The sequence below is a fragment of the Pleurodeles waltl genome, chromosome 6 (assembly GCF_031143425.1).
Source record: "Pleurodeles waltl isolate 20211129_DDA chromosome 6, aPleWal1.hap1.20221129, whole genome shotgun sequence".
Taxonomy (NCBI): Eukaryota; Metazoa; Chordata; class Amphibia; order Caudata; family Salamandridae; genus Pleurodeles; species Pleurodeles waltl.
In genome coordinates, this window is record NC_090445.1 from 1,053,508,796 (window position 1) to 1,053,580,884 (window position 72,089).

Consider the following 72,089-nt stretch of genomic DNA (forward strand, 5'->3'; position numbering starts at 1 on the left):
AACAAAATCATATAAGTAAATCAAAACATTCCCCATGGGCCATTACTAACACTTCAGAACATGCTGTGCAGTAAACTGTGGAACGTGCTTTCCTGAAAGCAGATGTTATCTCTATCCTTGCGGCCTTTTTGCACCCCACCCAGACACACCTTGATGATTATGGATAAGATGTACTGAAACAGGCAACTCCGCTTGGAAAACATCCACATTTCAAGTAGACCAAGGTATTCAGCAGGGGTTTTTGATAATGAATTTCATTTGCAAAAGTCAAACCGCATTTCTCCTCAAAACTTTCATCCTCTTCTTTTGTAAAAATTAACACATTTGTGATATTTCATATTTGAGTTTATGTTTGTCTTTGACTAATATTGTTTGCAATTTTATCTGTCAGTCTGAAGTGAGATTTATGTTTGAATTCGCTATCAGAGAGGTTTTTCACCTGTCGAGTTTAAGGAGTCTCTCTACAAAATGCCTCAGATGCAGAAACTGTAAAAGTTGTAGTTTATGGTTAGGGCCATTGGAATTATGATGCAGGAGAGGACCAAATTATGTGGCAGTCTTAACTAAACTATGCAGCAGGAAAAGGTAAAATATGCATCTTAATGCAACATATGTTTTGAAAGTATTACTTTTTTATATTGTCATTTTTGCACAGTTTAAAATTTTTTGGGTAAAGGTTTCATCCCACTAGTACCAGCTTAACACCCAAGTGCACAATATGCAACAGAAAGTGGACCAGTCCACTTTTTCCAGGGTCTTCTACTGGGTAGCAACACATGTTGCTGAGTTTTTAATACCTTGTGATCTACTTGAGTTAGAAGATACTTGTTGGCAAAAAATCTGCAGATTATGCAGCAGACAAAGGGTTATGTGGAAAAAATCCTTGCGCAAAACACCAAAGCTGCAAAATCGCTTCATTCCAGTGGCTCTCTTCATAGTTAAATCATATACTGGGCGATCACAAGAGTCTCTTTCCTGCAGCACCCTGAACTTGGGATTTTATCTCTGGATGGAGGGTCACACTTTTCATGCTGCATTAAAAGGACAATACACCTGGTCCCATTTCCCCTTTTTCATAATCGGATGTCTCTCCTTCCCTACTTCCTTCTACTCTCTCTTCTATATCATGACCACTGTGGTGTATAGCGCTCTCTTGCTTCGACAGCGAGATCTATAAATCCAGTACTTACATTGCCGTGCAGAAAACAGTCCAATGTCCTGGCCAGCCTAAAGTGCTTGACTGGTAATTGTACTAGGGTTTCACGCCTTATGTTTTACATAATTTCCATACTTGTTATTGTAATTCAACACATGGGTGGAATGGATGTTACCTGTGATGACCCAGACAAGAACATCTATTGAAGTTCTTGGAAATTGTGTTTCTCATACACACAAATAGCACTTCCTCATAGTCCTCTGTTTCCTGCTGCTTCCACGGGATGCTGCCTCAGCCACAATTTTTTTTATAGCTGAGGGACGTAGCTACCTTTGGTGCAGCAGGTGAAGTAGCAGCAGCGTTCAGATCCCTGAGGGGCCAATTGAACCCTAATAATTGCTGTATTTGACTAGCCCAACAGAAGCCAAATGGGCCATTCTCCCTGCTTGCAACACGGCCGATGGCATCCGAGCTAAGCTACTGTTCTAGTGGGCATTTTTAGGTTTGTCTTAACAGCGCAGCTGTCCTTTACCTTATGTGAGCGAAAGGAAAACGCTCTTAAGAAGTACTACTGAGAGAGGGGCTTCTGTTTCACCCACATGCCGATTATCTTCAGAAAAGCATCCGAATGGGCAAATGTTGTACGCTGCCATCAAAAAAGAGTGCATGCTTTGCCATCCTAATACCTTAAGGAGGGTTTACTTTCATTACACTTGGTTGCTGTGTTAAAAAGGAATGAAATGGTGAACAAGGGAAAAGTCTCGCTATGCGATAATGCTATTGGTTCAGAGGTTTCTGGAATGCACTGGTGCAGTGGCACCCATAATCCACATCCGTGACGTGCAACTGCTGGAGTGAGAAGCAGTGTTTATGGACGTCAGTTACACTCAGCATTGCGTGTAGCTAAGTACTGTGGATCAGACTTAGCACATGTGCCTTTTGATCCTTTGCTTGCCATTGGCATTTTTAAATTGCGAATGTCTATAAGGTTTAGATGGATGCAGAAGGTGCAAAGATGACTAGGGAGTGAGTAATGGGAATTGCTTGCTCAGTAGTGCAACTCACAGAGAAAGTACCTCAGATCAGCTTTCCGGCTCCTCGGCACCAGCCGATGCATTTGTAGGGCGAGGCCAGGAGGTGGAGATGATTTCACAGGAACTACTGCTCTCCTCAGTGGTCTACCTCGCTTGTGAAACACTGGTCTGTGGTGCAGCTTCAATGGTCACTCCCTTCAAGGTAACAAAAGAAGGGTGGCAAAAAAGCATGCATAGGCAGGATGAGACTATGTTGTGCAAGCCACCACTGTCACAGCGCTTATGTGGACACAGTTGCTCCTCGTGGGTCACGGACAGTGGCATGGCAAAAGTAGGGGTGGGAGATTTGGCTCTTGAACAGTGGTGCTACAATCTGCATCTGCCTACAGACAGGGTCTACTCCAAAGACAGACCCGGGATATTGACCGGGGATATGAAATAATAGATGAATTGGGTCGGCACAGTAGCGCCTACACTTCACTCGCATCAGGTCATAGCACCTTACAAGAGTTAGAGATTCCCCTGCAGTAGAGTAACAGATGACAAGGGCAGGCTGGAACCCTATTTGCAGCTCTCACTCCAAAAACAACTATTTCCACCCACTCCCCTAGTATATGGTGTGCATGAAGAGAGCATAACACAGTTAACCACAGTATAGAACTTCTCAAAGATTATTTTGTAGCCTGAGATGCAAAATGATTCCAGATAAGTCTCCTGTGCCGTCCATCCATCTTTCTTGTTCTGGCTTCACTTTGCCCTGCTTCTTAACTCCCCTGTTCTTGCAGAGGTCTGAAGCAGCCCAAGTAAGCTTACATGCTATTCGCATGCTTAAATGCCACAGTTTTAGGATCAATTCAACTATCTTTGCGTTTAACGCTATTCCTCTCTCTCCTGACTCTCCATCCTGTTCGCCTTTCCTACCTTTCTTTTCCTACCTTTCTCTTCCTACTTCTTTCTCTTTCTGTTCCCTCCTTTGTGTACTTATACCTTCCTCCCCTTTTCTCTGTCTCTTCCTTAGTTTTTCCATTCTTGCTACAATTAGAAGCAGCCAAAGGACTAGAGAGTCGCTACACAAGCACCATTGTGTAATTGCCAGTGTTTAGACTATTGCCAAGCATTTGTCCTATCACCTTTGGTTGTAATTGCCAGTAGTGTGCCTTGAAACCTGAGACTGTCACAGCTTTCCAAGCCTACTACTGCCAATGTTTGTGAATTCCCAAAAGTAGTAAATTTGCTCCAACTCTGGAGTACTTCTGTTGGTGCATACATTCTACTTTTTTTGTCAAAATGGGCACTATGTATATTTAAGTTCCCAATAAAAAAAAATCTAACAAGTGAAAACCTCCTAAGGAACTGAGAACAATGTGAAAAATCAACACAGATGACTCAACTCAGAGCCCTCAGACCCAACTAAAAAAACAAGAATGCATTTATGTGGGTAGTGTTGTGAGCGCTGAAATTATTACTAATAAAACATTTAATATATTCTGTATTTTGTATTTGCACAGAAAATGAATGAATGTAGAAAATAACGTGCAGCTTTAAAATGTGCCCACTTGAATGGCCGTCATAATTACGTAATGTTTTATTAAAAGCATATTAAATATTATTTAGAAGGTATATGAATATGAAAATGCAGTAGTATGTTATACTTATGATTAAATGCTATGTATTTGCTTAAATTAACTGTAGGCCTCAAGTTAGTGAGTTTTAGGCCTTGGTATTACACAGCCTCATATTGAAAAATGTAATGTCAGAATAAAATATGATCTCATGCTTGCTAAATAATAAAGATGCATTGTTCTAACTGAAGGCTGACCAAATCATAGTAGTATCAAAAATGTTTTTTCTGTCCTCACACGAACTGTTTGTTAGGAAATGTGTGTAGAAACCTGAATGTTATAAAACTGTTACAAATGTTAACTCGAAATCTGTGAGAAAGCGATCTTTCCAGGAACTAACTATGGCTGTACTAACGGAAGGACGGAAGGATATTAAAGTTGCTTCTTGACGAGTCTAATGACCTGCGCAGAAGAAGAGGAGCCAATCATCATCGTATGAAAGACTGTTTAGTTATATCTTAGATTTGGAATAATATTACTATTATTGGACTAATAGCTATCGCATGATTCTTTGACCAATGACAATGTGGGACAATTTTAACTTAACTGCACTGCACTAAGAGTTCTCAGTCTCACTCAGCAGAGATCTACTCCACTCACTACTTCACTTTTCTCATGCTCCATGTGTGATGCTGGTGCTAACTTTCACGCTTGATGCTCAGAGATAGTAGCGCCTTTGCTGCCTACCTTAGACATTTTCCTTCTAATGGTTTGGAGAGCTTAGAATCCTCAATTTGGAACCATTACCCCTTTCATGTCCCGTTGCTGATGCTGATCTAACTGATGTCCATCTAATGAAGACTATCACCGCTTGCTGATCCAAAAGGACAGGTAAATCAAAATACTTAATATCTTTATTGTTGATTTGTCTTTTGTTTCTAGGTACCAACTACAGCCTTTTGATAGAGCCATAGTTAGATGTTTTACTAATTTTTGTTGACTAAATTCTTTTGCATAAACCCCAAACATGCTGATGCTAATCTGACGTTAGTGCGTTTTTTTCCATTCAACTAAATTGTTATTTAATGTTACTCAATTGCTGAATTAAAATGTATGTTATTGCCATTGCGCAATTACTCTTATTGTTGATTTGTACTTTGGCTTTAGAAGGATTAGTTATTAACGCATTAGTTAAATTGAGATTCATTAGGAGATTCGGTCAACCAGTATTGTTCTTATCTTATATCATGTGGTTTTGAGACTAATTTACCTGATACTAGCATTGTTAATCTAAGGAAATACATTTCTAACTGATGCTAAAGATGTGGTTATTCATGGCCTAATGGGTCATGGTGTGTGAAAGTTACTGACTCCAAAGAATTCTTATTGGTTAGTTTAACGATATTTATGATATGTACGGATTAAGGGTGCGAACATCTTAAACGAGTCAAAAGGTCCATCGACCCTTGAACGTGTCCTCTTATCAATTAACATAAAGAAACCAATAAGATTGGATGCGCTCGCAGTGTCAGTTGCCAAAACCCTTCATGAAGCTTCGCCCCTGTTTGCTAGGTTGAGCAAGTACATACATGAGTTGCTACGGCCCTTGAGAAAGCAGCCTATGGGAAAGGGGAAAATAGCTGTCAAAACCCATGGACTTTACTGCCACCCAAGAAGATCTTAAAAAGCAACATCATCAATGATCTAAAGGCACACATGGTTGCAGTGGCAAGTGGAGGTATTTACACACTGCCCAACTTCTTCTGAACCCAGTGGAAGTGACGTGATGCAAGCAGTCGACGCAGGCCAGGAGCAGTCAAGTCAGGAGCACGCCAAACGGAGCCAGTGGAGCCAGCCAAGCCAATCAGTGAAGTTAAGCAGGCAATGCCCGTGACTACCTCCATTATCGTGCCCTAAAGTCCTGAAGCCCCAAAGTTCCACTGCTGAGTATAGGGGGCCAGGGGTGGACTATGGCAGTGAGCAGCAAGTGAGGACAGAGTGAGCGCAACGAGCAGGAGCTGAAACTGATAGCTGCTGTGAGCTGCTGCGGAGCTCCGATCTCCATTCTTACTCTGACTCTGTCCCGACTTTTCTCCAACCTCGCTCCCGAAAATAAGCACTGCAATCTATCACAATTCACTGCTGCAAGAGGAGATTATAGCCAGAGATGAGACCCGGTGAGTCCTGCACAGGAAAGGTTTGGCGCTCAAAGCTTGGCTCTGGAGAGCTCTGGAAAGGGAAGACAGCCCCAGTCCAAGCATAACCAAGTATCTCCAAGTCGACAGGCCAACAGGTAAAGAGAGGGGGAAGAGAGTTGAGTAGTTGTGACTTACTAGGTTGAGCCCCTCAGACCACAGAAGGGACCAGGCTACGTCTGAGTGTGGATTGAGGGTGGGGAAGACCTCTCGCCCTTCTGACCTCCTCTCCTACTCCCCTATGCCTCTCCCATTCTTTTTCTCTGTTTTCTTCAAAGAACCCTAAGAGGCTGTCACTGCTAGACGTGCTTCAACAAGTCAACAAGACTGCTCAGCACTGGTAAAAGCAGCCACCCAGTTGTCTTAATTTTGCCTTAACATAGCTGTTATTAGCCTAGGTTTAACCAGTTTTACCAGTTTTAAACAACTTGAACCAATTTCACTCAGCACCCTTTTGTATACTTTGCATACCATCATGCGATCTGGCAAGACAAGGGCCCTCCTGCAGTGCGGTCTAAAAGAAAGGCAGTTCGAGCTACAGAAGCTGAGCAAGAAGCTAAGCAAGAGGTGCTAGTCATTGCAACAACTACTACGTTCGCACCCCTTGGCTCAGCGAAACCAGCAGGTAGCTATTGCAGTGCCACAGCTTGAAGGGATCTGATGAAGCAAGCAACAGCAAAAGCCAGGACCATCTATGAAGAACGTTTATTAAAAAAATCAACCCAAAATTGACACAAAATTCCTCTTTCTCAAGGACCCAGCGGCTGCTATTTACACCTCCAACCTCAACATTCCAGGCTTACCGCCCCTTAGAACCAATGATTATTAATCAAATAGTTGCCTATGACCTTGCCCAAAGAACACATCAACACCAAAAGTCTCCTCCGAAGTTGAGACACCTCTTTCCTTTACTATTACAGTCAATGACAACCAGCCTGACTGCACTAACACCAACACCAGAACAACGGAAGCAAGGGCCACAAATTCAGGGAACATCACCGGCCTGGTGTTCCCTGTTGCACAGTCAGGTAGTACTACAAATTGTAGTGCTGCTTCATAATCTGTCTCCACTATATTCCTGCACAGGTTCACTTAAGCTCTGACATGATCGAGAGCCTGCCCTGTCTGTTGGAGAGTTGAAGATGTGAAGGAGGACTGTGTTATTCTAATAGAAACTATTGTGCCTCAGTCACGGCACCAGCAGTCAACACCTTCTAATCAAGCTCAGCAATCCCCATAGGCTTTAGTCCCCTGCTACTCTGCAGGGCCTCAATCTAACAATAAGCATAACATCTCTAATCATCACCAAATCTGCCCACAAGAACAAATGGCTCAGTTAACTTCTCACAGTGTGCCTGATAATGTGCATCTAGGTAGTTCAACTGCTCAGGAGCTCTTAGAGAGTGGGTCTTTACATAACCCTTCTTTGCTCACTTTCGTAGAGTGGGAATCTGTGATCGCCATGTATGGTGCGGGAGAGCTAAATTACACAAACTCTACTCCTGGGCCACACTCAATAGATGTTTGGAGAGTACTATTAAACACACTGAAACTGACAGTTGAAGCTCTTAATTATAACAGGCTACAAAAATGGACACTCAGATCAAGTTGCTAAACACATTAGCTGTCTTCATGTCAGGGGTTGATGCCAAAATTGCCAACTTTAACAACTTAATAATCAAAGCTTAAAAGGCAGCAGAGGTTATGACGCAGCAATTGTCCCTGAGCCTGCCCCCCAATCTTGAACAAATTGTAAACTCTTCCAAGTATGTTGGGTGTTATTCCTAAAGATCTAAGGACCTCCTTCAATTTACCAGTCTCGACAAGTGATTCCGTAACAGAGGTCATTAATTGCTAACCACAGCTAGCATCTCAAATGATCAGAGACAGCTACACAGGCGCTGCTTCTATTACCAATCATACAGCACTCTGGAGAGTCCCTTATGGAGGCACCACAACCTCATGGCCATCACGCCACTCTGGCTCCTGACCCTGATGGGGATTTCAATAACTACCCCTCGGACTCAAGGCAACCCTCAGCATCAGACCAGGGACCACAGTCTGAAGTGTTATAAAAAGAAAAATCGATGTAAAGTGTGAAATCATAGAATTAAAACCAAAGCGAAGAAAACTATTCCTTCTTCAGCAATTGGAGTAATCACTCCAAATTACACAACTGAGCCAGCAAAGAGGCACAAGAGAGGGACTCAGACTGCAATGAACACAACTTACAGAGCCCTCCCCAGGATTTCATGAGTAAAAGCTCACCACAGCTCCAGGAAGCGGCTGTGACAAGACCCCTAGACCAAGTTACCATGACACCCCAACAGGTTCCTATAGACTTGTAAGATCTATTGGACATCTTAAAAGAGAATCCCTGAGAAATAGGGCTTACTATTCAATAAGCACTCTTTCAGATAGACCTTCTTTTGTAAGCAGGGAGCAGTACCTGCTCCAGCTGATGATCAGGTTAAAATAATGCACACAGTTACATCTGCATGAATGTCAGATGCCCTTGGAGCTTTTAATTCAGACCAATAGGTCTCCTTTAACAGAGACAGACTAATACCAGCTGAATGAGCAACCATGACTTTAAGTTTGGCCACCAATGTTGCAAAGCCACATGCGTTGCCCTGTTCTCCATTTAAGCCACCAACAACTTTTTCAAACACGGACACTAGTCTGGTTGTTCTAATGTATCCATAATATAAGTCAAAAGGCCCACATGATGTACTAAACCGTGGCAAAATCATTCGCCTATTGAACCAAATACCAGAGACCGCAAACTTGTCCACAGTTGACATAGCCTTGTTTGAGTTTTTTCCATCCTACCAAGCTCTCAGACTGTGGTCCCTGGTGTGACCTAGACCTCCACAATAGCTGCAAACAAGGTTCTGGGAGCAGGAGGAGTTTTAAAAAACTGTGGTATTCACGACCCTTATCATTGAATTGCCATAACACCTAAACGGTGCTTACCCCTCCCAATCTCCTAAGGTCCCACACCTACTCAAAATATGAACTTTATTTGCCAAGACGCTAAGGCAATCCAAATTGCGGGAACAACTCCACACATATCACCCATTTGAGCAGAGCCAATCGTATGGCAAATAACTAAAATCCGGACAGATGAAAGCATAACATTATATAGCTCCATCCCTTACTCATGGAAAGGTTCAATCATCACTCCAACATTTAAAGTGGTGTGCAGTGGACAGTCTAACCGATTGTCAGCTAATAGCCTTCCTGGACGTTGAGCTTACATTTTTTGTAGGTTGCCTTCTGGAGGAACTAGAACCTTGGATCTCAATTACAACTTCATCAACTGTTTATTTCAGATAAAAAGATCCATAAAACATACTTAAATACAAAAACATCACATACTTAGCAAAATGGTATTAGACACAACAATACTAAACACAATATAAAATTCAGTCTCTTTGATTACAGAAGGGATACTTAAAACAAGTCAACTAAAACAAATGATTGTGCTGCATTACATAAAATTGCTGAGGATAATTGAACTAGGATGCAGGAGAAAAAACCTCCTATCCAAACATTTTAATGACATGCCTCTTGCAAATTGTAATTACAAAAAAAGAAAATAAAAAAACAATTTTAGATGTTCCTAATGTTAACTATTGGATTCAAATACATTAATTCAGCAGTGTAGGAGTTGCTTCCTTGTAAACAGATCTCAAGATTACCATTCACAAAAATAAACTTGGTTTCAGTCAAAGCTAATCGGAGAATGCTATATTTCCCAGGAAATTGAGCTATTATAGCCTCCTCCTAAGTTTAAGTTAGTAATTCAACTTATATTACAGAAACTGTGGGAGGCTGGCACTCTATGCAGTGTGCAAAACTAGGCACACCATGCAGGAGTCCAGGCAACCACACTTTGGTTTCCAGGGGTAAAAATTAGACCACCTAATGCTCCAATTTTTAAGGTAGCTGGTCGAGCAGTAAGGGTCAGGGAAACTATTGCCAGCATTGTTAAGTTCTTCCCTCAGCAAAAAAGAATCCCCTTTTCCTTGTACCCACGTTGGTTGCAGCTGCGCCCTCACTCCTGGTGGCTCTTGCGGAGGCTGTTCTTAGAACTAGCTTTTTCAGGTTTAACCGCCACTCAAGATGGTGGTCGCAAATCTTTGTGAGGTCAGCGCTCTAGTGTTTCTACCTTAGTTTTGTGCTGAAGCGTCCCTCTAGCCGTTTCTCACTGGGAGCCCTGCACTTCAACTGTCATCCTGAGGAGAATGAGCAGTGTTCCTGAGACGCTTCGTTTCATAGACAATTCTACCAGTTTTGAGTAATTAATTATTTTTCTTGTTACGGTGTGCACACCAGCTACTTTTTCCCTTTTGAAGAAGCTTAAGTCTGTCCTTCTTCCAACAACTGGCTATCGGCTTTCCGAGGAGAATTCGTTTTGGCTCAACAGAACTTCAAGCAACTGCAATAAGGAATCATTTTGTATGATTTCCAGACTTGCCAATATATATATATGTACATATATATTTAAGAACTCTTTGCTTTGCAGACTTGTCAGTCTTAGAGACAAACCTCAGTGCTCAGACTAATTCCTAGAGACTCTTATTGAGAAAACTGAACCTTGAGAAGGAGTTTTCCTTTCCTGTAAAAGACATTAGTAGTTTGTATACTTGTGAACTTTTGAACTGTTCTCCAGAGAACCTTGGAAACCTCTGACTCCTGGAGAAAAGAAGATATTAAGTTAACATTGTTCTCTTAGAGAGAGGCTAGTCTCTCAAAAGATCCAGGCTAGGAGAACAATAGAATTGCGTGAATGTGAATGGCTGAACAGTTTAATGCGCAGTAGGAATATACTTATCTATGCTCTTATCACCCGACTGCAGGTCCTGCCTTTAAAGACATCCCAATAAGAAGAAAGGTGCAGGTTTTCAGAGACACACACTGAATATCCTATCTTCAAGTGGGAAACACAGGCTGGAACTGGATCTGGAGGCGGTCTCTCTCTTTCTATTCCCATTCCTCCTTCCCCCTAGCGGATGCAGGGTTCAGATAATCTGTTGAAGTCTTAGCACGCATCTGTTGGAGGGAGTTGGGTAAAAGGGATCTGATCCTGTAGAAGTTTGATTTAAAGGGTAATCTTCTGACAGTAAGGCTAATCCAGGAGATGTGCTAAGTATTTGATGTACCCAGAAGTCCAAGCATACACCACACACACTCAATGAATAACTCAAAACCTTATTTTATAAAAAAGACTTCAGACTTTTATATACATTTTAAGACCAAAATCTTTGGAATACGATAAGTACTTTTTATTTTGAGTTATGTCTTTTCAGAGTTTTGATAAAGTTAGTCTTTCTGTGCGTAATTATGCACCATTGGAATCCATGCACAGTCACCTTTAAAAATGCATTTAAAATTGTGCAGTTGAGTTACCAGTCTCTTCTTTTGCAGGATGGTCGCAGCAGTCGGTGGGCACCTTGTGCCAGCTGGAGAGCTTTGGGAAGCTCCCGGTTCCAGCAGGAGCAGCGTTGGAAAGTCTCTTTGCACAGACACAGGGCCACCTGGACTGGCCACTTCAAAAAGGAGCAGGCTTGCAGATTTGAAGATGGTGCCTGGGGATCCCCTTAGGCTGTTGAGTTTGCAAGGGGTTGACGACCTGGGGCACACAGCAGATCCCATGATGCAAGGCTCAGGGCAGCCAGGTGCATGGCATTTTGGAGGTCTTGGATGCTGTGCTTAAAGGGACCCTTTGGAGCTGGAGGTAAGTCATCTTGTGGTCTTGCAGGATATCGCGGGCATTCTGGCGGGAGGTCCAGGGTGTCACTGAAGTCCCTTGACTAGGGCTTCCTCCTGGTCCAGTTGCAGCTCTGGGCGGGGGCTGTTTTTGGGGTTGTCCGACGTGCAGTGGCCAGTACCAATGCTGGCACACTTGCAGGTCACATCCAGGCTGTCATTGGTGTGTTGTTGGGTTTGGCTGCAACATCCAGTTGCAGAGAAATCGTCCGGGTGGTAAAGTGTCCCTCACTTGTTTGCAGGTTCCTTGCAGGTTACTTTGGTTTCTTGAGTGGTACCTCCACTCAGGAGGGAGATCTTGGGCTATTTGTAAAGCATGAAGGTCCTTGGGATCTTATGAGGTCGGTACAGTGGTCAGCTCCTCCGCAGCGGCGATTGTCAGGACTCTGGTGCAGCAAGTAGGGGTCTTGGAGCCTCTTCTGGTGCAGCAGGTCCTCTGTTCTCATCAAGGCGGATTATTTGGTGCTGTCTTCTCTTCTTCCAGATGAAATCTAAATTTTTGGTTTAGGGGAGCCCACTAGATCCTTAATTTAGTGGCCATTTTAGGGGGAAACTGGTAGTGTCGAATGGGACACTCACCCTTGGGTGGCTACACTCACTACAGTGACCGCTTCCTGTGGGAAGGGACACTTCCCTAAACCTCATTGTCTATTTTCCTGCCATCCAACATGGAGGAAAATGAAATGGAGGCTCTGCTTTGCCTACAAGCACCTTAGGGAGGTGCATGCTCAGTGACCCCACTCCTCCTACTCTTTGTCTGGTTTCCCACCTTTGATCCTGCCAAAAGTGGGGGTTTGCAAAGGGGGACGCCATCTGCTGCTAGCAGCAGGCCTGGGGCTCAAGTTTCGGGGGCAGTAGCCCTTTGAAGCTCACCACCAAGGTGTTGCACATTCCTGAGGGAGGGTGTGTAAGCTCCTCCACCCAGAAGGGGCATTGTTTTACAAACCAGAGAGCCATGGCTCTCCCCCAGGTTTATATATTGGCTGTCTGGAAGTGGTAGGCTGGATGGAAATAGTCAGCAATTAAGCCAGTTAGGTTAGCTTTTGCAGCGGGCACCTCTAAGGTGACACCTAGATACATTTAGTTTTAAATACAATACTGGCACCAGTTTGGATTGATACCAAACAACCCAGGGTGCAGAGTGGCCATCATTTAGCTTGGGAACTCGTGTTTGACCAGTGTCCAGTACATGTACTTAAAATGGCTGGTCTGTTCACTCACTATGTCTCAGGTTTGGCAAGGACACAGTGGGGGCATATTGCTCATGCATCTATGCCCTCACATACAGCATGGAGTACCCTGCCTTAGGGCTGTAAGGCCTACCAGAGGGGTGACTTACGCATATCACATGCAGTGTAGGGTGGACAAGGCACACAGGGAGTGTGCCATGTCGAGTTTGCCTTTTTAGGTTTGCCCCAGTACACTCAGCCTGCACTGGCAGTGCTGGGTGCATCTGGGTGCAGGGCCCTAGAGGGTGGCACAATCAGTCCTGCTGCCTTCAGGGGCCTACTCATACTATCCCATGCCCTGGGTACTGGGGTACCCATTTATTAGGGTCTTATAGTGAAATGTAAGAGTGTATCCAATTGTGCCAAGCATCACAACAGATTTAGGGAAAGAGCTCTGGCCCAGGGAACCTGGTTAGCAGGGGCCCTGGGCACTATCAACGTTTAGGACACATCAACATCAGGCAACAAGTGGGGGCTAACCATGGAAAAGGAGGCCTCCTCTCACAGAAACCTACTAAGAGCTCCTCCAGAGTAAGCTAAGGACGGTCTGAGAGCCTAAACCAATGCAATCAATACTTGTAGTAGTCTAATATTGCAAAGCCGCCTTATCGGGAACATATGCAACTACTAATAAAAATTGGCTTATTCCAAACACTATGTAAGGAGTAGAGTCAAACTTTAGAATACTTAGGGCATCCTGGTATTTTCAGATTCCTAAATTGTTGCAAATCAGACGTATCCATTTCCTTCTGTGCTTCACATAGGCTTTGCAGAAAAATAGCACATGCTCAGTAATTTCGGTTTTACCCATATTTCATAAACCACAAATCAAATTGTCTCTATTATTATTCTGTTGATCCCATTTTGTAGTGTATGCCCTGACTTGAAGGATATCATACCGAAACTTTAAGTAAACTGTTTTTGCATGACTTGGTTGAATGGTATCTAACAGCTCTTCAAAACTACTAGGGTTGGGCTTGACATTTAAAAATTGTGAAGTCAGCCTTCCTAATCTAGAATTTTGATGGAGATTGTTTAAAAGGTTGTCCCACTACTGACCCTTTGGGTGCACTGTGACTGTGTGTGGTTCATTCCAGAAGGGTTTTAGTCCAAGTTTAACAAACCATGCCCTAACATGGCGAAATCAGGGAAGATCTGTTTACGAAGGTCCAACAACTCGGTTAAAGCTTCCCTGCAATGGATCGGATCTTGTGCTGTCCATAGTCTGAGCCAAAAAAGCATTGGCCTCAAGGCTGCTAAATGATCAATTTGTTTTAAGTTCAGATCATGGTACATTGGGATCAGGGGTGTTGAAACAGGTAGTCCAAATATGGCTCTCATAAACTTATTTTCTTGCAGCGCTAGTTGTTTCATATTAATTATTCTCCAAAGCTCTGCCCCATATAAGGTGGCAGTCTGAGCTTTATATTTATAGACCTCAAGGGGACACTACTTTTACCCTTGTATTTCAGTGTTTGTTACTAATCTCCAATGAGTTATGGAAAAGAGAAATCTTTGCTTTGCCCACTTGGAGAGCTCATGATAGCTTGAACTCCAGTGCCACACCTCGAGAATAAAAATTGGCCACACATTTAAGTTTTTGCCCTTTGATCATAAAATCTTTCTTAAATGATCTATAAAGTATAACAGCAAGACATTTTGGACCTCATTACAACCTTGGCGGGCGGCCCGCCAAGGTTTAACCACTCCGCACTCGCGTCGGCCCCTTTTTGACATCCCTGCTGGGCTGGCGGGATGTTGGCCGTAACATGGGAGCCGGCTCCTGATGGAGCCGGCGGTGTTGCGGGCGTGCGACGGGTGCAGCTGCGTCCGTCGCGCTTTTCATTGTCTGCTGTGCAGACAGTGAAAAGCAGTGTGGGGCTGTGCCTGGGGCCCCTGCACTGCCCATGCCAAGTGCATGGGCAGTGCAGGGGCCCCCAGGGGCCCCGCAACTCCCCTTTCCACCAACCTTTCCATGGCGGTCTCTACCGCCATGTACAGGCTGGCGGGAAGGGGACTCGTAAGCCCCTGGGATTAAAACCGGTGGGACAACCATGTTGGTAAACCGCCGGTGCGACCGGTGCGCTTCCGCTGCGTTCATAATCCACAAGATTGGACCGCCAGCCTGTTGGCGGTACAATCTCCAAAACAGCCCCGGCGGTCTTGACCGCCGGGGTTGTAATGAGGCCCTTTGTCTTTTTTATGTTAATTTCTAGTCCCTTTAGCATGCATTATGCATTGAAGCTTTCTAATAAGCTTTGCAAACCTTTTGGAGTCAGGGGCATCAAAATAGTATCATCTGCAGATAGAAGCCCCCACACAACTTCGATGGGGTAATGTGTGCACTGTTTGAAATGGTGAACTACATCATTTATGTAGAGTGAGAATAGGGTTGGTGCAAGTACACATCTCTGCCTCGCTCCCCTATTAATAGGGATAGTTTCTGTTAGTTCGCTGTTTGAGCCTCACCGAACCTTGGCATAGCTAGCCTTCTGCAACCTAATTACCTGGGTTAGGAGGTCCTGTGGGATACCCTGTTTTGTCAATGAGGCCCATAAAGGCCCTTTGGGGAACAAATCAAAGGCAGCACGATAAACGCAATAGATAGATGACTTCCCTGGAGTTTGGTATATTTCTTTATGGTACATAGAAGCCTGAAAACCTGGTTCATTGTACTGGCCCACAGCCTAAAGCCTGCTTGATAAGGTGTTAAAATGTTACCTTCCTCCATTCAGTCAGTTAAGTTGTTTAGTAACTGTCTGGCACAGATGTTTTGTAACACCTATCAATCTAATCGGCCTGTAGTTACCAGGTTCCTGTCTGGAACCTTTTTTATAAATCAAGATAATTTCCTCTCCTTTCCACGTTTGGAATGGGGGCCCCTAGTGCCACTGCGTTGCTAATTAGATTTATATATGGGGCCCATACATCAGTGCTGTATTTGAATAGGTGCCCCAAAGTCTTGTCCAGACCCGGGACTTTACTCAGTTTTATAGCCCCAATGGCCACCACCGTCTCTTCCAGGCTAAAGCAGTTTTCAGTTGCTATAGCCTTGGCTAACTGACCTCTGGGGCAGTGCGGGTGTTGAAAGTGCCCCGATGGTTCAAAATAGAGGTTGGTGAAATGATGAATCCATGTACTGGGATCTAAATGATGTTTAGTGCTAGATACTTCCTCTTTACTTCCATGGGCAGCTATCTCCAAAATGTTACTGTATCGTTATATATTAACTGCATGGAGAAGATCAGCCCAATTCTGTTCTTCCTGATTTTTCTTTACATTTACCAGGACTTTTGTTTAAAACTAGCCCTCACCTCCCACACTGCTACTGGTTTTTTGGAGTTTAAATCTTCAAGTAATGATTTTTATCCCCTTTGCATTCTGATATATACGAGGGATTAGACCATCTGGGGTTATTAGGTTCCTAGCTTTGCCTTTGTCGTGCTGGTTTAGTTAAATGAGGTCTTAAAGCTAGAATTAGAGACAGATGGATATATAGGATTGGTATGTTGGTAGGTCTTTTATCGATATATGGATTCAATAAGTCTGCAAACACATTGTATGTGTTTGCCATGAACCCCAAATTACTCAGTACTGAGCGCCAGTTTTACTGGCCTACGGTTACTGTTAACAGTAGGCTGAAACCCTGCCGTACCCCTCCTCCCCTCCTGCTTGATTCTAGAAGGCACCCCTTCAGCTCTAAACTTAGCGGGGAGTGATCACTTTCTCTTCTATTATCTATTCCAAATGTTACTTTCCTATCCTATCCCAAGTTATTGTGCTGTGCATAATGTAGTCAAGCCTTGAGCGGGCATTACCTCTTTGAAATGTACCCAAGTTGATACTACTCTGGCTAATCCTACCATTGCAGGCCCTGAATCCGTGTTTCAAGGTAAAATGCACAAGTTGCATAGCTGAGACCATGCAAGGGACTGTTGATTCAATAGACAAGTGAGGAATACCTCTTGCTGTGTCCTCATTCTCCAGAAGTTGCTCTAGGCCATTTATGGGTTCGTAGGTGCAGTTGAAATCCCCCCTATTAAAATAGTTTCATTATAGGGGATATTTTTTAAGGTGTCATCCAGAATTTCAACTACATGTGACTTCAAATGTAATCTCCTTGGTCTTATATAAACATAAAAAAGATGAAATAGAGTCTTGTTTTTGACACTCAAAAATACCCCCATGATATCGGGGGAGGCTATGTCATACATGTATATATCAATGTTTATCCCCCCTCCTGGGGTCTTTATACCGGGGTAGCATTCATAAAATAAGTTTTGAATCCCAATTTGTGGGGTGGATCCATTAGCCAGGTTTCCAATAAAAGGCACAGATGGAATTGATCAACATACTCATGCCAATCAGGCTGATTAATTTACTCCTTAGACCAGCCACATTCCATGGGATCAAGGAAACAGTGTCCTTGGCTTTTGGTGTCATAGTGCTTGTATCAGTCCCTTGTGTTATTCGAAGACTGACATTACTAATTGTCGGTCCCTCGCTTCTTCCCACCCACAGATTCTGCTGCACATTCACACCAAGGGTTTCTTTACTCTGGACTATTGGGCCTATTTGGGTCAGTCAATATACTGCCTCAAAATCAATTTCTCTTTTATTCATTGTTAACTGTCCCATGCCTCTTTGAATATTCCTTGGTGCGAAAGACTCAGCAGGGAGAGGTCTATAGAATCTGAATCTCATAGTGGAGTTGGAGGGTAAGCTAGATCTTAGTTTCATAGCAAGAAGACCATCTATTATCCTCTTGTCATTTACTGTTAATGCAATAATATCATTAACCCATCTCCAATCAGGTAATCTTTCTGCTCTCACAATATCTGAGCGGATAATAGACAGGCATTGGCATTTATGTCTGAGCCAGTAGATGATTTTGTTTTTAAGTGAGTCCCCATCTTCTCAGCACGAATTGTGTAATTTCGGCGCATTTGGTAAGTAAACTATATGTTCCCTGTATTGCCTTGGGCTTTCCTTGGGGTATAATGCACTTTCTAAATTGTTAGTCTTCTTTTCATAAGGCCTGGTTCATGATTTAGTTGTGTGCCCTACTTCTATTGATGATGGCCGATATTTTTGATGGCCTTTTGGGCGGAGAAATTATTCTACAAACTTTCTTATGGAGTACTCTTGTCTGGAACTTCCTGTGGCTGCAGGGCCTCCTAATACAATCATTATGTGGAGAAGTGTGGCTCAATGGTTAGAGCAGCAGACCCTGAAGCAGAGATCTGGCTCAAGACCAGGGTTCAAGTCCCGCTTCAGCAGGTCTTGGGCTCAATTCCCCTTGACCAGATAATTCTCGCCATGGTGCCTAATCTAATTCATGGGTCCCACTCTGCAACTCTGGGCAATAGCTTGCTTAATCTCCACAACGGCCCCAACAGTGCTTGGATGCCTGGCTTCACCCTGGGGGTGCTCAGGAGTGGGCGCCTCACAGGGAAAAGCCAGGAGGGGTTCCATAGCGGGATGAGTACAGCGCCTTGAGACCCTAACGGGTGAGTAGTGCGCTATACAAGTGCTAATTTACATTTACATTTACATTATCCCACTTCCTACACCCTGGTGATATGTAGGTGGAATTACATTGCTCTTGGTTATGGTTGGGCCTTGTTGGAGTCGTAGGGAAGATGGGCATCTGCCTGGTGTGACCAAGAGTCTAGAGGATGCATCGCTCACATGTACCTGTTTGTCTGTTCCCATCCCCTCCCAATCTTTGACATATATCATCAGTGTTTCAATGAAGCTCCGTAGCTCCCCAATCTCTTTTGTAAGGGCGCTAACCTTCTCATTTAAATCCCCTTTGTCTCAAGCTTTGCATCTCAGAAAAGTATTTTGCTCTAGTTGTATTGGTTCCCTTCCCTCATTGGTCACTCCAGTCACTGGGCCTCCTTGGGGGGAGTGTCTTGAAGGTTTTTATCAGCGTGATAGTTGTCTCATTCTTACCCCGGACTGTGGCCCTCATTATGAACATGGTGGTAACAACTGCCGTGTTCATGCTGGTGGTCAAAACACTGACCGCCAGGGTCCCCGGATCCCAACCGGCCATATAATGAACATTGTTTCCACCCACCAGCTCACAGGGAGGCCTGGCCAGGACATTGACGGCGGCTCCATGGAGCTGCCGCCAGTGCCTCTGTGCGGCGGGTGCAGTAGCACCCGTCGCGCAGATCACTGCCCGAAAAGTGGGAACCTGGGCGGTGGGGCACTGCACTGGGGCCCCTGCACTGCCCATACAAAGTGAATGGGTAGTGCAGGGGCCCCCAGGGGTGCCCCGGTGCACCCCTTCTGCCAGTCTTTACCTGGTGGGGAAACCCGCCAGGGAAAGGCTGGATGATTAGGAAACATTATCCGAGTGGCAGCACCGCTGCCCTGTCGGATAATGTTTCCGCCCGCCGCCAGGCTCCCTGACGGAGGAAGCCTGGCGGTGAGTGAGGACTGCCGATGGCGGCACTCACCGGGTTCATTATGAGGCGGTTTGGCCCACCATGCCGGCTGGTGGTTTCACCCGCCAATGCCGGCATGGCGGGCAAACCGCCAAGTTCATAATGACCGCCTGTGTATCTATAAGAACAGGCAATATCAATCCCCTGCCCTACAACCTCTTCTTTTATACTTTGTCATCGTCTTGAGAACAAAAATGAGGCCTGTATGGTTTTACCTTTGACTATTTGTGTTACAATATCAGGGCCTTGCTGGGCAATTCAGATTTTCCTAGCTTTAATGAAGGAAAGCCTAGATTTTATTAAAGACACGGAGACAAGTAATATGCTTCGTCTTCATGCTTTAATATTGATAGCAGCCAAGAAAAAACAACAAGAACTACATATCCCATGAACCATTGAAAGAAGTGTAATTTATGAAGTCACAAAGGAACGACCAATAGAAAGATTGTAAACATAGTACCTGTCTTAACCGCGAGCAACAAGCCCTCTTTTCTTGCGAGAGCATGTCAAGGGAAACGGAACAATGGAATAACAACCAGCACAATAGAAACCGCCAGCTATAGCATAAAAATAGTCTTTCCCAAAGTCCATTGGTGAAGGGGAAACCAAATTCGGCTGATCCATATGATGACAGGAGGGCAAAGGATGGCATCAATGTAGAGAAATAGATGCAGAGGTGTCTTGAGAAAAGAGCTTGGTGGTGGAACGGACGTCCTCATGATGAATTAAGTGGTGCAGGGGAAACCAGCACTGAAATAGAAAAAGGCAGGGTTATGAAGAAGTGGTGGGATAATACTCGCCTCCATGTCTTTACTAAAATCTGGGCTTTCCTTCACTAAAGCTAGGAAAATCTGAATGTTATTACAGAGGCTCCTATTATGATTGTTTAAAGCATATTAATAACAGAATCAGCAACAGTTGAAATTGGTTTCCAATAAAAAGTTCTAAAAGTGGAAACATTAGACCAGTCTGCCGATTTAAGAATGTCCTCAAAACAAGCACCCGCCCAGAGGGCCTTAGAAGTCATAGCACCCGTGGCAGGATTTGCCCCAAATGAACTGGTGTCAATACCCACGAGGGCCATAACCCACTTAACCCAACGAGCAAGGGTAGGGGAAGAGACCGGTTTAAAAGGTTTCAAAAAGCAAATCAACAACTGGGGAGAGGAGGACGTTCTTAAATCCGCAGTTTTTGCCATATAAACTTTCAAACAGTTTCCAACACAGAGTTTAGGATGTGAAGGAAAGTACGGATAGTGAACCATGGAAAGATTTGTTTTTGTTCTTCTATGAATTCTAAAAGGCACACCAGTGGGAGAGAACTGGACAGAGCATACATCTAAAGCCCTAACATCGGAAACACGTTTCAATGAAACTAAACATAGCAACATTGTTAACTTTGCCGAAACGCATTTCAGAGAAAGAAGTTTGTTACCTTGCCAAGAATTCAACAAATTCAAAACCAAATCGACATCCCATAAATGATTATATTTAGAAGCAGGAGGATTGGAAAGTCTTACTCCCTTCAAAAGACGACATACCAAAGGATGTTCACCATCAGGTTTTCCATTCACTTGAATATACTCGGCAGAAATAGCAGATCTATAAGTATTCACTGTTCTGTATGCTTTACCTTAGAAGCTAGAGAAGCTAAAAAATTAATGACTAAAGTCACATTGGCTGAAAAGGGATTTGAATTCCTGTCCAAACACCAGCTACACCAGACCAACCAGGCGGACTTATAAGCTTTAGTTGTTGCCGGAGCCCAAGAGTGGCGGATGTACTGGGCAGCTTCTTCCGAAATTCCAGGGGTTCTACAGGCTGTCCCGAAATCTTCCATGCTACCAAAGTTAGTGTATGACTGAGAATCATGTTGTGAGGACGACCCTCCGGATTGAGAAGAAGTTCAGGAAAGGTTGGAATTAAAACTGGAAAATCGATTGACAACTCCAGAACCGAAGGGAACTAAGGCTGAGTTTGCCAAAAGGGAGTTACTAGAACCAGGGAAGCTCATTGACGATGAACCTGGGCTAAGACCCTGGCTATCATCATGAAAGGAGGAAAAGCATAGTTGAGATGAAGAGACCAATCTTGGAGGAAAGGGTTTGTAGCAAGAGCTTGAGGATCCGGTCTCCAACTGTAAAACTTGGGAAGGTGAGAATTCAATTGAGAAGCGAATAGATCCACTGTCATGACACCAAATTTCAAAGAAAGTTTGTTGAATACTGAAGGTGAAGACGCCAGTCGCTGGAGTCCTTTAGATGTTGGGAGCACCAATCCGCTATGGTGTTCAGTTTGCCTGTAAGATATTGCGCTCTGACCGACAGTTTTCGAAGAAGGCAAAACTCCCAAAAACATTTGGCTAAATCTGCAAGAGGTTTTGATTACCACAGAAATATTGTCCATCTTTAGAAGAATAGAACAACTTACCTTGTCCCTTGCGAAAGTCTGCATGCAAAGGAGCCTGCAAGCATCTCTAAACAATTGATGTGCAGTGCGGACTCCTCCCCTGACCATACGCCCCCCCAGTCGAGACGTTGTCACATCTTGCGCCCCAACCTGTCCGACTTGCATCGGATTTTAATAGTAGATCTGGTTCCGAAGAGAAAATTGCTCTTCCGTTCCACGCTTCCAAATGATCGAGCCACCACTGTAGGTCTGCCCGAGACTCCCGGTCTAGATGGATTATATCCGAATAACGAAGACCTTTGCGAAGATGTTGAATCTTCAACCTCTGAAGGGCTCTGTAGTGTAACGGACCTGGAAATATGGCCTGGATAGAAGAGGCCAGGAGACCAACGAAATAACGGAAAGATTGAGGACTTGCTGAAGTTCGTGTTTTATTTGATTCACTGTCTGTTGACGGAGAGACAGAGATGATGTTTTGGAATCTATAAGAAACCCCAGGAATTCTGTTTGAGTTGAGGGAACAAGAGAAGACTTTTCCATATTGACTAGAAAACCTAGGGAATGCAAAAGATGAAGACAAATGTGCAAATGACCCAATAGGGTATCTTTGTTCTGGGCCATAATGAGAAAATTATCTAGATAAATGATCAATCTTATTCCTTGAGCTCTTAGATGAGCTACTACCGGTTTCATTACCTTTGTGAAACACCAAGGTGCGGAAGCAAGCCCGAAAGGAAGAGCTGTGAATTGGAAGATCGAACCTTCCCATTGAAATTGTAGGAATCTTCTGTAAAAAGGATGCACAGGAATAGCGAAATAAGTGTCTTGGAGATCTAAGCAAACGGACCACTCGCCTTCCAGCAGAATGTCTCTGAGATGGAGAATGGTTTCCATTTTGAAATGATTGTAAACTACATAATTGTTGAACATTTTCAGATATATCACTGGACAAAACATTTTGTTTTTCTTTTGGACCAGAAAACCTGATGGATGAAAACGTGTTTCCTCTATTACATTCTTTGAAATCAAAGAAAGAATCTCCAGGTTGATTAAGCGGGTTTGTTCCTGGGAAAACCTCAAAGAGGGTGGAGGATGAGTTTGGCGAGGAATTTGATAAAGGTCTATGCAATACCCCAGAATGGTTTGAAGAACCCATGGATCTGCAGTAATTTGGTACCAACTTGGAAGAAAATGTGCCAAACGCCCTCCTACAGGAAGAGGGCCAAAATCGAAACTTCTTACCTGAGACCTGTCCTTCTCTTTGACGGAAATCTCTGCTCCTGAACCCTCTCCCTCTTTGAAGGTAGAACTGAGGTTTGTATTCAAGGGTGTAGGAAGAGGAACCTCTGAAGGAGCTGCCATCACGGGAGGCAAAGCGGGCGGTAAAGCGGCTCCTCCCTTTACCGGCCCTGCCAAAAACTCTGGAGTTGAAAATCTTCTTTAAGGAGAACGGAGCCTTGTCCAGAGTAGCAAAAGTAGATACGTGTTTTAGAAAAAAGTGTCCCCAAAAAGAAGACCATTGGCTTGCTGACCTTCCTCCCTGGTAGTCAAACTGCCCAACTTAGGGTCCATCTTTAACAAAATACTTTTACGCCTCTCTTGAGATATAGCAGTGTTCGCATTGCCCAAAATACATATCACCCTTTGGGCCCAGTTAGAAAGGATTGCTGGGTCAATTTGTGAGCCCTCCAGCCTAGCTTCCTCTGCTAAATCATGGATTCTAGTCAGAGGACCCACCAAATCCAAAAGCCTGTCCTGACAAATGTACCAGGCCCTATCGACCCCTTTTTTAGGGTTCTTGCCATACTTAGAGAAAAATAACACCATATTAGGGTCAATGGCGGGAGTGGAAGTGATATTGTGAGGAAGGGAGGGACGGGAACATTCAGAACAAAGTTTGTTCCTAGTCGATTTATCCAACAAATGTCTTAAATGGAGGGAAACATTATCCACCACATGTTCAGACAGTAACCATTCTGTTGAGTTCAGGTGGTGTATTAAAGTGGGGTCAAACATAAGTTCCCCCAATCCGTCAAGAACAGTAAAACAGTTGTTATTGGCTGAATGATCCCAATCAGATAGAGAAATGTTATGCCTATTATCTAGAGGACCTTGCCAGAGATTGTCAAAATCCTGGACATCATCGTCATCCACATCATCAAACTCCATATCATCATCCGTGTCTCTCAACTGATTAATTTTAAGATGCAAGGGACCCTTTTCCACCGTATTAACTTCCTTACGGGGGAAGGACCAGAAAGTTGGGAAGCACCTTCAGCGTCAGAAATAGATTGAGCCCTAGAAAGAGTGCGCTTCTTCCCTTTATTTAAATCAGAAACATTAGAATTTTGGGAAGCCAATTTTTTAAAAGAAATTTCCAATTTTTTGACATCTGTAGCATGGAAGCTGAAACAGCTTGTGGAACAGAATCTTAAATGAAAGTGTTCAAACTGGTGCGAAAAATCCTGTATATCCTCATCGTTAATTGCCTCAGAGTTGTCCTTAGATATCCTTCTAAATATTTAAAATAATCAAAAAGGGTCCGGAAAGCTCACAAATAGAAAAAATCAAAATCAGCTTAAAAATAATGAATCAACAAATAGGGAAAAAATAAACAAAAAACTACACTAAAACCAAAGTAGACAAGAAGGGGTTAAAAATACAATCTGGGCAGGGGGCGTGGACAAGGGGAGTGTACTAATCCCATAGACACTCACAAACACCAAAAGAGGCTGCACAGAGCGGGACACACCAGGCTGACTCCGCCCGAAAGAGGAAACCGACGAAAAACGGGGAAAACTGGTGAAGGATGCACTGCAGATCCACGTCGTGAAACAAAGGCTTCAGAGTAAGGACGCTGAGAAATCTGAATAAAGACGCGCTGCTGATCAGCGTCGTTAACAAAGGCTCTAGGCGGTAAGCGGCCGAATGAGGTGCGTACCTGAGATTGTGACAGAAAAGAGAGAGACGAACGTTCTGGAAGAACGATCACCTCTCGAACTGATGAAAGAAGGAAACGCTTGTGCTTCCAACAGACAGCACGTTACACAGAAGTGCACACCAAGCCAAAAAGCAAACGTTAACACACATACCAACACAGAATTAATAAAAAAAAAAAATGTATGAAAAATATATAACTTATCTTGACTGCAAGCAGCAAGAAAAGAGGGCTTGTTGCTCGCAGTTAAGACAGTTATTATATTTACAATCTTTCTATTGGTCGTTCCTTTGTGACTTCATATATGACACTTCTTTCAATGGTTCATGGGATATGTAGTTCTTCTTGTTTTTTCTTGGCTGCTATTGATATTAAAGCAAGAAAAGGAAGCATAATTGGAGCCTCCGGTCTTGTAATAAAACTTGGATAACATCTTCCCTTGACCCATAGGAGATCTTGTTTACCCATTGTGACCCTGCTTTTTTTTTAGTAGAAGGATGTTATTTTTTAATCAGACCCTTTCAGTAATTTAGTCGTGATGCAGAGCATGCATTCAACCTCTTCTATTAGGTGATCTATCTCTGCTATGGTACAATTATTACCTGCGCTTCTGGTTTTCTTAAGGGTTTTTCCCTTACCCTGAGGGAGCTCAACTGCTTTGCATTTACCCATATTCAGCTGGCTTGATTTATTTCAGTTTATCTCAACCCCGTGCTATTTATGTCTTTAGCACCTGGCAAAAACCTCCTTAGTGGTGCAGTGTATATTTTGCTCCAAATAGCTACAAACAACTACGACTCCATGGCAGGGCAATACCGTATCACCATTCAAGGGTACAAGGAATGAGTGCTTTGCCTATAGTGAGAATGCCCTTAACAAAGACCAATGGGGGGGCAGCCTCCTCCAGTCTTGGACAGGCTCGCCCTTGGCCCAGGCTTTGCCTGGGTGCGTCCCATGCCACGGGGGAAGAGGAAGCGATATAAGCACGATGTAGACACAACTTAATTCTATTTAACCCAACTGGCATTTCTAAAAGTGTAAGTACATCTGCCAACTTATTGGCTGTATCTCTACTGTTTGACCGCACCAGGATCACAAAGTAATCTCTACATTTGTCCTTCATAAACTACTGGGCCACTTTCAATTGAGTAGACCGAGGCAAACTGTGGTCTAAACTAGAAAACTGGGGCATTACCAGCCATCTTCTGAGGGCAATAATTCTTCTCTATATGAGAACATGGGAGAGGATTAAGCTTGGGGATGGTTCTTGTCTTTTGAGAGAGATTCAGACTTATCAAGGCCTACGACAGAGGTGTGTGTTAGCCTCAAATCTTTTTAATCTATTTTTAGCCGGCTTACCAACCACCTTAACACATCAGTTCCCACACGCTGAAACTGGGGAACCCCCACTGCCTTGTATGATGTTCGCAGACAACCTGATCCTCCTTAGCCGATTAAAAGATGGACTTTAAAGGCCTTTGAACATCACAGTTGAATACTTCGCTGCCACTGCCCTGACTATTCATTTAAAAAAGTCAAAAACTGAGGGCAGATTTATGGAAAATGGGTGCAGCTTTGAGCTGCACCAAAATTGGCAGCGCTGCGTCACTTTAGAAATGCAGGGATGTGCCGTATTTAAGTGAAAACGGCGCATCCCTGTGTTGTCCCCTTCGCTGGTGCTAATTTTAGCTGCCAGCACCAACGCAGGCATCCTTGCACCATCGTGGAAGGATGTCTGCATTGAGGGGTGTGATTATTTATGTGTGAGAAGGTGTCCTTTCCTGCATATAAACAATCACTAGTTGCGCTTTGGCACTTGTGTGTGGGCTGCACAATGCAGCACACATAGAAGTGCAAAAGCGCCATTTTCAAATGATTGTTTCTGTGCAGGAAGGGACACCCTCCCGCACATAAACAATCATTTCTGGCATTTTGCTCTTTCTATGCGTGCTGCACAATGCAGCATGCATAGAAAAAGCAAAAAACAAGGAGGAATAAAAGTATTCCTCCTCGATGCGGCCTGCTAGCGCCACCCCTGGCATTTTGGACCAATGGGAATCTTTCAGTTACTACCATCAAATTAAAGTAACAGTCAATAAAAATGTCAAGATCAGTTCGCTACTAGCAGATAAGGAGTTATTTGCCAAGAGACAGCACGCCTGGCTCACTTTGTCATCTTATGTAAAATTAGCTCCTCAATCACATCTGGGCATTGCCATTAAGCCTCAATCCAGGCGCGCCTTTATGAAATTCCAAATGGGTTGTCTGCCATCATCCCCACATCTTCCCCCATGGAAGTGTACAAATATGACAGCGATATGCCGACTTTGTGGTCTAACCCGAGACACTGATTCACCATATATGTATCTGCAAAGGCAATATGGAGGATCAGAAAAGTATTTTCTGACCTATCTGGAATCTGAAAGGCTTATTTAGGTGCAAGGCAGACATTTTAGCCTGCTTCAGTGGGACGGATATGCAACTTAGCTGTAGTCTTCTGAAATACCTGGGAAAATAAATCGGATGATCTCAAGTACTCCTGGGACTTAGCCAATCTAAGGTTAAGCATCTACAGTATAGACACCATGAGATACAGATGCAATACCCAACATTTGCCGTTAGGAAGGGAGCTTGGGACTGTAGGTGGGCATTATGAAGAGGTCTAGAAGCAGTTCTCGCAAGGCACGTAGAGTTTTTGTTGCAACTTACAAGTTCAAACAGAACAAGAGAAGGAGGCGGAACAACTGGTGTCTCAATGTTTCTGGACAGTCCTATCACTTGAGAGACAGTATTTTTCTCTATACTATTACTGCTTTAAAAACGTGGCACTATTTTAGCTTCTAGTAATAACTAGGCCTGGGTAGCAAAAACTGTGTTAGGTTGCGCCGTATGCACTGATTTTTAGCACCAGGTGTTTGCCCACACTGTAAAGTCAGCACAAGCAGCTCCAAATGCAGCACAAAAGGGTGCTGCTTCTTTTCTGCCAATCAAGTAGATCTTCTACTGGAGTTGCAGCTTCCTCAATGTGAACGCAAGGTTTCTCAATGCGAGTGTTAGCGACCATCAGTGTTGAGAAACCTCACCGGGAGGTGGCCTGGAGTAAGATTTTCCTCACTGACTTTCCCAAACTTAATGTTAGCGAGTGTGAGTGAGGAAAAAACTTCGCTCTGCTACACAGAGTTTTTCGGAGCTTTGCTTTCCAAGGGGAGCGCAGAGTGGGAAAAACTCCTCAACCTTCCACAAATCCCATGAGTGGAGTGGAGTTCACCGCCCACTCCTAGTAATAGCAGCAACTCAAAGTTTAAAATGTTTACAGTCTTTCTTCTTTTTATCTATATTGTATTTTCTCTTGTATTGTAGCATTTTTTTAAACTGAGTGGACTTTTTAACTTTTGATAACTGGCAAAACTATGTGGCTTATGGCGCTCTTTTAGAGTTGATAAGTACAGATTGATTTATCTGTTGCCTATCTGTCCATGGACAAAAACTAGTTTTGCTGTTAAATTACATCTGATGCATTGCATTATAATATTTTAAGAATTGACAAGTTGATTTGTGGTTTCGAGCTGTCAGCATTGTTTGAACACCTTTTAATTGTATACGTTTTAATTAACTGATCAATAACTTCTACTATACTTGAATCAATCAATCAAGGATTTATAGAGCGCACTAATAACTCGTCAGGGTCTCAAGGCGCTGTGGGGGGGGGGAGCTACTGGTCGTAGAGCCATGTCTTGAGGCGTTTCCTGAATGTCAAGAGGTCTTGGGTCTGGCAAAGGTGGAGCGGTAGGGAGTTCCAGGTCTTGGCGGCTAGGTGAGAGAAGGATCTTCCTCCGGTGGTGGTGCAGCGGATGCAGGGGATGGAGGTGAGGGCGAGGCTGGTGGAGCGAAGATTGCGGGGTGTGGAAGGTGAGTCTGTCGTTGAGGTAGGCTGGGCCTGTATCGTGGAGGGCCTTGTCTGCGTGGATAAGGAGTTTGAAGGTGATCCTCTTTGATATTAGTAGCCAGTGAAGGTCTCTGAGGTGGGGGGAAATGTGGTCGTGGCATGGGATGTCCAGAATGAGGCGGGCGGATGTGTTCTGGATTCTTTGCAGCTTTGTTAGGAGTTTGGTTGTTATTCCTGCATATAGGGTGTTACCGTAGTCCAATCAGCTGCTGACCAGGGCGTGGGTGACACTTTTCCTGGTTTCGACGGGAATCCACTTGAAGATTTTGCGGAGCATGCGGAGAGTGTTGTAGCAGGAAGAGGAGATGGCATTGACCTGCTGAGTCATGCTGAGTGTGGAGTCCAAGATGAAGCCTAGGTTGCGTGCGTGGGTGGTGGGTGAGGGTGCGGTTCCTAGGGAGGTGGGCAACCAGGAGTCATTCCAAGTTGAGGGCTTGGTGCCAAAGATGAGGATTTCTGTCTTGTCTGTGTTTAACTTGAGGTGGTTGATTCCATTCAGCTGGCGATGGCGTGAAGTCCGTTGTGGAGGTTGTTCTTTGCATTTGTAGGGTCTTTCGTGAGGGAGAGGATAAGCTGAGTGTCGTCTGCGTAGAAAACTATGTTGATGTGGTGGGTTTGTGCGATGTTGGCCAGGGGGGCCATGTAAACGTTGAAGAGCGTGGGGCTGAGCGAAGATCCTTGGGGAACGCCACAGATGATTCTGGAGGCTTCTGACAGGAACGGTGGGAGGCGGACTCTCTGGGTTCTGCCTGAGAGAAATGACGAGATCCAGTTGAGTGCCTTGTCGCGGATTCCAACGTTGTGGAGGCGTGTGCGGAGAGTGTGATGACATACCGTATCGAAAGCTGCGGAGAGGTCCAGGAGGATGAGTGCTGCTGTTTCTCCTTCGTCAAGCATGGTCCTAATGTCATCTGTGGCAGCAATGAGTGCAGTCACGGTGCTGTGGTTTCTGCGGAATCCGGATTGGTAGGTGTTGAGTACCTTCCTGTCTTCCAGGAACCGGGATAGTTGGCTGTTTATGATTTTTTTGATGACCTTGGTTGGGAAGGGGAGGAGGGAGATCGGCCAGTAGTTCTTGGGGTCGTCTGGGTCTGCCTTTGGTTTCTTCAGCAGGGCGTTGATTTCTGCATGCTTCCATCTTTCTGGGAAGGTGGCTGACTCGAAGGAGCTGTTGATGGTTGCAGAGGTGGGGGGCGATGATGATATTTGCCTTATTGAAGATATGGTGTGGGCAGGGGTCCGATGGTGATCCGGAGTGGATGGAGGCCATGGTGGTGGCGGTGTCCTCTATGTTGACGGGGTCCAGGTGTGGAGGAGGTGGGTGTTGCTTGGAGCGTTGGGTTCTTGGGTGTTTGTAGTCAGCTGGTGGGTCTGGGGATTGAAGGTATTGTGTATTTCTTCTATCTTTCGACGGAAGTGGTTTGCCAGTGAGTTGCAGAACCCCTGTGATGGTGGGGGTTCGTTGGAGCAGGTCCTGAGGGTGGAGAGCTCATTGATGATGCCGAAGAGCTCTTTACTGTTGTGAGCGTTGGTGTCGATCCAGTTTTTGAAGTGGGTCCTTTTGGTGGTGCGGATCAGTTGGTGGTGTTTGCGTAGGGCATCCTTGAAAGCAATGTGGTTGGAGTTGGTAGGGTCAAGGTGCCAGGTTTTTTCCATTCTGCGACATAGCCATTTGGATTCCTGTAGTTCTGGGGTGAACCAGCTGGCCTTGATTCTGTGGGAGGTATTTGGGGTTTTTTGAGCGGTGTGAGGATGTTGGCGCAATCTTCTATCCAGCGATGCAGGTTGGTGGTGGCTGCGTTGGGGTCCGGGGTCCCAGGGAGTGGGGCCCGGGCGAGAGTGGAGATCAGTTGATCCGTTGATATTTTGCTCCAGTTGCGTCGGGGGTTGTGTGCGGTGGTGGTGAGTGACTGGTTTCTGGTAGGAGAAGTGGATGCAGCGGTGGTCTGTCCAGCTGAGTTCGGTGGTGTGGCTGAAAGAGACGTGGTTGCTGGCTGAGAAGATGGGGTCGAGTGTGTGGCCTGCGGAGTGGGTGGGTGAAGTGACGAGTTGCTTGAGGCCGAAGTTGGCGAGGTTGTCGATTAGGTTGGTGGTGTTGATATCGTTGTTATTTTCTAGGTGGAAGTTTAGGTCACCGAGGAGGATGTAGCCTGTTCAGGCGAGGGCTTGGGAGCTGATGGCGTCGGCAATGTTGTCGCAGAACTGCGGTCTGGGTCCAGGGGGTCTGTAGACCAGTGTTCCTCTGAGTGTGTTGTTGGCGTTGATGTGCATTTTGCAGTGGAGGTGATCGGCGGAGTTGATGGTGTCGTGGGAGTTGGTGGAGACACTTACGGTGTTTTTGTGGACTATGGCGATTCCTCCTCCTGGTCTGTTGATTCGGTCTCTTCTGGTGATCTTGTAGTTTTCTGGTATGGCTATGGCTACGTCTGGTTCCGAGGCCGAATTCATCCAGGTTTCGGTGAGGAATGCGACGTCGGGCGAGTATGTGGTCAGGAGGTCCCAGAGTTCAATTGCATGTTTGTGGACAGAGCGGGTGTTAAGTAGGATGCATCTTAGGCGGTTGTCTGTTTTGATTTGGAGTTTGGAGGTTAGGTTGCAGGTGAAATTGCAGGCTTTGCAGGAGAAGGGTCCTTTGGTGTGCGCCGGTGTGGACTGGAAGCAGATGGAGGAGCATTCTGGATTAAGGGCGTGGAGTTCGTTGGCAGTGTAAAGGTGTTCGGTGGGCGGGAGGCGTGTTGGCCAAGGGGTCTGGCGCTGGGCGAGGTGTTGGCGCGGATGGGTGCAGATGGGCCTGCCTTTGGCGCGCCAGCGGCACGTCCTTGCTGCGACCGGCAGAAGAGGGGATGTGGGAGGGAGTGGCAGCTGGGAGGAGGGAGGGAAACCTCCAATGGGAGTGCGCTGGGGTGGGGGCAGCAGGAGTCAGGAGCGGGAAGAGCTCTGAGGAGGAGGGAGTTGGGGCGGGGCCGCGGGGAAGCAGTGGCGCAAACCTTCCGGGAGAGGAGAAGCCAAGAATCCCAAACAAGCCCAGACAAGCCCAAGCAAGCCCAAAACAATGTCAGCACTTACCGGAGCAGTAGTGAGGAGGAAGCGACCTGTCTGCAAGGATGCAGGGTCAGAGGTCGCTTCTAACCTCGTGCTGCGGCTGGCATAAGAGGGGAGGTGGGAGGGAGTGGTAGCTGGGAGGAGGGAGGGAAACCTCCAATGGGAGTGCAGGGGGTGGGGGCAGCAGGAGTCAGGAGCGGGAAGGGCTCAGAGGAGGAGGGAGGGGGGCGGGCCGCGGGGAAGCAGCCGCGCGAACCTTCTGGGAGAGGAGAAGCCAAAAAGCCCAAACAAGCCCAAACAAGCCCAGACAAGCCCAAACAACCCCAAAACAATGCCTGCAAGGATTCAGGGTCACTTTACGTGTGCCCAACTATTGTTCCCTGCTGTTGTATGAGTTCATAGGGTGCACAACTCACTCTCTTCTGGCTCTTTCAGATAAACTGATATTTGAAACGTATGTCCGATGCCTCCAACCAATCAGAAGACACCTGATATGCTCCTTGTCTCTCACATACTATTAGGATGCCTTCCAATACTTTTCATCCCTCTCGTCTTCTTTTCTGTGATGAGATTTGGGCCCTTATTTTATAGCTCAGACAAGTCTGATACTACACATTAACCCTGAAAGGCCAGCAGGGGTCAATGAAGCACTCTTATTGCTGCACCTACACATGATACAAACCTGTAGCATCCCATTGTAGGCAGCGTTCATTCAACAATCCTGTAATCATGCATTTTACTACACTAGAGAGATGGCACAACATGTAATAAGCATAGTCCCCAACACATTCCCATCATGACTTCTGTATTTCCTTTTCAAGTACTACAACTCTCTGCTAACACATTTGTCAAAAAAATCTTGTCATACTTCAAGTTCGGAGTCTCAAAGAGTTTGCTGGCAAAAGAAAAAATATTAGGCTGTGAATTACAGAGTCAGCTGACCAGGTGTCCCTGTGAATTAATTGGTTGAGGCAAGACTGAAATGTATACTCTACTGCAATTGAGTTTCTAGTATTGTTCATGTGGCAAGATTTAACACAAGGAACAAAGGCAGGTGTTGAATGGGAATTTTGAGAATGGGAGAATAACCTTCACTAGTAACAAACAAATCAGCAGTTTTCAGCCCAGAAAGGTACTTCATTATTATTTTCACACTTTGATAGCCAAAATACAAAGTGCCTCAATATCAGAAATTGGCACTTTTTCTGTAGGCAATGAAACATTTTTTGCCTTGAAGCAACAGGGACTCAAGCATTCCAAAGGGATAGTTTAGAGGCCCAAGCCATAAAAGAAATGCACCTATGGGTCTGCTGCTAAAATTTACTAGGGTGAAGGGATGGTTGGATGGATGAATCTTATTGACATCTTGTTTCCTGAGCTGTCGCTTTGGAGGGAAACACTGAGGAGTACTGGAGTTTTCTTAAAAAAAATAAACAGAGCTATGTATTACTGTGCCAAGGAAAGAGGAACCTTAGAGAGGAATATGCTTGGCTTCATAAGACCTGAATTTTAACACTTACAAAAGGAGGTTGTTAGACTTGGGATCCTTGGCATGGCCTCCCCTGCCTTTTTGCCTCCTGACCTGTTTTTCTAACTTCAATTTTGCTGGCTTTAGGATTCTGGGCACTTTACCATGGTTGACCAGTGCTAACATGCAGGTACTCTGTATCCTAAACATGGTAACATTGGCCTCTCCCCAAATAGCATACTTGTAAGTCCCTAGTAAAGTGCAGTATATGTTCCCAAGATCTGTAGATGAAATACTACTACTGGGCCTGCAGCACTGATTGTGCCAACCAATGCAGTAGCCTTTAAAACATATCTCAGGCCTGCCACTGCAGAGCCTGTGTGTTCGGTTCTAAACTGCCATTTCGACCTGGGTAGTGTACCCACTTGCCAGTTCCAAACCTTACTTTATACTACATATAAGTCACTCTTAAGATAGGCCCTGGTTAGCCCCAAGGGCAAGGTGCAGTGTGTTTAAAAGGTTGGACATATACTTTTAAGTTTAAAATGTCAAAGTGGTGAAAAACTGCTAAATACGTTTTCACTACTACAAGTCTTATCTCCCCCATAGGCTAACACTGAGGTTACCTTGAAGCATCCTTTAATTGTAACTTTCAATTAGGAAAAGGAGGAAATATGGAGTTTTTTTTTGTCTCTGGTCTCACAATTTAAAATCACAACTTATGATGAAGTCGGACCTTAAATTGTAAGTCTGAAAATGCCACCTTTAGAAAGTTGCCATTTTCTTACTTTAACTATTCTGTGCCTCTGTCTGTCGTCAATATACATCTGGGTGGATGACAGCTGGGCTTTGTGCATTCTCTCTAGAGAGTCACACACAAAGGGAGCTTGGGTGTGACTTTGCATCCTGAAGGCCCATCACCAGGCTGATAGGTCTTCCTGTGCTAGATGGGTGGGAAGAGCAGACACATACACCTGAATAGGGCTGTTCCTGTCCTCACACAAAGGGCTGCATACCCCTCTGTAGAGTGTCTGGAGCCATGAAAGGAAGGGCAGGGTCCTTGTGAATTTCAAAGGCCTTGTTAAAGTCTCCCCACTTCAAAGGCACATTTGGGTATAAGTACTGGACCAGGAACAGCACCAAATACAAACTCTAGGGGAACCAAGGACACTGCCAGGAAGAAGGACTGCTTTGCCGACAGGAGGGTCTGCCACTCTGCAACTGCATTGCTGTGTTGGCCTACTGCTTGCTGTGCTGGAGGAGGGACTGCCACGTTGCTACTTGCTTTGCTATGCTAGCCTGATGCCTGCTGCTTCTTGCCAGCAGTAAGAAGCACTGGGCTTGTTCTCTACAACTTGAACCAAAGATTCTTCAAGGGCTTGATGGCTTGCCCCCTGTTCTCCTGCAGTCTAAGGGACTTCAACGATTGCCTGCAACTTTCCCGGTACCGCTGGACTCTGCCTTCTGTGAGTCCTACCCTTGCCTGAGGTGCCCCTCTCCAGTCCTGGGCCTCAGAAGTGGATTTCTGCAGCCCTTTCTCTCTCCATGTTGATTCATCATGGGTTTGCACTGATCAGAGCCGGTGCACCTCCCCTTCGTAGTGGCTGCTCGATGACATCGCCTCGATGCCAAGTGTAGTTCGATGCTGATGGACATCAGATTCACGATCTACTAGGCTCGACGACAACACTCGGGCAACTCAACATCAACACATTTGTAATCACTTCAATGGAGTTCGATGATGATGGGGAACCCCCTTTGTGCAGCTTGACAGCAACGCAGTGGACTTTTGACATCAACAAAGACTTCATCGAAGATACTGTTTCAGCCATACCTGTATGGGTTCTGTAGCCGGCCTACCCTCCATCATGGTCGGCTGGGATTTGGGATTTGCACTGGTCCCTTGGAACCTCAAGTAATTTTGGATTTAATCTTTAAAAAAATCATATTTTGACTTCTCCTGATTGGATTTTTGTCATTTTGGTCTTGTGTCACTCACAGAAATATTCTCTAGTTTTCTAATATGGTTGTGAGTCTTTTTGTGCTACTGTGTTACTGTAATTACATGTTGCGCAAATACTCTACACATTGCCTCTTATGTTAAGCCTGACTGCTCTGTGCCAAGCTACCAAAGGGTTAGCATAGTCTATTTTAGGGAGTGTAGCTGACTAGGATTGTAGTCCACACTTAGGGTGCATAACTCTCACAACTAGGACCTAATTTCTCACAGAGGTCAGGCTTTGGAAGTGTAGAGGGATGTTGCACCTGTCTTAGGTGAACACTTGCTTAAATGACTGGTGTAGAAGTGGTCACGACCACTAATAAGCAAGGTACATTTAGAGTCTACGATCTTGAGGACCCATATGTTCGGCTGATGGGAGAATGTGGCTTCCATGGAACCCAGAAGGGCTGAGGTCTGAAAGATTATTGCAACTAGCAGAAGAGTGTTGGACCTAAATTGCCACAGATCTCCCTGGCTGCATCACTAATACCAGTTGGCTGAATATATAGTTGGCATGGTGAGAACTGCTGAGCCCTAGAGAGAAACATGATTAGGTAGTGTCTCAAAGCTAAGAAGGAACTTCCAAGGAGAACACAGTATTTAGTCTATGATTTCTGAGGAGCTGAACTAGTCTTTTGTGTTGGTTCCAAAGAGAGAACACATTAGAATCTTTGTGTCACAGAGCAGGTGCCTGGGAAAAAGGGTCTGTAAGAAAACTTTCAAGAAAGAAATTGAGAAATGAAAGGTGAAAACAACATTCTGCACATATGTGCACTGTCAAGCTCTTTTCTGCTACTAAAGAATGGCTTTCACTACCTCATTCAACTTTTAAGAGGGCTGTAGCTCTTTGGAAGGCTCATGAACATCCTTATTGGCACATAACATAGAAACCCTAAAGCTGCACAAAAGCATGCATTATGAGAACTCTTAAGAACGTGTGGAGCAGGCACACTATTGAGAGGTAGTTTCATACTTGAAAGAAATGAAAGTGTTGAGTATTTAACAACCAGTGCATGGGGCAATAGAACACTTTATTAGCACCCTATACCCAGACATCAACCATTGGTCAATTGTGTCATCTTCTTCCTTCTGTGCTGCACACATCATGTACATGTTCTCTGTGGGTGGATATGAACCAATGTTAAATTGATTTGTCTCAATTAGGCAGCTATGATATGCCAACCTTTCCCTTTTGCAATTTCCATACATTTTTTAATGTAAATCAGGTAGCAGATCCTTCTCTTCCTGGCTCATTCTGGGAAATTCTATAGACATTAGAACTACTATCTCCCACTTTAATTTCCAAAAGAAGCAGAAAACCTGTCTGTTTAATCAATTTATAATTCTGTTCTGCTTCCTCAGTTATTGTATCACTAACCTTAGCAGACGTTTTGTTGAAAGAGCATAATACAAGATCTCTTTAACAAAACTAGCAAATGATGAGCAAAGCTACAATGAAATCTGTTTAATTCTGAAGATTTCCCTGTGGAACAGTGAAGAACCTCAATAGCAGCTCACATCAAGATATCGATTCCACGGGTGCCTAGCTTAGACAGTCAGATTCAGCAGGTGTGAATTGCAAATTTCCCAACTAAAACAACACTGGGGTAAACAGGTGAGATGGGCAATGTTCCGGATGGACTGTTCCCATGAGGAGCAGGAACAGTACTGATTTGCATTAGGTGGGCTGATTTAGAATTTGGTGGACAGGGTACTCTGTTGCAACGTGATGGAGAACCTTGATCGCCAAGCTCAAGGTCAGCCCACCTGATTTTGAGTCATGGGGACCACAAGTTTTACTCTGATATAGTATAATTTACTCTATTGGTGGAAAATGTCCCCCAACAGCCCAATGGAAAGATTGCCATAAGAGGTGCTCCATCTAACTGTTTTCCCTTTCTGGAGTGGACAGCTGGATTTTCTTTTAACTGTCCTATCCTTTACAGCTAGGTATATTCTAGAGGTGAGAAAAAGTAAAACAAAAAGAAAAATGACCTACATACCAATTGTGATAACTCCCACATGTTGAGATCATTATTTTCTTATTTTTCAAAAACAAACTCCTCCTTTAAGAGTTTGAATTAGAAAAATAATAAAATTGGGAACATTTTGATGGCCAGTCGTCTGTCAAATTTCTCCTACACTGGCTGGAACTACAATGACAGAAGTTTCTGTGATTACATAGAGAGGTCCGGACAACCAGCATACATCTCTAAATTTTGCAGGCAGTGTGAAGGCAGGGTGGTTGATGTAAAGTACTCCACTACCCTGACTGCATTTACTCCACCCACCAAACTCTAAATCAGGCATTCTGCCTAGAATGGCACAGTGGGTGGAAAATGATGATTTGGAATGCTATCCTGTCATAGGTTCATTTTAGAGCCTTGATGGGCACACATATTTTAGCTTAGGCCTGTGCCCTTTTACCTAGTTATATGCTTCATTGAATCTATTTGTTTCAATTCATTTTAGCATAACTGGCTTTTTAGTGTTTTATTTTTCTAATCAACTGCTATTCTGCGAAACTTTTGTTATTGCTTTCCTTGCACAACATTTCACCATGTGTCTCTGCCCAAGGCTGCTCAAGGCTGTTCATGATAATCTATCTAGCATTGCCACCACAAGAGTGCGCAGCCAGCCTCAACACTTGGACACATGATCACATCAGGCCTGTTTCTCATAACACAATAGGTCTTGTAATAAAACATCATACAGGCCAATGAAGGTTAGAGAGGTCATTCCAGCCAGATGATCCATCCTACGTGGTATGCCATTTCATTGCTGCATTGATGATCTCAGCCATGTCTCTACAGTCAACCGAGGAAGCAGCAGGAAGACCCCTGTTCTTAGATAAGGGGATGGGTGTTCCTTCCTTGGACTAAGTATTGGCAGACAAAGGCTATCACTGCTATGCTTTCCTATACATGCTGGAAAGTGTAGGAAGGAATTCTTAGGCACATATTTATTCCAATATGCTGGGATTGTTTATTTGCTTTTCACTCATGGTAACAATTCTAACTGTGTTATGGTTCAGCTTCCTAATAATCGCATCTCATATATTTTAGCATAGCTTGCAATCTTTTAAATAAATGCATTTAAAACTGCCCTACCTCTCTTTGTCTGCATATGTGTGTGTGAGACCTGTGCTAATGAGATAAAGGAGCAGGATATGCCAACCATGACTTCGCTGAGGAGTCAGAGAGCCATGCATCATACTACCACAAATCACCTTTACTTCTAGGTTTGGGTGAGGAGCTGCTAGCTCGCTGAAAGGGTTAGGCCGTCAGCTACCAGACAGCGTGGGATTGTCTCAGTCCCGCACATGCAGTGGTGCTGACTGCCAGTAGAATGCCTGGAAATCTGAGAGTGGCACAGATTTCCAATCCTACTACTGCCCATGTTTGTGAATCTCAAAAAGTAGTACATTTGCATCTATTCAAGGAATACTTATATGCGTATAGAATTACTACTTTTATGGTAAACTGGTACTATATATATTTAAGGTCCAGATCCAATAAAAGAACAAGTTAAAACCTCTAAGAAAAATCAGAACAATGAGAAAAATCAATACACACATAGCAGACCCAACTCAGGAGCACCAGACTCAACTGCCAAGCCAAGGATTCATTTATTTGGGAGGTGTCACGTCCCAAACAACCCTCTGAAGCTACACCCCCTGTTCTCCCATGCATTCAGTAATGTGAAAATTCCTGAGGTAACCAAGGTTTACTTTGTCAGAGTAAGATAAGCATATTATATCTGATTGAAATATGCAATTAATTGGCTCCCCATGAAAGAAGACCCAAATGTAGCATGCTTTCTTCCTTTAACTTAAAGCATCCTGTTCAATCATCAAGATTTACTACAATCATGCTGTGACACTGTGTTTTCAAGGATGGTCACTGTGATGTCATGTATGGCTGCAGTACTTCGGAAATTAGCACCATAATTCAAGATTCAGTGTTTCGCCAGCAACATTATGCCTTGGATACCCATAATAATATGTAATGAACTACTATCAATATGCCCAAGTAAACATGACACCTGAATGTGCTTAACACATTCAATAGCAGCATTTACAATATTTTTAATGCACATCTTCTGATGATCTGTTGCAACGCATCCCAGGTGTCAAGCAACGTCATCTCTCCATCCTATGGCCATATTGGCTTTCGGTTCCAGTTCCCACACCATATTCCAGGCCTGCATCATTCTAACAATGTAATCAACACAGTGCATACTGAGTGCTGTCGATCAGTGCACCACAGCAGTGCACATCACAATGCTTGGTCCAATCATGCCAACAGAATGCTCTGCATCGTTACTCTAAACTACGCAAATGATGCATGCCTGATAGGCAGACTAAAAAACCCCACAACCCCACACATGTGCAATTTGGGTCTTTCCTGTCACTACAAGTGCCTGAAATGTGTGACAAAAGGGACGTTGCACACTTTCAGATCCTCAAAGTGACAAGGTAAAAAGAAGTGGGTACTCATCCAAATGCTGCCCCATCCATTCTCCGCCGCAGAGTTTCAGTGGTACTATATTTGTATTCCAGACAGTCAGATTTAAGTAACACTTTTCTTTAGTTTAAAACTAAGCTAGTTTTCTGACTCAGAGGTGCATTAGTACAGATGTGTGCAGGAACAGGGCTGGCACATTATTTAGTTCTGTGGGTATGTAATGCACACAATAAGGGCAATACTACATGTTACATTTACAAAGTAGGCATTACCACTCATGTAGGTGCCTTGCATGCCATTTTCTCTCACTTTCCAATGTGGTAATTTACTACGGTGGAAAGTGTTTTTTTTTACTTACATTAACTAATGGAATTAAGGGGAAGTAAAAGGTGTACAGTTTTTAAGGGTTTAGAGATGGGTAAAGGTATGGGATTGTAAGGATTTTTAGGGTTCAAGCATAGATGAGGGTAGGGGCAGTAAGAGGTTTTTAGGATTTAGAGATGGGTAATGGTAAAGGGTTGCAAAGCTTTTTAGGTCCAGGGATAGGTAAGATTAGGGAGTAGTAAGAGATTTTAGGTTTCGGTGATGGGTAAGAGTATGTGGTTGGAAGGGGGTTTATGTTTTAGGGATAGGTAAGGGTCATGATGGTAAGGGTTTTTAGAGTTCAGGAATGGGTAAGGGTAGGGGGTAGTAAGGGATGGCCCTCTGGGACATAGCAGGAGCTGGCCATGGGGGGGGATGGTTCTTGGGGCTGGGGCAGCACTCAATTTGAAGAATGCCCACGCATGGGCTTCAAAAACACGAAGTGCGGGAGCTTGCACATTGTTTGTTTAGAAATGTTTGCTGGATCCGCCACAAATCATGGCAAATTTTTTTAAAAATGCTCTTTAGCCCAGGGGGGTCCCTTTGACCAGAGCTAAGGGTTCAGGGTGTCTGTACTCTGCCCCCTTTTCTTTTTTTTTACATTTCTTTTCTGGACCTCGGCTGCTGAGTCCCAAGATGGCTGCTAACACTTCTTGGTTGAAGTGTTGACAGCCAATCAGGTCTCACCACAAGATCAGGAGGGTTCGCAAATCCTTCAAGTTCCTATACATACAAATGTGCCTTCCCCTTAATTTAAAAAAAAACCTACTGAACTAATTTATACCAGAACATAAAAAGGTCGCTTTCTGGACCAGGGCCTATCTTCTGACAAATTTGGTGTAATTCCGGCCAGTAGTTTTCAGCGCTATCACTGTTCTATTTTTCCTATAAAAAAATAAATGAGGAAAAAGTACCTGGGACACCTCCTCCCCATTTTCTCAGTCCTCCCAGGCGAATCACCCCAAAACTTTCCAGACAACAGCTGACGTGACTGGCAATTCTTTGGGCAAAGTTTTTGAAGATTTGTCAACCACCACCAAAGATATAGGCGACTAAAAAACACTTTTTATAGGTTGTGACTAGGTCCTGACTATAACTACCTAGTGGCAACTGCCACTAGGTAATCTATATATATATATATATATATATAAGATATATATACATAATACAAAGTGATGATCACCACTGTGTATTTATATTTCATTCTGGCTTACCATAGGAAGAACATTTTTTGCTTTGCTGATAACATTGGTGCAGTTTGACGAATCTTCATGAATTTTTCCGAAAAAAAGGGTCATCCACCTCAGCTCCTTTCTGGAAAGTTTCAGTCCAATCTATAAAGTGGGGGCCAAGAAAAAGAAAGGCCCAAAAACACATTTTTCCCATGCAGTTCCATAGAGAATTTTAGTCAGCGTCACAACCAAAACAGCAGAATGGAATTGCTCCAAATTTGGCAGAAAACTAGGTGTTTACTCAGAAAACATTTTTGTGATTTTGGTTCAGTAGCAATTGAGAAATTAAAGTTAAAAATGTATATATCTCTAGACCATTGGGCTAAAATTATAAATAGGGCTTCTGGTTTTATGGTATTTATTTTTTTAACATTTCTGTCTGTATTTATCCATATTTATTTTTTGGCTATCTTATCAGTATTTATCCATATTTCGTTTTTGTTCTGTGAATAAATGAAGGTGTAAAATGGTATATTTACACATTTATTTAATTAATAACCCCGCGCTTATACCTTGACGCCTGTTGTGCAAATGAAGCAGTCAAATTTAACATAACAATCCACCTGCAGGTAAATACTCAAATTTTACTACATATGCAAGTTGACATATGTTGCAATGTAAGGAAATCTCATCATGTTTTTAGCTCTCCATATCAACTATCTGCCCAGCGGTTGGCTTGGAACTGATGAAAACAGTATGGAAAGTCACTCAAAAGAAACAGATTTTTCTTATTTTTCCATTTTTGAAATAAATACAGACATGAAACACTTTGTTTTCTGTCTGTATTTATCTGTAAAAATCAGCAAAAATGAAAAACAGGGAGCCTTAATTTTAAAGCTCAATCCTTCTGATCGGCTTAGGGGACTTTTTTCAGAGTGAACGCTCTGATTGGCTGGCTGCAACATGAAAATAAATGTCACAGCAGCCATTACAGGACTCAGGGACTTAGTCCCATGCCCTGAAAATGTTTTTGAAAAATGAGAAAAGGAGGCTTTGTAGGGATACCCTCACCCCTAGCCTCTGTGAGGTGGGGGTTCCAGAGGTAACAAAATTCAAAAATACATTTTAAGGGGCATCCAGAAGGAGACCCATGGAAGTCCTGTGCCAGTCCCAAGAGCTGGGAAAATTAATTCCAAACATAATGATGTGAAGTGAGTGTCTCTGTTGCAGGTTGGCTGCTCTCAGGGGATGGGCCCAGACCTGTCCTCAGGCCAAACCCTAACAGCCCAACTCCATTTGTGCTCTACCAAAGACTGTGAGCAGTGGGTCTTTGTCTGCTCGCTTGAAGGCTGAGTATGGTAAATAAGATCTTACTTTACATTAATGAGGCCCTAGAAATTCAAAGAGAAAACAAAGTTTAAATTGACGTGTTTGTTTGGTATAGTAATAATATCTTACGTTACATTAAAAAAGGTTAAAGTAACTGTAGGAAAGTCCTCCTTTTTGCCGTGGTCACCCCCAAACTTTTTGTGGATCGATACTGGTGGTTACTGACTCTTGGCTGTGCCCGGGATACTGGTTACCAGTCCCAGGGCCAGTGCTATGTGGAAAGTGGATATGCAAATTAAGCTAATTTTAATTGGCAGTATCAACCTACCTAGAAGTCCCTATTATATGGTAGGGCATGTAGGTTTAGGGACCCCAGCATAGGTAGTGCCCCATAGGTGCACTTCTGAGGTACCCAGTGTCATTTTAAAGGTAGGCCTGCCTCACTGTCTACTTTTAAACTAAACTTATATGCAAATTCGGCTTTGGAATTAAAAGTACTTCCAAAGTTTTAAACTACCTTATTTTTACATATAAGTCACCCCTAAGGTGTACCATAAGTGCCCCTAGAGTTGGGTGCCATGTAACTATAAGCAGGGGCCATATAAATATTGTTTTATAAGCCCTGTTGAAGTAAAAGAGCCAAATTAATTTTTCTCTCACTGTAGTGAATGGCATCCATAGGCTAAAATGGGAAGACTTTATTTTAATTAACAAAGTTCCCATAAGAGCCAGATATCTTGAGTTTGGTATTAAATTGCTTGCTATAATAAATCCCACAACTTGCCATTGTTGGATTTATTATAACTAGTTCAGGTAAAGAGTTTTAAACCTCTACCTGAAAGTTGCCAACTTTAGCTCTGTAGTGCCCTTCAGCAGATGGTGAAACAAGAATGGGGGAGAGGAGCCAAACTGGTCTTCAAAAGCAGGAAAGGACATTTGGAGAAGCTCAGGACATCCCCCATTTCTTTCAACCCCAGACAATTAGGTGCCCTCTTGATTAGATTAGGAGAGGGCAGGAGAGGGGTGTGTTTAGGATTTTTAGCCACACCAGTTGTTGGGCTCAGTCAGACCTAACCTCTAAAAATTAGTTTCAGCCATGTTGGATTTTTGAAGAATGTTGCTCCCTGGGATTGATTCTTGCCACGGTTCCAAGGAAGTGGTTATCTAAGGGGGAAGTGGCCTGCCTGTGATTGGACAATCGCCCCTCTCGCTTTTCACTGCCAGAGCCAGGATAAATATGGCAGAGCTGCACCCACACCTCACATCCCTACAAGGAAGAGCATCAGAAGAAGGACTGCCCTCCTCCTTGACCCTGGACCTGCACCTGGACACTGAACTCTGAAGGACTGCACCAGCTGCATACTTGGGCTTCACCCCTAAAAGGACTTCAACTGGTTCAAGAAGGGACTCCCTGCTTGCTATAGGTGACAAATAGATACCCAGAGTCCCCTGCATCAAATCCTGAAGAAACTGAACAGCGGACCACTGTCCAGTGGTAATTTTGGAGTTTGTGCCAGGTGCATTCTGGGAGTTGGAGTCCTAACCCTCAAGGAGCAACTGCTAAAAGGACTGACCTGCCGTCAAGACTCAAGCCGGCTTACGTCGACCGCTACCCGGCCTGGCTTGCAGGTTCGTCCCAGTGAAAAGATCTGGTAAAAAGCTACAAAGCCTCAGACTTCCAGGATTTCATGAGGGGCTCCGGCAAAGGCGATCCGACGATGTTGACTCGAAATTAGCTTGCTGTGGAGGACCATCTGACATCAGAGAGAAAAAGCTCCAAAAAAGTGATTACATCTAAAGGTAAAAAGTTGACCGGGACTTCCTGTGCAGCGTATCTGAGGAGGGCTCCAGGGATGTGGGATCAAGATTCAGTTTTGGCCTGGATGAAGGTTTTCATCCCGAAAAATCATCTTATTCCAAAATCTCCTGTGATGCTCATCCGAAGAGGGATCGAGGGAGGTCAGATCGGATTGGTGACTTCGTCCCGCTGACGAAAATCTTGAAAAAAATGACTAAGGCCCTCATTACAACATTCGCAGTAAAAACTGCTTACCGCCGTGCAGAAGACCGCCAACACACCGACGCGGCCGCGGATATCCGCCACAGCTATTATGACCCACAGCTCGGAATCTGCCAAAATTCAGACACCCACACAAGTCCGCCACACCAAAGGTCAGTGATAAACTGGCGAAAACAAATCCTCCACCATCACGCCAATAGAAATACACCCACACTATCACGACACACAAATCCACGCGGCGGTCTTTCAACCGCGGTATTCCATTGGCGGTACACACCGCAGCGCTCAAAATACACACACATATACAAAACACAGCCACATTGGACAATTCAAAATACACATACATGATATACGTACACACACCTCTCCCACACACTCATTACAATATAAAACACACACCCACATCACCCACAAACCCCTACGACAAAATTAAAGAGAGAAGGCCAGAGAGAGACACCACAAACAACTACCAAGCATCCACAGGCACACAATACCATCACCCACATAACTTCTATGCACCTCACACAACACACCACTAAACATCACCCCACTTATCACTACACACACCACCCCACACATCACCCACACCATCCCATGGCACAGCAAAGACACCCCAGGTTCTCTGAGGAGGAGCTCAGGGTCATGGTGGAGGAAAACGTCCGGGTAGAGCCACAGCTGTTTGGATCACAGGTGCAGCACAAGTCCATAGCTAGGAAGATGGAGCTATGGCGAAGAATAGTGGACAGGGTCAACGCAGTGGGACAGCACCCAAGAAATAGGGATGACATCAGGAAGAGGTGGAACGACCTCCGGGGGAAGGTGCGTTCCTTGGTCTCAAGACACCACCTTGCGGTTCAGCAGACTGGCGGCGGACCCCCACCTCCTCCCCCACGACTCACAACATGGGAGGAGCAAGTCTTCGCAATTCTGCACCCTGAGGGCCTCGCAGGAGTAGATGGAGGAATGGACTCTGGTAAGTCAAGTCTTAACAATTACATCCCCCACCCTACTTGCATGCTATCACATACTCCCACCCTCACCCTCACCCCATCACTCCAACTCCTCACAAATGTCCCAACATCACAAACCACACATCCTAACACCAAGCCCTGCATGCAACAACAAAGCATGGACACCCATCACCAAAGCATGGCCACTGCACATACCCATACACCCCCCTAAACCACCATCACACAAGGTCCCACACAGGAATGCAAGCACTGGGGGTACAGGTCACCCACCCTTTGCACACCATGGCACGCACAGATGTAATAAACATCCTTTTATACCCCTGCAAGACCCCTACCCAACGTCACCCGACAGGAGGGTCCACACATGTCCACACCACCAACAGAAGAGGCCCACAGTGATGACAGCAGCTCTGTCCAACTGGATCTAGATGACCAGCCCAGCCCATCGGGGACCTCAGGACAGTCGGTTCCCCTGACACAGTCACAGGCCACCACAGAGCTTCCCCCCTCTGGAAACACCAGCACAGCACCCACCCAGCGGGCCCATACTTCTGTCCCCAGGACATGTCAATCAGCAGTGTGTCCACCACTACAGGGAACCCAGGCTAACCCACCACCCCAACAACAACAGGGACCTGGGGGCAGTGGTAGTGGGCACACGGTCCAGGGGACGGAGGCCCAGGAACACAGGGGAACTGGGAGGGCTGCTGTGTGACAGAGGGAGGACAGGCCAAGGGAACCCACTCTCCACGAGGCCCTCTCCAACATCATGGGAGCCTACCGCCACTCCCAGGAGACGATGGCAACGGTACTGGCCAAGTTTCAGGAGACCCAGCGCCTGCACCAGGAACAGTATTTGGGCTTCAGGGAGGAACTCAGATCCATCAATTCCACCCTGGGCACCATCGTAGGGGTGCTGAAGGAAGTCCTCAACACCAGGAGGGACACTGTGGCACAACAAGGGGCCCCTGACACTTACCTGGACAATGAACTGCCCACCACCTCCGCCGGCGCTAGTGGACAGGACGCCCCGCCACAGGACCACCACACCAGCACCCCACCCCCTGCAGAGGGAGAACCACCCCGCAAACGGTCCCTGAGATCCAGGACAAAGACAGAGAATGATGCCAAGACCCCCTCCAAGAAATGAGACCACCTTGAATGTCATCTTTCTGTCCACTTTGTCACCCTGTCCATCCTCAAACTGCTCCAGCTCCACTTCCTATGCCCATTTGGGCAATGCACCTGTGAGACTAATAGACTGGACTCTGCCATGGACATTCCTCCACCATCACCCCTCACCATTTTACAACCCCCTCCAATATTGAGCACTTAAATAAACACCCTTGAAGCACAAAACACTCTGGAGTCAGTCTGTGATTTCGAAGTAGTGTATTAGCAATTACAGTGTCAAAATGCTCTTTCAAATGTAATGTCAACATACCTATGTCACACAGCTCTAGTCCATGAGGAAACAAAGCAGATGTCACACAGTGGGACCCACATCTGTGAAATCGTAAGGGAAAGTGACAACTCAGTGACCATACACTGGCTGAAAATGACAGACAGTAGAGAGGTAGTAGTGTTAAAGTACATGTAGTAGGCAGGTTTGTATTCTTACCTGTGTCTCATTGGAAATATTGCGGGATCACCAAGTTTCTGTTGTCGATGTCCTCTTCTGCTTCCTCGTCTTCACTGTCCACAGACTCCACAGCTGCAACAACACCGCCATCTGGACCATCCCATTGCAGAAAAGGCACCTGTCGTCGCAAAGCTAAGTTGTGAAGCATACAGCAGGCCCCGATGATCTGGCACACCTTCTTTGGTGAGTAGAATAGGGATCCACCTGTCATATGGAGGCACCTGAACCTGGCCTTCAGGAGGCCGAAGGTCCGCTCTATAATCCGCCGAGTTCATTCATGGGCCTCATTGTAGCATTCCTCTGCCCTTGTCCTGGGATTCCTCACTGGGGTCAGTACTCATGACAGGTTGGGGTAACCAGAGTCACCTGCAAATGGCGAGGGACAACTGTTAGACACACTAACCTGTAGGGATATCCCCAGACCCAGACAACCAATCCCACTGACTTGTTTCCAGGGGCTCACCTAATAGCCACACACGGTGCCTCTGGAATTGCCCCATCACATAAGGAATGCTGCTATTCCGCAGGATGTAAGCGTCATGCACTGAGCCAGGGAATTTGGCATTAACATGGGAGATGTACTTGTCTGCCAAACACACCATCTGCACATTCATGGAATGAGAACTCTTCCGGTTTCTGTACACCTGTTCACTCCTGAGGGGGGGTACCAAAGCCACATGTGTCCCATCAATGGCACCTATGATGTTGGGGATATGTCCCAGGGCATAGAAGTCACCTTTCACTGTAGGCAAATCCTCCACCTGAGGGAAAACGATGTAGCTCCGCATGTGTTTCAGCAGGGCAGACAACACTCTGGACAACACATTGGAAAACATAGGCTGGGACATCCCTGATGCTATGGCCACTGTTGTTTGAAATGACCCACTTGCAAGGAAATGGAGTAATGACAGCACCTGCAGTTGAAGGGGGATTCCTGTGGGATGGCGGATAGCTGACATCGGCTCTGGCTCCAGCTGAGCACACAGTTCCAGGATTGTGGCATGATCAAGCCTGTAGGTGATGATCACATGTCTTTCCTCCATTGTCGACAGGTCCACCAGCGGTCTGTACACCGGAGGATGCCGCCATCTCCTCACATGTATCAGCAGACGGTGCCTACGAAGGACAACAGCGAGCACAGAGTCAACCACCTCAGAGGTATGTACCTACATCTTACACAGAATATGAATTATAAGAATTATAATCCGAAATTTGGCCTGTATGAGTGTTGAGGCAAGGCCTAGGTATGTGTGACGCAGTTAAAAATTAAGCCATGTGGGCCCCTGAAATGGCGGCTGCCTGACCTGTAAAGTGGGACAATGGGATGTGAGGTAACTGACCTGGTGTTGGACACCGTTGCGGTAGGCGGTCGAAGACCGCGGTGCAATTCTGCATTGGTTAACATTGGACCCTATGGGTCCCAGGACCCAATGACGATGTACGCCGGCGGTGACGGTATGCACCGCCGCAGACGTGACCGCCTTTTTCTATCTGTTCAATCACTCGATACCTGATCTTCGACAGGAGAGGACCTACACTGCAATTGCTGCTGTGACCTCGGTCTGGAAGAGACAATGGCTCGTGTGTCTGGGGAAAGGGGGGCCTGCCTTCACATCGGAGGAGTTGGAGAAACTCATGGATAGGGTCCTCCCCCAGTACCCGCTACTCTACGGTCCTCCAGACAAACAGGTAAGTTCACTGGAGCATGATGTATGGGCTATGCCTGTGTGGAGTGGGGTAGATGAAAGATGGGGGGGGGATTGAGGCGTGCATGAAACGACGGTGAGTGCATGTGCCACATGGCAAGGGTAGGGATGGGGGCCAATGACTGTGAAGGTGCAGTTGGTAATAACTTTTCTTTTCCCCCTGTACAATTCATGTAGGTCAACGCCCACCAGAAAAAGGATATTTGGCGTGCCATCGCCAAGGACGTTCGAACCCTGGGTGTCTACCACAGACGGAGCACCCACTGCCGTAAGAGATGGGAGGACATTCGCCGCTGGAGCAAGAAGACGGCGGAGGCCCAGCTGTGGATGGCCTCCCATCGTGGGAGGGGTGCCCGTCGCACCATGACCCCTCTGATGTTCAGGATCCTGGCCGTGGCGTACCCGGAGTTGGATGGGCGCTTGAGGGCATCACAGCAGCCACAAGGGTGGTAAGTACACTCTCATTCTGCTGATTTTGCATGCAGTGGAGGTGTCTGGGTGGGGAAGGTGGGCTGTGGGTTTCCCGAGGCCAGCGGCGAGTGTGTTAGTTAGGTCCCCTTATTCTGGCAGACCCTGTGGCACCCCACCCCACCTGTGTACAGTGCCAAGTACACCTAGTCAGGCTTCTGTGTCATCCATGTGTGCAGATGTCGGCCATAGCCTTGTAGACCATGTCCCAAGGATTGAACAGAAGAGCCCAAGTGCGCGGTGTAGTGTAGGGGGCTTTTGTGTCTGTCGTGTCCGCCAACGGTAGCGGTAATGCATGCACTCAACATGTATTTCTTCTGTCGTCCCCCCCCATTTTTGTGGTCTCCCTGTTCTTGTGTGCATTAGCATCATCAAGTGGAGGAGCAGTGGCACCGGAGCAGGAGGGAGCTGCATCCCACATGGTCTTGGAGGGCGAGAGAATGGACTTGGAGTTCACCAGTGGGACGGAGGGCGAGGGGAGCGAGGGCACAGGAGCTGACACCAGTGATACGGACTCGTCCTCTGATGGGAGCTCCCTTGTGGTGGCAGCAACATCTGTGCCCCCCGTGTCTACAGGTACAGCCGCCACCCCCCCACCAGCACCGCCCTCCCAGCAGCCCCTCAGCCTTTGCCCTGTGCCCGCTCACCCAGGAGGGTGGGCATCACCTTCGCCCCAGGCACCTCAGCCCCTGCCCCAGTCACCCCTGCTGCCCTCAGTGAGGAGGCCATTGACCTCCTCAGGTCCCTCACTGTTGTGCAGTCTACCATTTTGAATGCCATCCAGGGTGTAGAAAGGCAGTTGCAACAAACAAATGCATTCATGGAGGGCATTCATTCTGGTCAGGCGGCCCTTCAGCAAGCTTTTCAGACTCTGGCCTCAGCACTGATGGCAGCCATTGTCCCTTTCTCTAGCCTCCCACTCCAACTTCCTCCACCCAGACTCAATCCCCTCCACCTCAGCCTATTCCAAGCACACCTTCAGACCAGCATGCACACATGTCAACACACAAGGGAAGCACCACACATCCCACAGGCACCCACACAAGCATTACACACATGCAGACACACCAACATCCACTGCCTCCACTGTGTCCCCCTCCTCCTCGTCTCCCTCCTCCCTCCCAGTCTCATCTACACTCACACCTGTATGCACTACATCTACAGCCACTACTTCCATCACCAGCACACACACCACCACACCCCGCTCACGTGCAGTCACCAACCCCACTGCCATTCACACGTCCCCTGTGTCCTATCCCAGTGTGTCTGTGACGCCACCTCCCAAGATGCACAAACGCAGGCACACACCCACCCAACAGCCATCCACCTCACAACAGCCTCCAGCGCATACACCTTCACGCAAAGTCACCAAACGAACACCTCCTACAACCACAACCTCTTCCTCCCCTCCCAAACCCCTTCCAGCTACCGTTCCCAGTGTTCCAAAGAAACTTTTCCTGTCCAACCTTGACCTCCTTCCCTCACTTCCCCCACCCTGTCAGTCTCCTAGGGCCCAACTCTCCAGGTCCCAACCTAGCACCTCAGCCACAACATCTCCGGGACCAGTGGTGCCTGTAGTCACTGGAATCTGGAGTGCACCGGCCACCAGGGCAGCCAGTGTGGCACGGAGCCACAGCACGGACAGTCCCCCACCTGTCAAGCATCAAAATTTGGCCAGTGCCCGGCGGGAGAGGGGGAAGACTCCAGCCACCAAAGCCGCTCCCAGGGGTAAAGGTGGGAGTGTGGAGTCAGCTGCGACACCTTCCAAGGTGGGGAAGGGCCACAAGAAATCTGGCAAGTCTGGGAAGAGCAGCACGGCGGAGGAGACCGCCATCATCCCGGCTGCCCAGGAGGCCACCGCCATCATCCCCGCTGCCCAGGAGGCCACCACCATCATCCCCGCTGCCCAGGAGGCCACTGCCAGCACAAGCCCCGCTGGGCTAGAGAGGACCGCCAGCACAAGCCCCGCTGGGCTAGAGAGGACCGCCAGCACCAGCCCCGCTGGGCCAGACAGGACCGCCAGCACCAGCCCCGCTCGACCAGACAGGACCGCCAGCACCAGCCCCACTGGGCCAGACAGGACCACCAGCAGCTGAGTCACTGCCAAGGACCCCGCTGCCACAAGCACCGCTGAACAGGGCACCGCCGCCACAAACACCGCTGAACAGGGCACCGCTGCAACAAGCACCGCTGCCAAGGACACCGCCACAACAAGCACTGCTGGCCCATGAGCGCCAAGGGCACTGACGCTACTGAGTCCGTCACGAGCAGGATGAAGCACTCTGGGCACAAAGCCCCCCCCAGAACCAGTGGAGATTCACATCCACTACCTCTGTCCTTGGCAGGATGAAGCACTCTGGGCACAAAGCCCCCTCCAGAACCAGTGGAGTATCACATCCACTACCTCTGTCCTTGGCAGAATGTAGCACTCTGGGCACAAAGCTCCCTCCAGAACCAGTGGAGTATCACATCCACTACCTCTGTCCTTGGCAGGATGAAGCACTCTGGGCACAAAGCTCCCTCTAGAACCAGTGAAGATTCACATCCACTACCTCTGTCCTTGGCAGGATGAAGCACTCTGGGCACAAAGCCCCCTCCAGAACCAGTGGAGACAGTTATCCACTTGAGAGACTGTGGCTTTGCACTCCCCAGGATTGAACAGTGGGCAAACCACCCACTATAGAGACTTGAGAGACTGTGGCTTTGCACTCCCCAGGATGGAACAGTGGTCAAACCACCCACTGTAGAGACTTGAGAGACTGGCTTTGCACTCCCCAGGATTGAACAGTGGGGAACCCACCCACTGTAGAGACTTGAGAGACTGTGGCTTTGCACTCCCCAGGATGGAACAGTGGGCAAACCACCCACTGTAGAGACTTGAGAGACTGTGGCTTTGCACTCCCCAGGATGGAACAGTGGGCATGTGGCCCCCTCGTGGATTTGGCGTTGTGCACTCAACCGGCTGAGGTGCCCCCCCTTTCCCTTCCCCCTGAGGTGCCTGTTTTACTGCTATGTGATGCCCCTGCAGTGTTCTCTTCGTCATGTTCGGGGATTGAGTGTGGGCCTCGCCCATACCGTGTGGGCCCAGTGTTCCATGGACTTCAATGGAGCACTACCTGGACTACTACTCTTGGTGTATATTTTGTTTATAGTGTATATATATTTTTTTTTGCGTACTGGATTTTAATATATTACAATGGTTACACCCATTTACTTTTGTCCTTGCATTCTTCCAGGGGGGTTGAGGGGTGTAACTGTAATGTATCATGCTGTATTAGTGTGTGTGTTGTCGTGGTTGAGGGTGGGTGGTTGGGGGTGTTGCGTGTTGCGTGTGTGTGTCCCTGTTTTTTCCCTCCCCCTTCCCTGTGTCGTAGGTGCAGTACTCAGCGTGGTCTTCACTGCCGGCATTCGTGCTCCTGGTAGAGGAGCAAGAAGACAAGGGCTGGCAGGATCATGAGTTCGGGTTCCATGGCGTCCGGATTCCTCGTGGGGTGTGTTGAGGTGAGCGTTTTCCCTTCAAAGTCCTGTTTCCGCCGTGATTTTGTTCGCGGTGAATCCGCCCCGGAAAAGGTGGCGGATTGGTAGGTTGTGATACTGTACATTGTCCTCCACCTGTCTGTTGGCGGTGACCGCCAAGCTGTTTGTTTGTACCGCCATGGCGGTCGGAGTGTTAAAGTGGCTGCCTTTGTTGGCGGTTTCCGCCACGGTCGTAATTCCATTTTTTTTTCCGCCGGCCTGTTGCCGGTCTTACCGCCGCTTTAACACCGACCGCCCGGGTTGTAATGACCACCTAAGTCTGAAGGATAGCTTTTGACCGAGCCTTCCTGCTTGCTGTAGCCGAGCAGGTGTCCATCGCAGTCGGCCTGAACTTTTGACTTTGCCCCAGTCAGGGAGCGACCAGATTACCAGGTTGGCACTTTTAATTTCTATGCACTAGAAAACATTAATTCTTTAAAAATTCATATCTCCAGTTCCCCTTATCCAATTTTATTTGTTTTGCAGTGACATTATAGTTAGGTGGAAATGTCAGTTAAAATGTAAATCTGAAACTTAAAAAACACTGAAATTCACCAGTTGGAGTTTTCTGAGCTAACTAGAAGTTCTGCCCCCATCATACTCTGATCATGACCTCACACATTGCATCACTCTTGACATGTTCAATAACATCATTGCTGACATCGCTGATAGCCTCTCAAATATCATAGATGACAACACTGGGCATGGGATTGATAAATACCAGAAGGGCCTTCTCTGTCAGATGACATTAACCCGACTCAATGTTAATCTTCATGACCCTTGCACAGTGAAATCGCTCATGGCTCAAAAAATCCCTTCTCTTTTGTTTTTAACTTTCTTCATATCTTATCCTCGAATCCTCTATAGGTTAACAGTGGGACAATGCTTATTCCAATCACACTATGGCCACAGGCCAAGTTGCTTAATTAGCATGAGAAACAGCTGTATCTACCATTCCAGGCTCACTATATTGTCCACTGCCCCACCTCAATCTACCTGGGGGGACACTGAACCCCATCTACAGAGGATATTTTGAATTTCCTTCATGGCACAAACCCTTAAAAAAGAAGTGGGGGGACTAACCAAGTTAGGCAGTATGCAAGGGACATCATGCGCACGACATTCCACTTGGCATCATAGGATGTGACATCACAGGAAGTGGCATCACAATCCATGATTTTACAGAAGGTTACATCACAAGAAGTGACCTCACACATGTTTAGCAGGTTTATCATGAGTACATTTGAGTGTATTACAAATTCACATGCAGAGACAGAAGACTAATGTTTTGTAAGGTACACTTAAAACATTGTTGCCTTTTGTTAGTGAGAGAGCGTAGCTTATATAATCAATATTAACCTGAAATAAGTATGGACTAATGTATAATAATGCTGCATAGAAAATGTATGAATGCATTTTGCTAAATGCGTGCTTGAAAATGTGCCCACGGGGAGTGGCTGCCAATGTATACGGGACTAATGAAACTGACTTATAATTATGAAATGTTTATTAAATTGTGGTTTTGCACTAATAATTTAAACCTATATATTAGAGTTTTGTTAATAAATCATTAGGCCTTAGTTAGCCTTACTCTCATATTAAATGTGTTTTTCTAACGTGCAGTGTGCTGACTTGCTGGAGGACATGAACTCTTGTTTTTTCCAAAGCTAGAAGCTGAATGTAACTGTAGTAGATCCGTTCTCATGAAATTCGACTTGCTTGTAGAAACATTTTAGCTGAATGCAACACTGTAGACCACTTGTAGGTACAAGGTTGCCTGAACTGGTACAGACAATGGAGCCACTGACTGAAGATGTGCAAAGGACCACGAGAGGATGAAATCATACCGGACATAACACCCGCTAAAGACGTCAATCATAAAGACCAATAAAATATGTGAGAACTGTTATGGGGTGACAAATTTGATGAGCTAATTTGAAGATAATTGGTTAAGGATAGTGGGGTGCAACCCCTTGTCCAACCAGATTTTAGGGGAATGTACAACAAAAATGGGATAAAAACCTTGACACCAGGAAGGAGAATAGACTATAGAGCGAGGGGAGAGGAGACTAGGAGTTAGTTAGGGAGATGCTGATGCGATTTGCTATGACCCAGACACTTTGTCACTCTGCATAGAGACTTTGCTGTTTGGTTCTTAAAACCATTCTTGCCTTATATTGCCCGTTTACACTTTACCTTCTTATGAGGGAAGTGCCCCTTTTGCCCTTCCTGCCTGAGCTGAGTTCCTGGCTGATGGCGAATCAACTGATGTCCTGAGGACGAAGACTGAACCTGAGTGCTGACCTCATACAGAGGGTAACTATATGACATGGCAATGAAATTGTGATTGTCTGTTTGCTTTTCCTTTCTAGGTACCAACTGCTTCTCTTTTGACAGGGACCATAGTTAGATGTTTTCCAAATTGGTGTTGCTAAATTGTTTTGCATGAAGCCCAACATGCCAATGCTAATTCAAGAATAGGTGAGGGGTTCACTAAACTGACGCAAATAGACAAATGACTGAATCTGTGCTTTGTTGAATAATGCGCTAATGTTACTCTGCTAAGGATAACCTATGTTGATGCCGTGTTATGTTCTAATATTTATGATTCTTGTTTTGATGAAATCTTATCACAGTTGCCATATTGTGACTATGCTAATGAGCTTCTTGGTTTTGCGATTAATAAACTTGCTAGTAGAATTGTAATCAATAGGGAATAAATATCACAAAATTCATACTAAACTGGTGTGGTTATTCATGACTGCAAGGTTATGGTGGTTTCTGAGTTTTATTAATGTCTTTGACCAAAGTGAATTGTCTTATTCTGGTAAACATTGATGACGTTATTGACATATTGATTGACATGCTGATTAGCTATCTCGTCCTAAGGTGTCTTCAATCAGTGTCAAAAGATTCATTGGCCTGAAACGAGTTCCAAAGTGAGTAAATTAGACATAAAGGGACACGTTAACATTAGCATATAGCTTCTTTTACCCAAGGACTGATCAGACTATCTCCGCCAGGCATAATAGTCCACATACAGGACATTCCCATGTAGATGAATTTGACCCAACTGTCTGTGCATGTAACGCCTACCTGAAGCAAGGTAAGGAATTGCAGGGCAATGTGCTGCCTTGTGTTTGTGTTTTTATTTTACCAAATAATGCAACCGAGATTTGTGTGACAGTGTAAATCACAATTTTGCATCAGGGTTGTGTCAGAAAAGAAAAAACCCTGACGCCAAATCTGCACCTCAACTTACACATTTGCTTTTGAAAAAACTCTGCCATAAAGAAATTGGCAACAAGGAGAAACTGGACACTAACTTGTTCAGCTTATTTGGCTGCTGAAGAGATCTTTAGGTTCCCAATAAATCTGAGGGTGTAATATTAACAGCAAGATAACTTTGGTGGGTAACACAATTTCTACAGTATAAAGATCTGTGTTTTGTCTAGGCATCTTTGGACTCAAAGTAGCATAGAGGGTTTTAGTGCCTGTCTTGACTCAAAGTAGCATAGATGGTTAATGTGTCTCCTTCAAAGCACATCATGTAACATGCAGATGCCAGATTTTTATATTTTATGTAGGTAGGTAAGTGGGTTACAGCTTTTATACACAGAGATAATTTTGTTACTTGCAGTGCATACATTGTAATCCTTCTAGTATAGCAAAGTGAGCTATGAAGGACGATATGTGACTCCTACACCTTGTAACCATCACTGTGTTATGTAACATCTGAACAATGATGTACAAGCTTGTATGATTTTTAGTCAATGTAATGAGTATGTGTGATGTAAAGTGCTCCAACACCCGCATTTTTATTAGTGGAGTGATAACAGAAATTAAAAATAGCAATATTTAAATTGTTATTTAGTGTAAATACTGGGACAGACCACCACATCTGACATTCTTACAGGTCATGCATATCTCTCATATACAGGAACTGAACAAAGTCTAAAGCATGGCTCTCAGCTGTGTGCTTTGTTTCCCCTTTACTGCATTTGCATCTAGGTGTGAGGCTTCAAATAGCTTCCAGTAAAGCTTCCTCCAACAAAAAGGCGCCTGATGGCCCCTTAAATTCAGCCTTTGTTATGGGCTCAGCTGGAGTCTGAAATTGGAACAAACCCCTCACTGCCTGCACATTGTTGCTTGGATCTAAACCAGTGAATGTGAAGGCGCTGCTGAATGTCTCCCGGTGTCTGAAAATTACACCAGGACAAGTTCAGCATTTCACAGTGGGGCCCAACTTCTTGGCAGGATGAACAGCGTCCACCCTGAGAAAATAGTGGGTGGATGCCATCTACCCGCGTGTATCCCCAACGTGTACCCTGATCATCTTGTACCTCCATTTGCTCTCTCTTTGGTGTGGGAAGTTGGCACAATTTGGCCTCTGTGGGGAGTGGATTGATCTATGTGAAATGGGTTCAAACGTATAGAAGTGCATGCTTTGGTATTTTCTTTACAGGATGACAGGAGATTTTCTTAAAATTTAGTGCACCTGAAAACAGTAAAATTTCAAGATGTTTTAATTCTTTCAAGTACTAGCGGATGACTTGCCTACAATGCAGTGCTTAATTTGTAAACAAAAACATGCCGGTGCCCAAAGCCCTCCTCTTAAACACACGGCTGCTGCAATTAAATGTGGGAACACAGAATAGTGAGGCGGCGTAATCCTGAAGCCATCTCGGGCCTCTTCAATCCATATAAAGCCGCTCCCTGCCCCTTCAGCTCACTCGTGCAGCTTTCTGCTTTCTGCTATTGTAATGTTTTATCGTTTTCCTCTTCCTTCGTCTTTCCCAGATGTATCTTTTGCTCGCAGCAAATGCTTGAGACAGAAGAATAAGCCCTGGCTCTCAAAAGTAAGTGCCAGTGCTCAGCACTGGAAACAACAAGCACAAATTAAGCACTGCTACATGGAGTATCTGGTAGCCCACACTGTCTTCCAAGATTATCACTGTGTGCCACACAGATCCATGTTATTATTTTACATCAACTTTTTGTTTTCACAAAACTTAATGATCAACAGTCGTCACAGAAAAGGGCAATTGAAGTATCTGCAAATCAAGAGTTACTTAATCTATTGCTCCATCACACTGGAAATTCGAACTTTATTTAGACATACAGTCTGTCTCCAAAGTCTAATCTTTAATTTTAGAGCTGCTGAGGACGATCTGATAGATTTAGGTAAAAAAGAGTTCATGATGGTCCCAAACCTAAATTACGCCGGAGGTCGTTAGCTGATAGTTAGTAAATCTCCAAAATATTCCACAAATATAGTCTTCAGCAATATCTTTCAATTTTTTATTTCTTTTGCACTTCTGACAAGACTAATCATTTAAGCTTTATGATCACATATGTGCTGTGGCAGAAGAAAGTAGGAATCACAGATTCATGTCATGTCCTTCTTTTTATGACTACTGGGGGAAGACAACAGCCTGTCTACCGCAAATGCTAGGTCAGACACTAATCCAGATGTCACGATGATTCTATTCTGAAAAACAAAGCACTGTAATGACAAAAGATTGCTTTAGGCACTGAATTTAACAAAAGCGATTACTGCCCATTAATGGTCCATTTGTGAAGCACCTTTCTTTTTTGAGTTGTGGTCTGAAATTTTGGATTGGTGTGCTCTTGAGCACAATATCTAAAAAAAACAAACCAGAGGATGTCTCAAGATGGGCGACATTCAAATAGGGTACAAACTTAGCTAACCTGTTATAGGTTGTCTCTTTTTGTATCTTTGGTTCCCTTTTTTGTCCATTTATAATCATTTATTTGTCTTCTTATCCTATTTATCAGTTTTATTAATTATTTTTATTTTATCCCTTTTCTTCTTTTTTGCTTTTTGCTTTGTTTTCTTTTCCGATGTCTGTTTGCTTCATCAAGCTCCTAGCATTTCCTCATTATTTTAGTATATGTCTCCTGGTCTCCATTATTAGAATGCTTAATTGTTGTGTTTTGCTTCCCTAATAAAAAAGGAAACATTGTTTTTACACCAGAGTTGGCATAGAATATGATTGTGCTCTGCAGATTTAAACATTTCGCTCATCAACTTGGTTTTTGTGCTGATTGGTATAAAGATAAATTGGTTCCATCTCAGGATATGCCCAGGAACATGTGGAGTAGGGTCAAAAGTTACCATAATACATTTTAAAAAGCTATTCAAAAGTTACCCTTTTTGTTAGTTTGCTTTTTAAGTTTTCAGTGATCACCAGTGAGGGGCCACACGTCATATCTCTGAAGTAAGAAAAAGCTGGAATCGTTTTGGAGAAAGTAAATAAGAACCAAAATGCTACAGCACCAAGATGGGACACCACAAAACAGAGGTTCATGCGCAATGCACCCCTGAAGAAAAGTGAATGATGAGGGTCTGTATGAAAAAGCATTGGCAAAGCTATTTGGCTTTCTTGTGATATCAGGCACATGACCACTGGCTTTGCTAATGCTGCTTTTATTTTCTCATGTCAGTTGTGTGTCTGTGAACACATGGTTGCCTTCTTTGAATGTTCTTTCTTCTGCTTTAAAAAATCATTTTAAGATGTGGCCATGCATTCGAACATGTGCACAGAGGTCCTTGTATGCGTGGCCATTTTGAAACTTTTAGAAATTATAAAAAAATGACTGCCTGTTGGTACTGGAGTGCAGAGGGTGGGAATATGCAGACTTTGAAGGGGAGCTAAATTCAAACATTTTTAACCACTTCACTAATGTAAATCTACATGTGCAGATTTACTAGCAGTAAATTTACTCATACACTTTTGAGTGACTTTACTACTTTTGAGCTATTCATAAAATCTTGTAGTTACTCAAAAGTATAGACTTACATGTCTCCAGCCAAATTTATGAGTGTAAAGTTACTATTGGAAAAAGAGCAGTAGTAACACCACATGTGGACAACCACTGATGCTGCAACACCCTTTCATGGAAAATAATGGAGACAGAGATTCAAACTAGAGAGAAAGGACAATAATGTTAAATTAAATCAAACTATATTACTTACACTTTCTGAATATATCAAATACATTTGATGTTAAAAAATGTAAACACAATCAAAAAATAAAGATTGATTTATGATACAATATTTAAATAACCTTTTTTAATTTGAAAATACATGTAATTTTAATTTGTAAAAAAAATAATTAAATTACATGTAATTAGTTCTATATGTCACATTCAAAAGGTATTAACACATAATAAAAATATCCTTTTTAGACTTAGATGGAAATTGTTTTAATTTAAACTTCATTTTCATCAGTTTAATTTAATATACTTTAATTTCAGATCAAGTTAATGGTGATGTAGCATTTTTTAGATTTTGTTCTACATTTCAAATAAATATTAAAATATGTGTATATATAATATTTAATATAAAAATATATTTAATATTTTTTTCATTTCAATAAACTTTTTTAATTTTCACTATATTTTCTCCCATGAAGTATAGGGAAAAGTAAAAACAGTTTACAAAAGTTGAAAACAAATAGCAGAATATTTTAATAAAAATGTATAATGTAAATTAAGTGTATTTGGTTAAAAAGGTTGCAGCATAATTAATGTAATTTAATTGTAAAATGTGATTATTTTAAGAGTATTAAATTAAATTGAAGCTATTTTCTTTAAACGCAATATATATATATATATATATATATACCTATATATACATATATAGGTATATATATAATTACCTGTTAAAATTATTACAAGTAATATACATTCAATTAAAAGTAATCTATTGATATCGTAATAAAAAATATTATATACATTTTTATGTTTAAAAAGGTTATTGAACAATATTCAAATCAAATAACAAATAGGTTTTATTCTTAAATCATTTTTAACATTAAGTTAAAGGTATTCATATTTAAGCATTATTAAATCATTTAATTAAATATTACTTTCTTTGGGGCTTTATTTTAAGTCACTACCTTCTTTATTTTCCATGTCAGGATGTCGCAGTACCAGTGGTGGGCCATGCATCAGGCTGGACACACTCTAGCTCTGAGATAAAGTACATTTTCCTCTGCTTGGGGTCATTTTGGCTGTAGTGACTTTGGAAGTGCAATTTGTGGATAGCAATGGGCTTAAACTTTTGTGCATAGGTACATGTACGTCCCTAAACACCTCCTTTACCCTCTCTACACACTTCCCTACTACTGCCTGAACCACTCCCTTTTAGTAGCGAGTTTTCCTGTTTTTCCAGCACTCCCGCTGGTCTGGCCGACAGTTACAACTAAGTAATAAACTTACGTGTGTGGGGATCTCTCCAAAGAAAAGATGGGATAGGTGAAGATTCACACTCATAGATTTGAGAATTGCATTTTTAGTAAGTTACTAATACTACTCTTGTACTACTTTACACACTACAAAATATATTTTGTGAATCAGGACCACAGTGTAGGGCTAGAAAAGGAGGGTGGAACAGGGAGAGTAAGGAAATAAAGAAAGAGCCAGATAAAATATTTATTCATGCACTTTATTCCAGAGTCCTGAAGTCATCAGTACAAAGATACAGCTCATCCAATCAAAACATGGTGAGATCAAAGTGCTCCTTGGGTGAGACAAACTTAAGAACAGACAGGAATGTCATTGAATCGAATCAACTCATGATAAGGGGTGGATGCAAATCCCTCTCTAAGTCTATATGGGCCACAATGGGCCTCATTACGAGGCTGGCGGTCTTAAGACCGCCACATTAAGAACCTGGGAGTCAGACCGCCAGCACCACCGGGATCCATGATCCCAATGGCTTGGCGGTGGAGGAGATCGCAATCAGTAAGGGTGGTGCTGCATGCCTTTTCATGGTGGTTTTACTGGCAGAGAACAGATGCAGGGGGCCACGGGGCACCCTGCACTGCCCATGCACTTGGCATGGGAAGGACAGGGGTCCCCCTGTCCAGCACCATTGCAATGTTCACTGTCTGCTGTGCAGACAGTGAACATTGCAAAGGTGGAGGCGCACCTTGTGGCAGCAGCATTGCCGCTGGCTTGGTTACAAGCCTGAGACAATGCTGCCACCTGTTTCCAGCTAGGCTGACTGCCAGAAACAGAGGTTTCTTCCCACCTGCCTAGCTGGAAACACCTAATACGTCCAGTGGGGGTCACCACTATGGCAGCACCACCCTTTCGGGAGTTTGGCGGATGCACTTTCCCATCAGCCAAACTCAAAATGAGGCCCAATATGTCTGTTGCTAACTGTCTGTATGAGAGACCTGAAACTGGTATGGCAGCAAGGTTCCTTTACACCAATGGTACAGAAAATACTAGTGTTAAATAAAAAAATATATACTACTGAACTGAAAGAACAAATTAACAGTGATGTTATGAGGCTGAAATAACGTTGAACTTCATTCTTGAAGGGCTTTTTCCTAGTAGCAAAAAAATGATAAGTGCTAATGCCAATTAAAACTATTGCATATACAGTAAATCAGCACCTAGTTTGATCAGAGTTTGAGTAGTTTAAAAACTAGGGAGACTAATGAAGGCTGCACTTAGCAAATGAAACCTCTTTTGTATTTCTCATTTCCAGTTCATTCTAATCGGGCCCATACAAGGTTTATTACCAGACCAAAAAATCTTAATATGGACAAAACAGTATGAGGTTTAATAACCCTCACGTGCACTTCACAATCCACAGAAGGCCAAATTGTATTTAGCAAAATGTATCATTTAGAATCTCACTATTTACACTATTAACATTAACGAATGGGGCAGAAATGTTGGCAAGTGTGCTGTCCAGAAAGAAGCATGCATTTAGAAAAACCTCTAGACATGTCAGTGGACTAGATACAAAGTGGGCATTTCATTTCTGTCCCTTCTACTTTGGCATGAGGCTCTAATGCAAAACTGAGTCGTCTCTTGTAATATTTCAAGGATGTAGTAGACCAGACATAACAACGGCAGGATTCACACAAAACAATTATTTCAAAGGAGCCTTTGGCAAACTCGATCAGGCGACGCATTGCAGCTCAAAAAATCCAAAAGACGTGAAAATGGTTCTTTGGGAGTCCTAGGTCGGGCAGGAAAAGTGCATCGAGATCTGTTCAATCTGGTGTATATGGTTATGTTTTTATATATTTTAATTTCAAGTCTCCAAATAGCATAATACACAGGTAAACACAGGGGGCCAGATGTAGCAAATAACCAATTTGCGACTTGCAAATTACGAGTCGCAAATTGGTATGCAGTACGGTGTCTCAGACACCGTCTGCGACTCGCTATGGGGTCGCAATGACCCACCTCATGAATATTCATGAGGTGGGTCGCAAATTGCGGCCCCATAGCGAGTCTAGGCACTCGCAAACATGGAGGCCTGCTGTAGTCAGCAGACCTCCATGTTCGTGACTGCTTTAAATAAAGCAGTTTTTTTTTTTTTTAAGTGTAGCCCGTTTTCCTTAAAGGAAAACGAGCTGCACTTAAAAAAAAATCTGAAACCTTTAGTTTTGGGTTTTTTTCAGGGCAGGTAGTGGTCCCTTGGACCACTACCTACCCTGAAAAAATATTTGTGGGTCCATTCACAAAGTGGAAGGGGTCCCATGGGGACCCCTTCCAATTTGCGAGTGGGTTACCATCCACTTGAAGTGGATGGTAACTGCGACACCATTTGCGACCGCATATGCGGTCGCAAATGGTGTTGCATGCCACTCCGAATCGCAAATAGGAAGGGAACACCCCTTCCTATTTGCTATTCTGAAATGCATATTGCGAGTCGGTACCGACTCACAATATGCATTTCTGCATAGGGAAACGCGCTTAGCGAGTCGCAAACGGCAATTTTTGCCGTTTGCGAGTCGCTAAACGTTTCCTGCATGTGGCCCAGGGTGCGGTTTGCTAATAATGCCTTTCAATGTTCTGTACCAATCTAACTTTAAAGCGTATGTATATACTTAATATAGCGCTCTTTATACATTGAAATTCTGAGTTTAGATCCCCCCTCTAAGTACAAGACTTAAATTACAGCATGCACGCCTTGTCTGGAATGACTTTTGTAAAAGCATTTAAAGCCTCCTGTCAATCATGGAAATATCAAGTACAGCGTGATTAGCAGAAGTGGAATTTAAACGAATTTGGACTTGAAGTAGCAATACATATTTCATGAAAATACATTCTGTTCCGTGCAAGAAAATTAAGAAACAAGACTGAACAGGACTTCATGTGAGAAGACAACTAAAACAGAGGGCGGCGGGGCCATGGAGCTGGGGAAAACAGCTCCAGCACGGTGTTACTCTTGTTTGGATACACGAATGTCACGTATTCATTGAGATAATTGCTTGTTTAATAAGGGTGTACCTATTCAACAACTATAATGCACAAACGTGTGTTGGGCCCGCAGTGCTGATCAACCAACCAGCTGTGTGCTGAATTACTTAAAGGTAGGACAGTACTACTGATGTAAGCCATTGTTTTAGCCAGAGATTAGGCAGACTGCATTCTTACATAGTTGAAGAGCTGGAGCAGCGGTGTATCACCGCCCTAGAAAGTGGTAAACGGTCGTTTGTTACTAGAACTTAAAAAAAATATACTACTGGCTGAAAATGTTGCAGTAGCAACACACGAGCAACACAAAAGAAATATAACAGGGCATAACACAACGCATCGAAACAGAATGCAAGACCACACCTACAGTACATTACAACATCAACACATTGTTATATTACATTACAAAACAAAACAGCACAAACACAACACATTACCATGAAAGAAAATGCAACACAATAATAAAACACAACTCACCAAAACACAGCAACACAAACATAAAATACAACACAAAACAAAAATGAAACACTGCAATGCAGTACAGAAACAGTACAGCGACAGAAAACAAAATAACAGAGTGAGACACAAATACACACAGTATAAGACAAAAAAACTGAGTGTGACAAAACAAATACACCACCACAATTAAACAATGGCACACATTTACATCAGGGCAGCAATGTGCAATAACAAACAAAACAAAAAAGAATAAGATCAGAACCACAACGCAAACACCCCATGACACAACATAAAAATCCAACAAAAGCTAACACAACACAGTTACAATTTGTACTGTTGTATTGCAAGTGTTGGTGTGGGATTGTGCTGCTTGATTGTGTTAATATGCTGTGCTAGTATGCTTTGATGTGTTTGTGTGTTATTGTATGATTGAGGTGCATTTTTATGTTGCCATTTAGTTTCATTTTTTAGTGAGTTGTATTGTGTTGTTAAGTTGTATATTGTTGTCTTCTTTGTTGCATTGTGTTGTATTTTGTTGTATTTCTGTTATTTTAGTGTGACTTTTAAATATAGTTTTATGATATTGTGGTGTACATCAAATTCTGCCTCTGCCTAAACATGTACCAATATTGTTGTCAAACATTATCACCTTCACAATCAGCTTTCATGATACTGTCTTAAACGTTGTTTGCATGGAGCACTGCCTGACTCAGTATTGAGCAAATGGAGTGTCACCAATCAAAAATATTTTGTGATTCTTTCTGTACTTGTTATGTCCGACATAAACCAACACCTTTTTTAGAAAAGGAAAATATATAGTATACTGTTTTAGTAGGGTATGGGTCAGCCTTCTTCAACCATTGTCTGTTTTGCTCAAGACACATCAGCCATTGGCTTGAGACATTGTTGATCACATTTTAAATGAGCTGACAGCAATATCTTAGTTTCATCATTCTTTTGGTTGTGTGAAAGTATTTGCCTGCTTTCACTGAGATACAAGAGGGTGTGCTTAAACTGGAATGCATGAGAGACTCTTTTAAATCTGAAAAGTACACACAACCATCATACTTTTTGTCTTAGCCAATTCATTATCTTAGAGCACCAATTCACATAAAAGGACTACTAGAAGTTAACTTTTGTAATTATTATTTGTATGCTGAGGTCAGGACTTGTGAGCAAGTATGACCCTACCATGGGTGGAACTTGGTGCAGCCTAAAGCAAAGATGCTACCCCAAAGACTATTTTGAGCTCTGCTATTCTTTATATCCAATACCATGCAGCATCTCACTGCTACAAGGACCATTTTTGAATAGGCATGAGAGAAATTGTAATTATGGCGAAGTAATCAGAGTTATTTCAGTAATTGTGTATTACTCTTGTGGTGCAAAATTACTGAAAGTAGACATTATGGCAACTTGAGTAATTAAGAGTAGTTTAGAGCAAACATCCTACTGCAGAGTTACAGGAACAATGAACTAAGAGACAGCGAGCCGCTGCTGGCTAGTGCTGTTCGTATCCTGTAGCATTTAGTGCTATTTTGTTTAGATGAAAATGCATCCTCAGGCCCATTTTGCATGCAAGTGTGCATTTTGCATCAAGAAAATAGGGCTAGTGCTAGATGCTGGATCACACTTCTGACACAATTACCCATAATTAGGAATACTTTTGTGGTAATTATGAATAATTATGTTAGAGAGAATTATGTCAGTTACACCCACCCCAACTTTTTAATCTCCCATTGGCTTCCTCTTGCCAATCCCAAGCATTTTCATTTTTTTGACTTGAAGCTCCTGGCAGCTTCTCATCACTGTTGCCAGGACTGGGCATTTTTACATCTAGATAGCAAGGAAGCCTTCATTATATTTCTGAATTTGAAACACTTTCACACTTTGATCTTTGTTAATAGCATTGAAAGATATTTCCCAAGAGTCACACCAACCTGTTAGTAGATGTTGTAACATAACAACTGAAAAGAAACTCCTTACGCAGTTCTCAACCTCCGTCAACTCCATGTTGTATGCAACAGTTTTAGCCAGATGTGGCACTTTAGACCTTTGAATTTGGATTTCAACACCCATAAATACATTGTAAGTGATAGAACTACCAGTCCCAGAATACAATGTACTATTCAATAAAAGTCCAGAATTAACACGGAGCCACTTTATAGCTCTGACATGGCCACATCCTAGACCTCTGCCTATTTTTAAATAATGTTAGTTATATTCACATTTTTTTATCACATCCCATTTTCCCTCAAGGTTGAAAAAAGTTGCTGTTATTGAAAAACAAAAGCAAAGTACACGTCAGCAGCCCACCATCTCTGTGTGAGCTGCGATTTATAGTGAGTATGCATTTGCGACCTATCTCAGTGATATTTATGAGGTAAGTTGAATAGTGACCACCTATGACGTGGTATTTTGCTTCCCAAACTCATAATTATATAGGTCTATCCACAAAATAGCTCACTGGTTGCAAATAATGCTGGTCACAAACTTCGATCAGTGTTTTACAACCAGTGCTCTGTACATTTGGTCCCTAGTACAATTATTTTTTTAGCAACATTCAAGTTAGAGACTTATTTCAAAGTCAAAGAACTTTCATATAGAATTTGAAATCTTGAGCACTGGGTTTACATTGTGTATCTAGGTTACTCTACAGCCCTTATTCGTTTTAATTTCTGATTTTTCCTTAAGTATTCACCTCTACCCCCATTCTTAAGATGCCTATATTTTTTCTTGATGTATGCCTGTGAGTTGATGTCACACACTGCAATCATATGTCTCCAGTATTGACATTCACACTGTGCTGCTTGTACAGTACTCAAAAAATCATTCCCTTCACATACTCCAAATAAGCAGAGACTGTGCATCTCCCCAATGCATTTGAGTCAATTCTTGTATTGCAGACTCATTCAAATATTTGTTTGTACACTGTGCAAGTCATGTGATGCTTGATGATTTGATTTGACCAAGTACATGTGGTTCTTAGGTCCACATGTTTACCTTCAGAATCATGATGATGATGATGGTGGGTATGTCTTGGCCATGGAAAGGTAATGGTGCCATGGCATTCAAAACCTAGGGATGAAAGACAAAATGTGTTTTTGGTACCTCCTTGAGATGGCGAATCTGGTTCTGTGTATGCTTCTCGTGTTCATGGAGCACAGGATACTATTGCATTATTTTACCAACATCTCTGTGGGAAGGTCTTTCTTTTGTGGATCTTTTAAAGGCTAGGAAAGGCCAAACTTTGGAGCAAGAAAAGAAACATCCCTATACTGAAGTGTGCCTAAAGTATTAGTGATAGCTGAGGAGTCTTAGTTGTATTCTGATGGGTAACTGTTTCCTTTGAATGTCTTTATTAGCTTATGTATGTGATTTAGTCCTAGATGGTGGATTCTTGATCAACTCTTTCTCAACTTCTAACTTCCATGACCAAATTTTTCCAGGTCAAGGAAGGCCACCTTCAGGGCACTAGCATGCTTTGGAAATATAATTAATTAACTAATATATTGTACCCTATTACTACTGGACAGTTGGTACATCAGGTTTTAATGTGTTAGGTCTTTGTACACACCTAAACATAGACCTTACAGAACAGACCTGTAAAACTAAAATCTGTAAAATAGAGGAAAGTGACTTAGGCAGGAATTTGGCAAATTTGTTCAACTAACGTGGGCAAATGTCTAGATTTATACGAACACATACACAAAGTCAAATTTGCACTTGTAAATTGATTTACAAATGTACAACATTGTCCGGTTGATGTATCATTTTGCACATGGTTAAATACCCTACCAGGTGCCTCAAATGTTTGTTCAAAGGTACAGATGTCCTTGAAGGTTTGAGCACAATTATGGACAGAGAATTTGTGAGAGTTCACAAATGTTTGAAAAACTACTCCTATCCTGGACACAGTCAAAGACTTACTTCTGTCAAGAGCCAGAGTAAATTGTTTTTTGCAGGGTGGAAATGGGCATATAAAAACATTAAAGTTGGTGGATGTTATAAAGAAATTTCTCTTTTTGCATTGTCACCCCATAGTATTTGGAATGATGCTGCTGTTTTTTCCAACTCTGGAAGTGCACTGGAGTCTATCAAACAGACCTCAGTGCCAGCAGTCTGACCTTTAAAAAGGTAGATGTCTAATTCGGTAACCCACAATTGGCATAAGTTAATTTACCTTGAAGTCCCTAGTGGATCATATCGTGGTATCATAGAGCCTGTGGGTTAAGTTCAGATGTGCAACCACAAGTTTGACAAAGCAAAGCATGACCCCTAGCTCGCCACTGCTGGCGGCGAAAGCAGTTTATGAACTGCTAACTCAACTTTACCATTTAAACCACTGGCAAAGACTAGCCCTTCTATTTTAATATTTATAAGTCACACCTAAGGTACCACTACTGAGCCCTAAAAGGCAGGGGCATGTACACTGTATTAAAAAGATGAACATGTGTTTTATATACTTGCATGTCCTGGCAGTAAAAGCCCTGCATTATTGTTTTTACTATTAAAAGGCTAGTAGCCCAATTGGTGAGTATGGAGTCACATGCCGACACCTCATCATTGCTACCTTCTAAATAAGACTACTAAACATGGTACTTCAAGGTATCAAACAAATCACTACATTAAATCCAGCTTGTTGCTCAAGTTCAATTTAATATAACGTTTGCACAAAGGGCAACTTTAGAAAGTCTCTACCTTGATGCCTAAAGTTTCCAGTAGCAGTTTCCAGTTGCATGTGAGTTGTTTTCAAGACAGCTGTCCCACTGGGGAAAGGTAGGAATGACTCTCGGGTAGAGAAACAAAGGACCTATTGAGGAAGAAGTGTTACCACCTTCTGGCAGGACAGCCAGAGTGGGTGTGATGTGAAAAGGTGAGCTTCAAAAGGGAGCTGTTTGAAGGTCATATTGTGGTCATACACAAGAGGAGCTGCTCTTTTGTTTTAGAAGAGAGACTGGCATCTCGGGCAAAGAGGGAGAAGCTGTGGTCGAACTGTTTTTTCAGAGGTGCTCAGCATTCAAGGCCAAGACTACCCAGTGGGCCGAGAGCAGGACCTGCAAACCACCACAGATAGAGGCCAGTGGGGGTGAATCACGGCTATGCCTCTGCAATCCATGGTCATTTTTAAGGAGACTGCAGAGAGGCCCAGGTGGTGTTGCATGTCCCTGTCTGCCCTGCTGGAGCTATAAATGTCCCTGGCATCCCTCTGCCTACCCCAGAGGATTTGAGGAGTGGCAGGCTGGGCCCTGGGGAGATCTCACTATCAGCACAGCAGGGGCAGCAAACCTGAGGCCTGAGTGACACTGATGCAAAACCTGGAACACAATACTGCTTATCTGCTTCATCAGGAGCTTGTGGGGGCCCTAGCATTGTGCCCGGTTGCACTTGGACCAAGGGGCACCCAACCAGCACTGCCACGTACAAAGTGGAGAGTGAAAACCGTTGGGCATGATGCCTCATGCGCTATAACTTGGCTGAAATGTGCAGGAATGGTATACCGCTACTGACCCTTCCCTGAGCTTGTCACAGGCAGAGACCCTTCTCCTTGGGTCAACTGGTACCTCCAGGGTTGAGACTGGACCCATGAGAGGCACTTAAAGGTCCTGTGACCTAAGCCCCCTGCATACAGTGGCCCTTCAGAAACATTAGCCCTCTGGCTGCGGTACTCCCCACCACTGGTCTCTGCCCTCCTTCGGACCAGCAGAGTACTCGACTGCCCTCCTCTTTCACTTTCTGGAACTATTCAGAGGAGTACTGCCCAGCCCCCTCTCTGGCCACATGACCGCTGGCCAACATGGACAATGGCGACAAAACCCAGGCAAAACTGCAATTTGATCAGCGAAAAATCTCCAGAGCATGCAATGATGGAACAGAGGCATCCAAGATGGCCCCTAACAACTCCGGACTGGAGATGGAGGGTGAGTTGCGCCAAATACTTACTGCTATGCAGTAAAATCTCACCAAGATTAATAGGAAGAGCAATGTTTTCACCTATCGAAGGGACAGGACGTCAGAGGGCATTGGCAAACATGTGCGCCTGGACATGCTGGAGCGGATGGTTTCGGGGTTGGAGGACAAGCTAGTCATTGTCTCAGTGGCACAGAAACAGCTTGAGAAGGCACATCATAACTATCCCTATGCAGAACAATGTGGCATCAGTTAACAGTGCAATAGATACTGAAGATATGCTTGGGTGCCTACTATCACTGAACTTGCTTACTTGGAATGTCTGAGGGCTACACAATAGCAGAAAAATTTGCAAGGTGGTATTATATTTGCAGCAGCACTGTATTGATGTGGCTATCCTACAGGAGACACCCTTAGCCCCAGGCAGCGGATTACTAACACAGAAGCACATGAGGGGCACCTGTTGCGCTGCAGGTTTTATTACACAAATTTCTTCAAAGCGTTGAAAGATTAGTGAAAATCCATGGGTGTGTAATCTTGGAGATCATCCATGGACAATGCACGAAGCAATGGGCTTCCGAAAGCATGCATATTTTGTGTAAGGCAAAGCCGATGTTAACACAAGGGATTCGAACAGGTTTGGTAATCCAATTTTAATCACATTTTGCTATGACATCACGAGTCATACAAACATGTGCCGACTCAACTCTATAAACAACCACAGACAGGTATTCAGTTGACAGAAACATATAACGTTTAACAATTTTAGCCGATCATAACACAAACTCTGTGATGTACTCAAATGGGTTTGGTAAGCAAATTTTAATAACATTTTACTATTACATTACGAGTCACACAAACATGTGCCAACTCAATTCTATAAACAACCACGGACAGGTATTTAGTTGACAGAAACGTATAACGTTTAAAAATGTTAGCCGATGATACACCAAACTCTATGAGGCATTCAAATGAGTTTGGTAAGCAAATTTTAATAACATTTTACTATTACATCACGAATCACACAAACATGCGCAGACTCACTTGTGTAAACAAGCCCCGATATGTATTTAGTTGACAGAAATGTATAAAGTTTAACAATGTTAGCCTATGATAGCCAATGATAACACAAACTTGATGAGGTATTCAAACGGGTTGGTAAGCAAAGTTTAATCACATTTTACTATGACATCATGAGACACATATTTGTGTAAACAAGCACGGACATGTATTTAGTTCACAGAAACGTATAACGTTTAAGAACAACATTCTTAGAGGAACCTAAAGAAAGAGATGTTTACACACAGGTAATTTACAGAAATACGGGAGAGGACTTCTAATACTCTCTCGGAGATGTACTGGAACATGCTGATCTTTTTGAGACATGTGATTTAATTGGAATGGCTGACCCTTATACTGTTAAAATCTGCTACATCTCTAAATTTGTATAAGTTAATTCCCTGCAAAACGTGATTGATCTTTAGTCGTGGGTCACGAGGGTGGGGAGGGGTGGGGAAGCACGTGGCGGGGGAATGACAACAAAATATATATCATTAAATAAAACCTTACCTTCCTCCACTCGACTCGCCGTGCCGTTCCGT